The 72,089-nt window shown below is 38.9% G+C and overlaps 3 protein-coding genes and 1 long non-coding RNA gene across 5 annotated transcripts; all 4 read left to right on the forward strand.

Annotated features, from left to right (window-relative positions):
- The first annotated feature begins 11,392 nt into the window (after positions 1-11,392).
- On the forward strand, positions 11,393-27,353 carry LOC148730385 (uncharacterized). Of its 2 annotated transcripts, XM_088761040.1 has the most exons (7): positions 11,393-11,520; positions 12,035-12,129; positions 12,528-12,587; positions 15,133-15,210; positions 17,106-17,174; positions 22,057-22,125; positions 22,777-27,353. In XM_088761040.1, exons 2-7 carry the CDS (start codon positions 12,063-12,065, stop codon positions 25,020-25,022), a joined length of 2,589 nt encoding a protein of 862 aa, XP_088617166.1. In that variant the 5' UTR covers positions 11,393-11,520; positions 12,035-12,062; the 3' UTR covers positions 25,023-27,353. The 2 variants fall into 2 exon arrangements, with proteins under 2 accessions (XP_088617166.1, XP_088617167.1); XM_088761041.1 differs by lacking the exon at positions 17,106-17,174.
- Positions 27,354-31,471: 4,118 nt separating this feature from the next.
- On the forward strand, positions 31,472-33,901 carry LOC148730386 (uncharacterized). Its single transcript, XR_016000911.1, has 3 exons — positions 31,472-31,735; positions 33,336-33,479; positions 33,814-33,901. It is a non-coding gene; the product is annotated as an uncharacterized LOC148730386 (long non-coding RNA).
- A 3,434-nt stretch (positions 33,902-37,335) lies between these two features.
- LOC148730387 (uncharacterized) lies at positions 37,336-46,090 on the forward strand. Its single transcript, XM_088761784.1, has 7 exons — positions 37,336-37,366; positions 40,609-40,752; positions 41,093-41,194; positions 41,732-41,982; positions 42,184-42,298; positions 42,918-43,043; positions 43,362-46,090. The coding sequence occupies exons 1-7, from the start codon at positions 37,336-37,338 to the stop codon at positions 43,820-43,822; spliced, it is 1,230 nt and encodes a 409-aa protein (XP_088617910.1). The 3' UTR covers positions 43,823-46,090.
- Positions 43,870-51,720, forward strand: LOC148730388 (uncharacterized). The gene is made up of 7 exons (XM_088761785.1): positions 43,870-43,921; positions 47,855-47,998; positions 48,340-48,441; positions 48,970-49,220; positions 49,420-49,534; positions 50,370-50,495; positions 50,809-51,720. The coding sequence occupies exons 1-7, from the start codon at positions 43,870-43,872 to the stop codon at positions 51,264-51,266; spliced, it is 1,248 nt and encodes a 415-aa protein (XP_088617911.1). The 3' UTR covers positions 51,267-51,720.
- Positions 51,721-72,089: the final 20,369 nt, after the last annotated feature.

Here is a 72,089-nt window from a genome sequence, read left to right on the forward strand (position 1 = left end):
TTAGAGCTCTGTTTGGGAATCTAGTTTTTGCAGAACACAATCCGCAACCTTATCAGCATGTCTCAGCTCAACATGGAGTTTTCCTTCTAAAATTCTCACATATTTTCCAGCTGCACACTTCAAGCCTCGGGGGGATCTAGGAGTTGCTGAATATAACAAACAATTTATGCGTAAGTTTCTTTAAAATTATTTTTCATTCGTAGTTGTATACATGTTCCTCATTTGATCCCAAAGTCGCCTTTTGTCGGTCGGGTACCAACACTCTCACGAGGAATTATTTTAGCTGCTTGCTCGCCCATAAAGTTTTCTTATGCGATGGTTATTTCACTAGTTTAGCAAAAAGCAACGAGGCATCATATGCATATAAAAGTAATAGGGCTCGGTTGAGAACAACCTCTCGCCTTACATTGGTGACAAGACATATCTTGTTTTTTTTTTGCTGAGAATTCACGAGTCTTCTAATTATGTTTATAATTATGTCAGCAAGTCTTGTATCATTGGGGAGCGGAGGTAATTGAATTCTTAATTTGTCACTAGTTTGTGCAGATGGGGGGAAGGGGAGAGGGAGAAACATAGGTGGGAGGCAGGGGGGTCACAGCCTCCCGGCACCTCCTGTACCATATGTTTTCCCGCCTCCCGTACTTTTGTGCCCCTCTGACTCCTGATCATTATTCTCTTCATTGTATTGCTCCCCTCTCCAGTTCAAAAAAACGGATCAGAAGAACTCAAAACTTCGCTCAACGTTTCACAAACGAAAAAATTGTGTTAAAGAATTCAGATGTTAACCAATGAGAGTCACATCGATTAACGTAATTATCAACTGCAATTACCTCTCCTTATAACTTTCCGAGTTACTTTTTGTGAAGAATTATTAGATGACAAATTGTTTTAAGGCCGCGTTTCAATCTTTTTAAAAACAAATTTAGCACCACAAAATTCATTTCGAAATCAATTTTTTCGGAAAAACCAAAATGATTTGAGGGGAGAGAGAGAAAGAATTGTTGTTAATTATCGCCAAAAGGTCGTGACCGAAGTTTTTGCTTAAAAAAAAATTCTGCTCAGCCGGTAAAATGAGATATATTCGTGGAAAATTGTAATGAAGCTTGAGATGTTCTTCAAAGTTACTCAAGCGAAACGGATACCGCCCGCTGTCAGCGAGCCGGATGGGAGAATACTACCCGCTCTCGGAACCAATCAGATCGAAAGATGAGCTTTTTTTCAAGAGTTTTTCGGCTTTCCGTGCTACCTAAGTGTAAGGAAAGACCGAAGATTGCTATGTGTTGCTTAGAATGGTTAGGTAAATTAAAATATCTAGCGACTGGTTTCGATGTGTCCTTGTCACAATCTGCGGTCTTTCCTTACACTTTGGTAGCACGGAAAGCCGGAAAACTCTTGAACAAAAGCTCATCTTCAAACCGGCCGTGATTTATCATCACGGGTTTATTACGAATCAGCTTAACGGCTTGTTCCCAGTTGGCTTGTTAGCTCAATTGGTAGAGCGCTGCACTAGTATCGCAGAGGTCAGTGGTTCGAATCCCGTACAGGCCTAATTTTTTTCAGGTCTGATTTTCGCTATTGCATAAATAGCGCTCTCTACTGCGAGGATCGTGCATCATACGTATTTAATACCGCAGTTCAAAATATATGAACTTCATATATACATTGTATCTGATTTATCATCACGGGTTTATTACGAATCAACTTAACGGCCTGTTCCCAGTTGGCTTGTTAGCTCAATTGGTAGAGCGCTGCACTAGTATCGCAGAGGTCAGTGGTTCGAATCCCGTACAGGCCTGATTTTTTTCAGGTCTGATTTTCGCTAATGCATAAATAGCGTTCTCTACTGCGAGGATCGTGCATCATACGTATTTAATACCGCAGTTCAAAATTTATGAACTTCATATATACATTGTAGTCTAAATCCCACAGGTATCAATGAACGCTTTTCATTCCACTAATTTATTCGTGTTTTTCTCGTTGCCATGTTCCCACCAATCACGTAGCTCCTTTTTCTTTCTTTAAAAGCACACACAACCCACAATTCCTCTATTCGCTCCGACGAAGGGCTAACGCTCGAAACGTCAGCTTTTATAATCGTAACGGTGGCCGATTTACAATTTCAACTTTGTTGATATATTCAAATTAACCTAATAACATGATTTTACTTCGTTTGTATTTTATGTAAATTTGTCTTGCCGGTGCTGCCCCAGGCACAATTTGAGTTTGGCGGGAGACGGCGTAGTCGGCCCAGTCTCTTTCGGTTGCATCAGCCGTACCAGAGCCTCGCCGTACTGGACCTTAAAGTCCCTAATAGCGTACGAAATGTAAGGATAGATAAGATTATAATAGATCTGCGTAAGTTGTTTAAGAGGTAGATAATGCATCAACCTAACATAACGTTTTGGAAGAAACTTATGGAACTTTATTTTTTTCCTTTAGATTTCCCGCGTGAGCCAGAGAAAGATGTCTACGAATATGAAGAAGATGGAGTGGTAGAAGACATCTAGGAACCATTTGATAGGTCTGCTAACAAAGAGAGAGAGCTTGAGGCGATAGCGGGTGCGCATACGTTTATGGGATCCTCATAGTTGCAAAGCTGTAAACCAGAAGGTGGCCAAAAGTTAACTTTCCTATTTTAATTCATTCTTTCTATTACAATTTATTCTTTCTATTTCAATTTATTCTTTCTATTTCAATTTATTCTTTTTTAGACGGGCTGAACGAGTTACGAGACAAGGCAGGGAACCTTCACGAGGATCATTTCTTACCTCTTGAGCCAGGTAGAGTGACATTTTTGTCATCACCTAACATTTCCTGTTCCTTATCCCTAACTTTTGACATGATGATCGCATCTGTAAATTCTAAAGTAGAGTACTTCTACTTATTTTCTCCAAATCTGGAATGCACTTGTAGCATGATTTTTGACACAGCGATAGACCTGAAAGACAGGATATGAGCCATGGATCGAGAGGTTGCAGTTTTATTCCTTGTCGGAAACTTTCAAAGATAGAAACACATTGGCCTGGTGTTAAACGCTAACACTTGTAATTTGGATGCACGTTTAACTATTTTCGACAGTGAACATGTAATTTGATGATTTGTAAAACATGTTTCTATTCATGAGACTAACTTAAGCAAAGAATGAACAAGATGCTTAATCCGTTTCGAAATTTACGCCTCTAAGTGTTTCTCGATCGCGAATATCAACTTTTGGCATCTAATTTAAGACAAAAGATCAGTGATTGCTTGTTTGACCACGCAACAAAATTTATTTTGCATTTTCTTTCTTCATAGGATCCCTTCCCCCCCTACACTTTATCAGTAGGGAATTTAAGCAAACCACGACGGCGACGACAACGAGAACGTGGAAAAAAAAATACATCTAATTGGCAGAACAATAGCCCAACATGGGCGTTTTAAAACTTTGTAGATTTCTTAGCTGTCCTTTGCAAAACAATAACGTGAATCACCAAAATTTGCGTCGTCTGCGAACCGAAACCGCGGCGGCAAATTATTTTAATTTACATTTTGGAACTCAACGCTACTTTTATGCGTTATGTTGAGTTGAGGTCTGGCGCCCTCTGAGACGGTAAACACATGCAGCCATTTTCGAAATTCTAACTAAAAGTAGAAACTCATTTTTTAATCGACGTCTTCCGTGGCCGGCGTTGCCGTCGTGACTGTTTAAGTTCCCTATTATTCAGAAGCTAAGTCGGAAGTCATGTGGAATGTATAATTGACAAGGTTAAAAGATACTACTATAAATGTGTTGATTAATGGATTGATTTCACTGATAAATCGTTCTTATTCTGTTTGGAGCGACGGAGGAAACGCACTCACTCAATGCTCAAGCTGTCCCTATCACCGAATAAAAGATGAAAATTAGATTTTAAGTTTATGTTTGCCTATTTGTTAAACCAATGAAAGGTTTAAAACAAATTCAGGGAATGCCAGTGCGAACGAAACGAAAGCCTCGTATCCTCCTTAAGGACAATTAGACAATTAGGAAAACTGGCCTCGTCAAGCTTAACGTTGCCATAAAAGACAGAAAGAATCAAAGTTCTTTAACAAAAAAATTAACCAAAAATTGACTTGTACAAGTTCCCCTGCAGATAATGTTTGTTTTTCTTGTTAATTCAAAAGGGACAGAAATTACATTCAATTTTGGGCACGAAAATATATTTAGACAGGTAAAAACGAGCGATATGATATCCCGACGTTTCGGCGACGTCATGACGCTATTATCAAGGGTACAAATGAAAATAAAATTAACAAATGCGAGCTCACAATCCAGCCCGTATTTGTCAGTCGGAAAATTAGCCAAGACCTTATAGAACGTGAGACTAAATCACAGCTGGTTAATCAACAGTGCGTAGTGTACCAATTTAAATGTAGCCTGTGCGATACAGGGAGCTATGTTGGTTACACACGCGGCCATTTATATGCCTGCGTGGATAGCTATAAGGGCACGTCATCTTCAGTACGCAAGCACTACCACAACGACCAAGCAGGTGCTGTCCCTAAGGACCTTCTTAGCTGTTTCAAAGTTCTCAAGGAGTGCATGAACAAATTCGATTGTCTTGTCAAAGAGATGCTTTACATCAAACAATTAACACCGAGTTTGAACGTGCAAACGGATTCTATCCGTGCTAAAGTATTTGTGTAGCTACTTCCCCTATGCAAATTAGTTGTAACTCTTGAACTCGCATTTGTTAATTTTATTTTCATTTGTACCCTTGATAATGGCGTCATGAAGTCGCCGAAACGTCGGCATATTATATCGCTCGTTTTTACCTGTCTATATATTACTAAATCTTTGTTAATGACAATATATTTGGGATGATTAGAAACATTGTCTTCATCACTTTTAATTAACTCGGTCGTTTTCAGCCCGGTTCTAATTCAATTCATCAGCCTTATGACGTCATATAAGAAGTCAATGGGTTGAGGATGTGCACATCGTAGTTGTGCACATTTTGTTTGATAATCTGAATACTCTGTTGCACCCTTTGTTCCAAAGTCGACGGCAAGATACAAACATGTAAGTTGAATGTGCTGTTATACTCACTATGATATCGATTGATTATCGAATAAAAGCGAAAACTGACGCGGCTCGCCCTCTTGACTTTGTGTCGAGGTTTCCTTAACACACTGCACGTGCTTAACTTGGTTTTAATTTTTTACCCCTAAAAAATTCGACTAGTTTCTCTCTCTTTTAGCTGTCATACATTTCTTTGCTTATCGGTAGAGAGAAGTTGGCGTTAAATCAAGAAAGCACATTCTTGCTGACAAATTTCTATTGTCTCAGTAAACCACTTATTTTGTAGATAACATATTTCATTATATCGGTCAGTTTGCACGTGCACTACGACTGATGCCGGTAAGTGGGCCGTATTTCATGTGCGGCCCGCTAAAGTCAAAACGTTGTTTGAGTTGAAATTGCTTCCCTCTATTTGAACCCAGAGTAATGATAAATATCCTACCTCGTTTTCTAGGTCCGTACTAAACGTTACGGAACCTCTTCCAGCTGGGATTTACGGCCCAAAAACGACGCGCAGGCGCGAAAACAATCGGCCCCTAACTGCCAGTACGGACCAAGTAAACAAGTTTAATAAAAGGCATGAAATTCCGAGGTGAGGAGACGTTACTTGTGGGAGCTATAACTAGGGACTGCTGCAGACTTTCTACATCACAAGATACATAAAAAATGGGCAGTCTATGACCTCATGTATCCACTGGATTATTTATAGTTGATTGACTTGTGTTGGCCAATTTTAATCAGACTAGTTTCTTATATAGGGGGAGCAGATATTGTTAATGGAATGACTAATTGTAATCAGAACCAATTAATCGTATGAATATATTATGCTAACACATTGACACCTGAACAGCCCCAGTAACCGCCCGAACCGCGCGATTGGCTCGCGCGAGAACTCTTTTCCCCCTACCTCCCGTACCAAGCAGAATTTTGTCCCCAAACTCCCTCTCTTGTTAGGAGATACAAAACCTGCAGGAGAAAAAAAAACTGCGATTACGATCGCCGACGCGAGATTCGAAAATCGGACGATGTCAGAGAAGACCAAACTGAATTCCGAGCATTATCCGAAGGTTTTGATTGTTACGGATGGACGGACTTACACTCTGGATAGCATAGTATCTACGACTTCGCAGAAGTCCGTCGATAAAAAAATGAATAAATATATATAGTGACCAACCTCAATATAATCTACAAATAGTTCCTCCAGGCCACGCTCCCACGTCGCGCACTGTACAGACATCTGAACCTGTGTCAAGAATTTCCCATTTCTGTCATTTTTGGAAAGATTCTTCATAGAGTTAGCATATCATCATAACACTACGTACGGTAGTCCCTGAAGTAACCCACACAACTCATTTTTAACGCTTAACGCATTCATCAAAGTAATACATAGTTTAATTGAAAACTTACAAAAATTCCTGAACAAACTTAGCTTTGACGGGATCATTCTGCGACATTTTGTAATAAGGACGCATTTTGTAATAACTTATGCAATTTGTAAGAAAGTCTTGAAGAACCTTTAAGGTTAGTTCACAACTGAACGGCTAAAGTAGGACTGGCTCGCTTCATCGATGACACGAAGGTACAAATAACTCTCTAAGAGTAACTCACATCTAATTTCCCCTGCCATTATCACCATTTAATTAAACATTAGGTTCACGATAAGAAAGGAGAAGCCGATCGCCTGTGGGAGGGGGTCCTCATCGTGAAACATAATCTCCTTGTCATTATCATAGGAAATGTACAGAGTGCAGTTTTGTGTGTAAAACATCGAATAACAAGGAATATTCACAACGAATTACAACAAAAGGGAAAATCAGAACCCAGCAAAATTATCCTTTCTACGATACTGAAGTCTCTATCTTTGGAAAGGTAGGAAAGACAACGCAAAAAGGGGCAGGTTGTGGGTAGAGTCAGATGAATGATTCCAGCATGATTTTGCGTATAATGTTACATTCAGAGCATCGAGCATGATAGCAGCATAATGAATAATTAAACTTCCAAAACATTCTCCAGCTACAGGCTAGACGGTCAAAAGAAATGGTTCCGCACGAATGCGCAAAGGTTCACCCGAATAATAAAAAAGTGAATTCATGGTTGGAGTCTGAATTGAGTAATTATTTGAGTCAGCAATTAAAAGAACAGTGTCGGTTTCTCGACGCCAGTCTGCAAGGTCCATTAGGCCTTAAAGAGCTTCCTGACGCACAAATTATGGTTTACTTTTTATAAAAAAAAAACCCAAAAAGTTGAAAGAAAGTTCATTAATTTATGTTGCACTTGATTAACTTTATAACAATACTTGCGTGAGTGGATGATACTTCGGCCAATATCGATTTATCTTACTTTCCACAAACATCTCACAAACAGCACACTCATATATCACGGATTTAAATTTGAAAAGTTTCAAACGCCCTAAAGTTTTAACAAAGGTTTGATCACCAAGAACGCAGCCTAACTATTTAAATAACAGATGCGCATTGAGCAAAACGGCTAAAAAATGGCGCGCAGAGGTATCTTCGCATAAAAGATGATCAAGCAGAACTCCGCGTTAAAAATTTGCAAGTAGTAGAAAGCGTTTCTATTTTGATCAATGAGGTGCAAAAACACATTGGATTTTGACATTAGAAGGTAAAACAGCCTTTGTTTTGCGTCATAAAACGTACAAAACGAACACAAAGCAAAACGACTTAATCTTACATGAACTCAAAATGTCCTGTATAAAAATTTGCAAGCTTACTGATTTGTGCACTCAGATAAAATACTGTTAAAAACAATATATTGTGCAAGTCATGCAACAAGTGTTACGATTTAAGCTACACTAGGTGTAGGATGTAGGATGGCATTAAATTCCAGACCAAATTTTGTTTAGCAAAAGATGACAACTTTGTAATAAATCTTTATACTGGGCCATTTATCCTGCAAATCGGAAGTGTAAACCACGTTACTTTAGCTCCATTAAGAGGTTGGTGTGAAGTAGAGTGTCTCAGTTAACTACTTCCTGAGCATTCTCTTTGTTGATAGCACCCGAAAATGATGTTTTTTTTTTCAAAAACTCGTTATTGTCTAACGTTATCGTACCATCATTAACTGCCTCCCTGTATCATCGGACTGAGACACGTTTTTATCACACAAAATCGCTTAAGCGTTTATGACGCAAACATTATTGTTTTATAGCAAAGTCGTATACTGTTTGTGAATACTAATGTTGTTACTTTTGAAAACAGTCAGATTTCCTGATATAAATTGTTTATCGATTTTGATAGCTATGTTGATCATACCAAATAGTGCTTCTGAGTTATAAATTAGTATTCCATCTAGATACTGACGAAGGGATTCATTTCCATGTGACGGTCAGCTAGCTCCGGCGGTTGAAGTCCTTTATAGTACTATTTTTGCTCCAGTACCCTTGCCTATTAATTTCCGAATGACCTCTAAGTGATTTTGTGTGATAATTAATAACGGCCGACTACGGATGACATCTATTCGCAGACTTAAAAAACTCCTTGAATAAAGATGGCAAGAATAAAAAGATCTTTACATTTGGCCTTTTATCCTGAAAACTACCTTATTTCAGCTGCAAAAGAGGGTTAAACCGACGAAAAACAGTCGGTCCGAAGTAGAGTGTTTTTTATTACTTCCTGAAGTATTCTATGTTTAGCAATTATTCCACGAGCGCACGTTGGATATGTGATGATAGATAGCCAATATGCGGGGTGGAATAGTTGTTTTATTAAAAAAAGAAACGCCTCCAAGATATGAGACAAATCTTTTCGACTTTATTTTGAAAAAGAAACCGGATACAATGAATATATGAAGTTCATATATTTCGAACTGCGGTATTAAATACGTATGATGCACGATCCTTCGCAGTAGATAGCGCTATTTATGCAATAACGAAAATATTTGAACTTCATATATTCATTGTATCTGATTTATCATCACGGGTTTATTACGAAGCAACTTAACGGCCTGCTCCCAGATGGCTTGTTAGCACAATTGGTAAGAGCGCTGCACTAGTATCGCAGAGGTCAGTGGTTCGAATCCCGTACAGGCCTGATTGTTTTCAGGTCTGATTTTCGCTATTGCATAAATAGCGCTATCTACTGCGAAGGATCATGCATCATACGTATTTAATACCACAGTTCAAAATATATGAACTTCATATATTCATTGTATCTGATTTATCATCACGGGTTTATTACGAATCAACTTAACGGCCTACTCCCAGATGGCTTGTTAGCTCAATTGGTAGAGCGCTGCACTAGTATCGCAGAGGTCAGTGGTTCGAATCCCGTACAGGCCTGATTTTTTTCAGGCCTGATTTTCGCTATTGCATAAATAGCGCTATCTACTGCGAAGGATCGTGCATCATACGTAAGAAACCGGATGTTACAATGTAAAGATATTATATTATGGTGTAATGGCTCAAACACTATAATGACTAAGCAAATAAAAAGTCTTGAATTGCATTATTCAATGATCCAGTTTTAATAAAAACATATATGGGACAAACATCATCGCTCTGTAATAAAGTCGTACACTGTCTGAAAATGATGATATCAAGTTACTTTTGAAACCTTTGATTGCTAGATTTCCTGATTTCAATTGTTAACTGATGCAAATAGCTATGTTGATCATACGAAATAGTGCCTCTGAGTTATAATTTAGTATTCCATTAAGATACAGACAAAGGGATTCATTTTCACGTGATGGTTGGTTAGCTCAGGATGTTGAAGTCCTTTATAGTACTATTTTTGCTTCAGTAAGCTTGCCTATTCATTTTTGAATGATTTCTAAGTAATGTCAGAAATAACCAAGCTTAAGTGGTTGTCAGCATCATCCACAGAAAAGACCGTTTGAGACACGTAGGTTAGCCGCTTAGCCATGTTGTCTGAAATAAAATTTTCTGCTAGAAAAAACCCGTTGTTTATGAACAGTATTTTGAGTTTCAATTCTGCAAAGCTATGTTAATATGATGTTCATACCAAATCATTGCCTTCTTGTCCTACGAAATAGTGCCTCTGAGTTATAATTTAGTATCCATTAAGATGCAGACAAAGGGATTCATTTTCGTGTGACAGTTGGCAAGCTCCGGAGGTTAAAGTCCTTTATAGTACTATTTTTGCTTCAGTAAGCTTGCCTATTCATTTTTGAATGACTTCTAAGTAATGTCATAAAGAAACAAGTGTTTGTTAGCATCATCCGCTCAAAATACAGCCTCAGGCACATAAATCGGCTTCTTAGCTATGTTCGGCTGAGTTGAAATTAATTATGCGAAAAAAAAACCTTGTAATGAACAACATTTCGGGTTTCATTTTTGTAGACAAATATTAATACGAAATATATTTCAGTGATGCTCTCTGGTCACTGAGCAGTGAGCAGTGAAGGGTAACAGAGTGTGATCTCAGTGTGCACGGTAGTCAAGAATTACTAAATCGCTTAAAACTACCACAGAGCAAAACAGCCATACTTTGAGAGAATAACACTATTAACACGGGGGTGAACTGAGGCGTCCTCTTGGAAGAAAGACGAACAGAGCTTTCTTTCTACAAATACTCGACAAGCATCACTTGTTTTTCGTATAGACGAATGCAGACAATGACTCTACTTTTCCTTGATCAATGAAGTATAAAAATATCGCTTCATGTTGACCTTAAAAAAACAGCACGCCCATTCTGTGTTGTGCGTCATGAATCGTGTAAAATTAGCGCCGATAAACAGGGCTAAATCTTAATAGGAACTCGAAATTTCCTAAATAAAATTTGCGAGCTTGCTGATTTGCGTACTTAGATGAAGTACTAGCAAAAAAAACCCCAAAAAATTTTACAAATGATGCAAACAGTATAACGAGTTATGCTAGACTAGGCGTAATGCTAATAATAGTGAGAACTAATCCATTACGACTCAGACAAAGGGATTCGTTTTCAGATGACAGTTGGTTAGCTTCGGACGTTGAAGTTGTTTTTTGCGTTTTTTCTGCTTCAACAAGCTTGCCTATTCAATTCGTCAATTCGGAATGACATCTAAGTAATGTCAGAAAGAAACAAGTGCGTGTTAGCACCATCAGCTCAAAAGAGAGGCACGTCGGTTGGCATCTTAGCCATGTTAGTTGTGTCAAAATTACTTTTTCAAAAGTCCTTAAGCATGAACAACATTTTGGGTTTAATTCTGCGGAGCTACGTAATTAGTATACTCAGGGAAACAGAAGCTTTTTGATCCTTGTGCAGTGGGGGGTGACAGTACGTGATCTTACAAAAATTTCAGACGCTTGTAAGCAAAAAAACACTCAACAAAACTTTTGTCTTTATCTCGCTTCAAGCGTTCTCCCACGGTGGAATTTACATGACAGACTCTTGTTTATGCAATTAAAATCCCTTTAAAAGGCTGTCCAATTTCTTTCTTGATCACAAGTTGCTCAGTAGTGTTCGAGCTACCTAGCAGAACTCAAGCAGCTACCATAATCTTGTGACAAGTTGTACAAAGTAGGTTTTATCCTTTATTCTGTACCTTACATTCTCTTTTTGCTCAAGAAAATAGCCGAAGCTGATTTTTCGATGGCCGGCAGGTAGTTTCTCAAACAGGTTGTTGCTTTGTTCGAAGAGTAGTGCACTTTTCTTTGGCGAAACTTTATCCAAGGCCTATGCGATACCTAATTTCTCAGTTAGACTCTCTGACTGGGTTCTTTTCGACGATAGCTGTTAGCTTGTTATTATATTTGTTCGCCTGGCTTATCCTTGAGTGAAAAGAAACATATTTTTAGGCCTTCGGGCATAGAGCTGAAGAAGAGGGAGGGGTGGGTGGATGACATCGTTCGTGCCTCGATCTTTTCTACCATCCAGATACTTGCACAAAGCTGGTCTGCACAAGTCAAGCCTTAATCTTTTTAGCCGAATCCAATCGAATTTTGCAGTAGTCTTTTCTCGTAGCTGATATTTTGTGTCAATGATACAAATCTCCTCCAATCCTTCATACTGAATCTTCTTATCTTCTTTCAAGCATCCAAGACGGTAAAACGGAAACATCAATGAAGATCTCTATAGTTTTAGCGTTTGCTTTTGCGGCTCTTTGTGTTTTTGAATGCTGTGTTTCAGGTACGAGTTTGATGATTTTTGAGGATATCGCATGGATTTCATGGAGAATTGAAGGGGGGTCAGTCATCGCTAACAGATTATAAAAGGGGGGGGGGCTACAGAAAAGGACTTTGAATAAATAAGGATCATCAGAATATTACAGAGCCTTAAAGAATCAGGTAAACGACCTGAATCCCCTCCCCCCCCTCCCTAAATAATAGAATTCGTCATAAGTGTTAGAGCTCTGTTTGGGAATCTAGCTTTTGCAGAACACAATTTGCAACCTTATCAGCATGTCTCAGCTCAGTCGCACGACCCCACAAGTTGCATAGCTTCAATACTTATCGTGTTTAAATAAAGGATTTTACTCTACTTTTTACATGGAATTTTTTCTTCTAAAACTCTCACTTATTTTTTAGCCGCACACTTCAAGTCTCGGGAGGATCCAAGAGATGCTGAATATAACAGACAATTTATGCGTAAGTCTCTTTAAAATTATTTTTCATTCGTAGTTGAATACATGTTCCTCATTTGATTCCAAAAGTCGCCTTTGGAATTAATTGCAGATCATCTGGCATTTCATAAATCGGATCGCTTGGTTAGAAAAGCTATAACCATGACATACACTCGTACGTAACACTCCCTTACGATGCAAATACTCTCACCTCTCAGATAAAGTAATTGATGCGATGGAAGACGCTTCTAGCCTACCCACACAGAAAATGAATTAAGAAAGATGTTTTTCATCTTGTTACGGGCGTCAGACAAAGAAAAAATTCCATGTCCCTATGATGGATCGAACTCCAGACCTTCGGATTCATGCTCGCAGATGCTCGTATAGTTATATTCTGATTGCTCTTAAATACGAGTTTGAATACAGCGCACTTTGCAATTTTAATTTTGTTTCAAGTCTTTGATTAGCGTGGAGCAGAAATTATTAAAATTATCTATTTGCTCTTCAACTGGCTACATTTGGGAAAATTATTTAAATCTTTTGTTTTTTGGTCGGGTACCAACACTCTTACGAGGAATTATTTTAGCTGCTTACTCGCCCATAAAGTTTTATTTTGCGATAGGTATTTCACTCGTTTAGCAAAAATCAATGAAGCATGATATGCATCTAAAAGTAATAGTGCTCAGTTGAGAACAGCCTCTCGCCTCATATTGGTGACAAGACTTATCTTGTTAATTTTTAATTTGCTGAGAATTCACGAGTCTTCTAATAGAAAAACATTGTTTCTAATTATGTCTGCAAGTCTTGTATCATTGTGGAGCGAAGGTAATTGAATTGTTAATTTGTCTCTGGCTTGTGCAGATGGGGGGGGGGGGAAGGGGAGAGGGGAGACAATGGTGAGAGGTACTTTTGCCCTTCTGCCTCGCGACCTTCATTTTCTTCATTATATTGTTCCCCTCACCAGTTCATTAAAACGGATCAGAAACCTGGCTATAACCTGCAAGCTGTGGCAAAACGTATCATTCTCGAACATTATCTGACCTTGCATTTTTTGGGGGAGGGCGGGGAAAGGAAGATGAAGTAATTGGCTCAAGACATATCGATGAACAATATTATAGGACCATATAAATATATGTCATTCACCAGCTGGGAGGTCTGTACTGGGAAAAACTGTGCCCGCGGTCTTGGGTAGGCCAAAAGAACCCCAAGGATTTAGCGCTATAATTACGAGTTTAATTCTGGGAAAATCCTCGATAAACTTGACAATTTTTAGCGAATGGATGATATAGAAAACAGATGTTATTCAAATTAAAGGGAAAGCTTTAACCAAAACATTTTATTTGTGAAGGTAACCGAAAGGCTTCCGAACAAACTTTGAAACATTTTTGGATAAGTGACTGTCACCATGTGACACCTGTCAATTGAAGAGGAAAAAAAGCGCATGTACGCTTTTAAATAAACAACAGTACTAGTATGACGAACACACACGACGATCTTCTCGTAAAAAAAAAAAAAACTCTCAGAGATCTTACGGAAAGTATTGTTTAATTCCAACGACGAATAATCTTCGAAAATTTACTTATATTCCGTTTTAAAATATCAAGGAAAGTCAAATTGTAAGCGAATACAAATGTGTGTTTTGGAGATGTCAGTCGGCATGTTTGTTTTCTGCAATGGTGTGTGTAAATCTTGTCTTTCGTGACCGCCGTCTTTACTAAAAAAAAACTCTACCCAGCTGGAAAATTGAGATATATTTGTGAAAAATTGCAACGAAGGTTGAGATGTTCTGCAAAGTGACTCAAGCGAAACGGATACTGCCCGCTGTGTGCGGGCCAGATAGGAGAATACCACTTGCTCGCGGAACCAATCACATCCCACGATTTGTAGAATACTTCCCGCTCACGAACTGAGAAAAAAAAATAAAGGTTGTCATTTATCGATATCTGAAAAAAATTCTTTTTCAACCATTTTTTCTCTGAGTTTCATGTATCGTTGAATCCCTATTTCACCTGTATGGCTACAGTCTCATCAGGATCCACGAAAAATACACTGAGAATGAAGGGTTCTGATAGGCTAGGCTTTACCCGTAAGAATAAAGGCTAATAGTTTCGAAAGAAACTGTTTGGGGCTGCGTCGGTGGGAGTAACGAAATAATTTGGATATATCAACAAAGTTGAAATGGTAAATGGTCACAGTAACGATTACAAAAGCTGACGTTTTGAGCGTTAGCCCTTCGTCGGAGCGAATGAGGCCGTAAGAGGCCATAATGCTTGTGGAATTCATCTAAATGCTTAGTTATTTCAGGAACAGTCCATACTACGTGGTTACAATCTAGGATTCGTTTCTATTATGCACTATCAGTTATCACTAGGCAGTCTGTTAGAGATGCTTGCAACGTCAAAGCTCAGGTTTTCAAGGAACTCAACAATTTCTCCGAAATACTGTCAAAAACATGGTACAACCAAATACATCTCTGTTGAGAATTAATTATGTAGATAGAACTTGATCTCCAACGAAACTTGTAAGAACGTTTTGAAAGAAACTCATGGCACTTTATTTATTTCCTTCAGATTTCCCGCGTGAGCCAGAAAAAGATGACTACGGGGATGAAGAAGATGGAGTGATAGAAGACATAGAGGAACCATTTGGTAAGTCTACTGAAAGCCTGGGGCGATAGCGGGCGCGCATACGCTTATGGGATCCTCAAAGTTGCAAAGCTGTAAACCAGAAGGCGGCCAAAAGATCGCATGAATGCGCACGTGCCACCCTAGATTCAGTGTCATTCCTAGAGCTCGAGAAGGTAACTAGTTGTGTATGGTAAGCACCCAGTGACATAGATCACAGGATAAATATATCTGAGCTGAGTTTTTCTGCGAGTTGTGCCGTAACTTGACGAACCCGTAGGGCGAGTCAAAATACAAATAACGAGTAAAATACTCAGCGCTAAGACACACCAAAACATCCAATAAGTTATTTATTATCCAATACGCCAAATTTTTATTTCAGTGCGAACGAACTTCGCGGATATTTATCTAGGGGGAGTGTGTGACAGAAGTATGCGAAGCGGAACGGAATTTTCGCGTTGTCGTGTTGCCATGTTTGTTTTCTTCGATAAAAGATGTTATTATCCAACTACACTCCGTAGAGCATAAATAACGCCTTAGACAAGTACAAATGTCACGCGGTATTTGTACTCCAGAGAACTGGTTAGACAGGTTTTCTCGCATCGTGCATGCGAAGAATTGGATTGAAGTTACGAAAAAAAAATTGCGGACAATTTGAATCATATTTCTGACCACTAATAGTCGGAATGGCTGACAAATAGAGATCCAAGTTTATTAGATGAATCAAACAAAAGAAAACAGTTCGACAACCAGGAAATTTCTTCATTTATTGAACAAAATAGAATCAGGAACACGACAATGCGCCATTTATTTTTGTACCTTCAGTCCAAATCGTCGATTGCGCGAAGCGAGAAAACCTGTCTAACCGGTTCTCTAGAGTACAAGTACCGCGTGATATTTGTACTCTACGGAGTGTACGTTTGTGAATATATGAAATTCATATATTTGAACTAATAATAATAATAATAATAATTTAATATTTATATTGCGCAAATTAACATGTCGATATGATCAAATGCGCATCACAACACTGTTCGGGGGACTTTGGCCAGACTGCATCAGCAGTTTACAAACAATCGAAGGAAACTTATTTGAAGATGCCCCCTCCCCCCAATTCCCAGTAAACAGGCCAGACCACATCACAGTAATCTCGTGAGTGGGTTCTTTAACGTCCCCTGCCTAACCAAATTATCTAATTAATAGATGCAGGAGACGGGACCTACGGTTTATTCGTCCTTACCCGAGAAGACTAGAATGTCTATCTATTTCTTATTAAAGAAAGGTAGCGCATTCTCCTTAGTTATTTTAAGACCTTGAGTGTTGGTCCGGCCGGGGCTCGAACGATCGACCTCGACCTCCCGCACAACAGTCCAGCGCTCTAACCAATTGAGCTAACCGGGAGACGGAACTGAGGTTGAAGAACGAGTATGAGAACGATCTTCGCAGTAACGAACACTACTTAAGCAGTACTGAAAAGGAGGCCTGAAAAAAATTCAGGCCTGTACGGAATTCGAACCCATGACCTCTGTGATACCGGTGCAGTGCTCTACCGACTGAGCCAACAAGCCAACTTAACATGGAGAAACACTTAGCTGAAAGCTAGTTTACAGGTTTTCCACCAAACAACTAATTCAAAATGAAAATAACATTATTAAGAATCCCATCTGGCCAAAAGCAAACCAGTTGGCTATTTACAAGGATGACCGAGGATTTGAACTCGGAGCTACCGTGAAACAAATCCAGGTAGTGGCCAAGGCGGGACTCGAACCCAGGAGCGGCGGATTGCGAGTCCGACACGCTGACCACTCGGCCACACTGTCTTTGCTTGTGGTTAGTCCGGCTGTTTGTTATCATTCTTTTTTTTAATTTCTAATCTTTTGGTTTGGTTTTCATTTAATTATTGCTCGCTTTCTTCTTAGACATACCCATAGGAGATCTCGAAAATTCAAGGGAATTTCCCAAGCAGAATTTCCAAATTTCTGACAAAGGTAAGTGGAGCAATGAGCAAGACATTTTGTAGACATTAGAGTAATCTCGCCAAAATTGCCTCTTGTGATTTGAAATTAGTAACAACTAAAGAAACTTTGCCAGGTAATAGACATAAGTGTAAAAGTCGAGGGATTTAGGTTTTATTTAATTTTTGTGTGGCCAGAGTGTGTAGCCACATTATGGCACGATCTGATTAATTTATTTGTGCACGAGAGTCAAGCACCTGTCACATGGTCTATTGTCGGACTGAATACTAGTCTAAGTCAGCCATCTTGGTTATAAGCGTGGTCTTGAGTAATTTTTTTCTGGTGATCGTATCTCGAGTTTGTGCCCCTCACACAAACCAACACACCTAGATAATTCGGTTATATCAACTAAGTTGAAATTGTAAATTGGCCACCGTAACGAGTAAAAAAGGTGGCGTTTCGAGCGTTAGCCGCATTCGCTCTGACAAAGGGCTAACGCTCGAAACGTCACCTTTTTTACTCGTTACGGTGGCCAATTTACAATTTCAACTTAGTTGATATAACCAAATTATGTTGTTACCACCACCGACGCAGCACCACAGTTTCTTTAGAAACTTTCAGCCTTTATTCAACATACCTAGACCCGGCTTGTGTTATAACTGCAGCTTGTGCAAGAGCTTTTACGCTCTTAAAAGACAACATTCAACTGCTTGAATCTCCGGTACGGGTTGTGCTACATTGAAAAGAGTCATTAAACTTTCGCAAGCCAACGACTGTCGGTTGGATCTATTGGTGCGGGTTGCAACACTGAGTGTCTGAAAGCGTTTTAAAGTGTTTGAAAGTATCTGAAGCCTCCTGGAAGTGCCATAAAGCGAAATAAGCAGTATATTAGTTGCATTCTCCTTGCACTGTTGAGAATTCATGGAGGCATATTTCAGAACGACAAAATTAAGTATAGGAATCTCGATATTGAACAATACCGGTCAAGGATTGGCACTCATGACAATTTCGTGAAAACAAAGGATATCTTATCACGCTTTAAGGATCATTTTTGGAGTTTAATGCTTTTGATGTTCTATTTAAATGTATGATTTTACTTGCCGGTATTGAAACAAGTCGTTGGACAACACAAAATGTGGAATGATGTGATGTTTTGGTTTTCACAAATCTTTAATTTTTTTTTTTCAATTTAATCTTTAATTTTTCAATTTATTTATTTGTTAGCAATACAATATTATCACAGTCCTAGGTGACCCGCAATTAGCAAGCTATTCTAGGCGGGCCACCCTTCTAAAACAAGTGCTGTCTCTGCTAATGATCACATACCGATACAATTAAACAAAGATAATCATTAAATAAAAATACAATTGTTAAATAAAATAAAATAAAATTAAGTCCGTTGAATAATTAAATAATCAATTGCAAAGTTATCAAGATATATAATACAATTGAACAAGACTTAAACGAAGAGTTACTTTATCAAGAGATATTTACAAATTTCTGAGCAGCGTATATCAACATTCATCTCCTCATTTTCCAAAAGTTTTAACAGGCGATTTTTAAGTTCACACTTAAACGGGGTTCTGTTTTTAATACGAAGTTCTTTTGGGATGCTATTCCACAATCTTACACCTATTCTAGCAAAAGAAAATAAAAGTTGGTTAGTTCTAGACGCTTTAACGTATAGATTAGCCGTTGCTGAGAATCTTGTGAAATGGTGATGAACCTGCTCGGAGTGGAGAAAGAGCATAGAAATATTAGACGGGGCACGGTGATTATCAATGTCATGCATCAAAGTGGAAACCAAATGAGAATAGAGCATAGTTATTGGTAAGATTCTGGAGTTAACAAATAGCGGGGCACTATGAGTTTTGCTATCCGCAAAATACATTAGTCGTAGAGCACGTTTTTGTAAAATGAGAACCTTATTTAAATGAGTGTTAGCAGCTTGTCCCCAGGCAATAAGACCATAAGAGATATAGGGTTCAATTAAGGAGCGGTAGATGTTAAGAAGTGTGGCAAATGGGACAAGATGTCTTAACCTGGCAATTATACCAATTCCTTTACTAACTTTAGATGAGATATAATCAATATGATACTTCCAAGAGAGGTTATTATCTATCAGAATTCCTAAATATTTCACAAAAGTTTTTTGTTCTAGAGATACACTTTTTTTAAGATCGTTATTATAAATTTTCAAGTGAACTATGTAGTCCAATTTGCGTTGGTAAGGATGGAAAATAACAAAGTTAGATTTACTAGTGTTAAGAGAAAGTTAAAATCATTTTCTACAAAGCCTATATTCCATAGCTTATAAGAGCCTAGCAGTTTAATGTTACAACTGAAATGTGATTAGTACTATGTTTTCCAAGTAATGTCCAGAATTATTCAGATCTTCACATTTCATGACTTTTTGTAAGCTTGGCAGTCTTCTAGACACTCTTCATAATGGTTCAGATAAACATTGATATTTAAACTTGGTAGCAATTAGTATTAGGCCTTTATTTGGTAGACTACAACTCCTTTACAGTTACTGGTTTGGTTGTGGTTAATTCATCACAATATTGATATACATGAAAATTACACTCTTGATTGGCTGAAATCAGCTAGGTGCCTTTTTCATGTATCACCAGTGCAAAACTCGATTACCAATATAAACTAGGCTCAGCAACAATAGATTACACTAGAAACTAATCAGATTTACACGAAGTTGGTTGTGCTGATTAATACACATGGTAGCTGATCAAAATAAACAAAAGCTTGGATATTTTTATGTACTGATGACCACTAACAAAATTGCAAGGTTTCAGCTAAAAGACAAATTTTGATAGTATGTTAAGTTGACCATTTACGTGATGATGTTAAGTACACCTATTCATTTCATGTCTCCACATAGCTAAAATCTGAGAAACACACTGGCATGAAATTACAATTTCAATAATAAGAAAACTTGAAAAATTCTATTACTTTTAATCATATGATACCATCATTGATTTCATTTGCCTGTACATTGAACTCTGTTAGGTTTAAGTTATGTCTCTGATTACTGGCTTCTAGTGTAGATTACATCATTTCCCTAATTTTCCGGCCCTTTTCTGCAAAGTTTTGTTCTCGTGTTCTGGTACACAAAATGCCAAAAATATTCATATGAAATGCTTCCCTAGACTTAATTTTACCTCACTTTCCTAGGCAAAGACAATTAACCCACAAACTTCAGAACTCAATTCTGCTTTGTTGCGTAAAAAAAATCATAACTGAATCTATCAGGCCTTATGGGAGATGATGCTGATGTTTTTTTAAGTTCCTAAAATCCTCAAGTTAAATATACATGTGCCATCTTTGTTGTCAAAATGAGACCTCCATAACAAAGTTTGGCCATTAACCCTCAACTTAAAAAATGAACGTTTCAGGACTATTGTAAGCCAGTTATCTTGTTTTATTGATAAACAAGAACAACATTAAAAACTATCTAACCGTAATGAGATATTGGCACTTCTAAAAGAAACTCAATAAAACTCCAGACACCAAAAAGAAGCTCAATTTCGTAAGCGACACACGTACGCATTGCGGACCTTAATATTTTTTATTATTATTTTTTTAAAGCGATTCTCTTCTTATCTGTTACTAGAGGATTGGTTCCAACACAATCTCAAAAAAAAAGCTCACGGACAATTTTTTAATGAAATGGTCCTCCTTTCAGACATTCTGTACGCAAACTACTAAGTAGGGAAATAACACGAAATGGCGAATACGCATTCTTTTACCATTAGGATTAGGTGTGTTTTTATCCCCGTTTCAAACTTTTGATATTTGGGCGTTGTGATCTGTTTTTCTCTCCTTGTCAAGTCGAAGGGAATAGCTTAAGGCTTTAACCATGAACTGTTGATTCGAAATACCCAAATCACCTCTATCAGTGCTCTGCTGCGACTATAATTTTTATTGTGGGGAAAAGACCGAGTAACACTGGAGAATATTATTGTCATTAGCTCTCATTAAACTCGTTCATGGGTGATTAGGGCACAGTAGAATGACTACTACAGCTAGAACAAGTGGCAAGTCTCTGCATGCTGTACTATTGATTGAGTTTTTTTATACCTTTCATTTATATCTCCCTCTTACCCATTAGGGTTTCAAAATGGTCACTAATATCAGGCAACAGTGTTTGGTAGAGAGGGGGGAGTGTGTGGGGGGATTTTTAAGTAACGTAGTAGAATTAATTACAATATTTCTTTTTTACAGTCAAACCTGTTGTAAGCGATCACCCACGGGGAATGTAGGGGTGACCACTTAATACAGGTTGTTCGCTTATTACCAGTTATAAGGAACGATGTAAAACGCCATGTTTTGCCTTAATTGAACAATTGATTTACATAAAAACGCTCAAAAATACTACTAATAATGATTTTTGGAGATAAACATGGATTAAATTGTACTTGAAAGATTATTTTCAGTTTTATTTGAGTGGTTGCGTTTCAAATAACCATTGGAGATAGGTGGAAAACAATACAAACAGGCCGTTGGGACTTTGTAAAGGATGACCACAACCGCTTTATGGGGCTGACCGCTAAAAAGTTCAAATTACAGCAATAAAGAGGAACAACTCGGGACTTCAACAATCGACGGCTTAATACAGGGTGACTGCTTAATAAGTTGCTGCTTACTCCAGGTTCCACTGTATTATGTCGAGTGCAGGGTTGTCGACCCCTTAGTAAGGAGAGGCGTGTAATAATTTTTGCCCCTTTTGTAAGTATTGGATTTTCCAATGGGAGCGTAGCTGGTAAATTGTCCCCCCCCCCCCCCCCCACCATCATATTGTAGTTAGAAATATATTTGTTATAACCTTTCTGATACCTGACTGTCTATGAATTCTATTTCTTTATTGAAGATCCTCATACATGATAAAATTTTTCCTCAGACAAAACTAAAGACGTCTCCGAGAACTCCAGAGTGTTTTCCCAAATAGATTCCAAGACTTCTGGAAAAAGTGAGTAAATTCCTGAACAGAAAATCTACTTGACAATGAGTAGCTTCCCATCTTAGCTTTCTCAGGGTTATTTCAGTTACTTACAGCAATGAAAGATGTCTTCTAACTAGACATGGTTGGGGGAGACGGAGGCCATGGTTGTGCAAGCAAACTAAGCGTTGACTTTGTCCTTCACTCCAAAGTTTCGAAAAAGACTCTACGTGCAATAGATTTCAACAATGTGGACATCAGTTGGCGGTTCAGTTTTCCCAACTTAGCAGTACTCAACCGATCAAGCTGAAAAAGTAGCCGCGTTTTAAGCCGGGTTAAAAATGCTTGAAATGGTTCATCAACCAAGTCACTCGAGAATAGTTCGCTCTAAGAAGGACAACAAACTAAAGTGAAAGTGCATGATCTCAGTAGGATGCGACTTTAGATTGACAACAAGTCATGTATCTAGTTCTTAAACTTCCAAATTGTTGACCTGCCTCTTTTCCACGCACTCCCACTCCACATCCGTCCAAAGTGGAATATAAAGTGGGAGATATGAGTCGATATACCCCTATTACTGACCGAATATTCCCTGAGGCACAACTAATAGTTACAGCTTCCTGCCACCAATTTAATATTCCAAAGCTAACTCTCTTATTTCAATTCATTCTTTCTATTTAGACGGGCTGAACGAGGTACGAGACAAGGCAGGGAACCTTCACGAGACTGGGGAAGACCGGTATGTGGATTGGGAAGGCACAATATCAGAAATGAGGAAACTCTCAACTGAGAATACGGAAACTCTCAACTGTGAATACGGAAATCCAACGTGTGAATGCCATGAAAATAAAAGTGTATGTATTTTCAACCTCGAGATCGACGAAATTCGAACCTTCACCAGCTATCAAAAGTTATCAGTGGATGAACCTACAGGAATAGCGATGCGAGGATCCCAAGGAGTAATTTATTATTTTGAAGACGATGGGTCACTTACACCGCTCCAGGATAACAGAACATGTTCAATACAGAAGAGCACCAATTGCACTCATCCTCAGTTTGTAGATGGCAAAACGTACCGCATGGCAATAGCCGTCAATGGACAAATTCCTGGACCTACCTTAATAGTTCATGAAGGTCAAAGGGTCATTATTCATGTTCATAACAATCTCACCACTGAAGGTGTTTCAATTCACTGGCATGGGATGCATCAGAAAGGAACACCTTGGATGGATGGTGTAGGGCAAGTCACTCAATGTCAGATAGGACCTTCATCGAGCTTTTCATACAATTACACCGCTCGACCTTCTGGAACGTTTTGGTACCACTCTCACAGTGGTGCTCAAAGAACAGATGGCTTCTATGGTGCACTTATAGTCAAAGAAAATAAAACAAGGTTGGAGGAAATCCAAACTGAACTAAATATTACTTTTAAAGACTATCCACATCAACACACCTTAACGCTTTTAGACTGGCAACATGAGGCATCCCTGGACCTGTTCACACAGACCCAGGCAGCCTTGGGATTTTATCCAGACAAGCCCCATGGCGAAGTACCTACTCGAGCAGATCAAAAGTATAGTGGTACACGTAGTTTTGACAATGGGGGGGCTGGGCCTATGCCGTACTTTTCTGGAATCATAAATGGCAAAGGCAGACATGATGACGTTAAATACAATAAAACAAGACTGAGTATATTCACTGTTAAGTCCGGAGAGAGATATCGCTTTCGGCTTATTGGAGCCCAAGGGCTTTATTCTTACAGCTTCTCCATTGATGGCCATAAGCTGACTGTGGTCAACACTGACGGCTACTGGACTAAACCCGTAAAAGATGTTGATTACATCATGATCCATCCTGGAGAGAGATATGACTTTTTACTCAGTGCAAATGACGAACTAAATCTTACAGACTACTGGATGCGTGCAGAGACTATGGAAATTAATCAAACTAGGAGTGGGCCACCTTACCAGTCATTAGGACATGTGGCAGAGGCTATTTTGCACTACGAACAGGATGACAACGGTTGGGATCCGGATGATAATGTACCTTCGAGTGAATATGAAAAAATAAAAAACAGATCTCGTCGCAGAGAGTGCACCCAGGAGAATAAATGCAGAGCTGTGAACTGCCCTTTTAAGAACTTTCATGATTCATATAACATTAGTTGTACTAATGTACACGACCTGCGTTTACTCGAACCCACTCCACCTGAGGAGCTTCCAGATGCAAACCCCACCAAAGGATGCACAAATTGCAGCCATTTCGTCAACTTTCATTTTGAAGGCCAATCCGATACTAGTTCAGTGAATGGGCGCAATTTTATTCTTCCCTCCTTTCCACCTCAAACCCAATATGACGATTTTAAAACATATGACACAATCTGCAACCGTACGGCTGACTGCAATCCATCAACACTCGAGTGCTCATGTGTCCATGTGATCGACATTCCCTATAACAAAACTATTCAAATGGTGTTCTCATCAATTGGTGCTACCCCCAGTGCTCATCCAATTCATCTCCATGGCCATACGTTTCATGTTGTTGCCGTTGGATATCCAGAGTATAACGACACCACTGGTTTTGTTCAAACCCCAAATAGTGATATATTCTGCGATGATATCGGCTGTACTAAAGAAGGGTGTGTGAACAGCAGTTGCACCAGACCAAGATGGAAGATAGAGAAAACGTTTCCAATTTCTAACCACACGATCAGAAAAGACACAGTTATGGTCCCTGCAGGAGGCTACGTTGTCATCAATTTTCTTTCTGATAATCCAGGCCAGTGGTTTCTTCACTGTCACAAGGAATTGCACCAACTTGAGGGAATGGCACTGATTGTAAATGAGGCTTTGGATGAGCAACGCAAATGGCACCCACCTGACGGCATGAACAAGTGTGGAGACTTTATACTACCTAAACTAGGGTAGATCTTAACATTCTCAGAAACTATTAGTCTCAACAAAACTACCACTTGAAAACGATTTTGCAGCAATGCATGTGCTAAGATCCAGAAGTAAGTATTTTGGACTGGAGTGAGTCAAATCGAATACCCGGTAACAAAAAGGAAGTATTTTTTAATCCTTATGCCTGGTTCACACGTGTGATGCAAACGCAAACGCAAGCGCAAATGCAAATGCAAGGATCTAAATGTGTGGACTACCCCAACGCAACTGTAAATACAAAGGCAAGCGTCAAGGAATAAAAGAATGCAAATGAAAATGCAAGCGTCAACGTAAGTAATGACAAATTTTCATTTTCTTTTTAACTTGCAGTTGCGTTTGCTTTCGCTTCCCACAATTGTGAACCGAGGCAAAGCAAACGCAAATGCAAAGGTAGGGTGAGAAAAACTAAGTTCTATCTTTTCCATGCCAACACAGCACGAAAAAAAATATGCAGAGAACGTATGGAAATTTCCTGTAGTTTTCGAAAAACGTTTAGATTATATCAGACTTGAGTGAGAAATTTCAAACACTTAACATCTTGTGCTTAGTATTATTGGTATCCCCAGGCTACCTTTTCAGTAATTTAGCCTTTTTGACGCGTATTCGGTTACCTACAGGATTTTTTTGTGGATCTTTCAATATCCAGAACTGAGCATTTTAGACTAGAGTGGGTCAAATCAAATTCTCGGTAAAAAGAGGGTAGTTGTGTTATTTTTCTTTTTCACCCTCTGCCCCGTCCGGCGCCGCTTGCGCAATCTCAAAGCAGTCGTATTTAGGGCCGGACGGGTTGATGTAAGCCGGTTCGGAGGAAGCCGTCCGGCCCGAATGTATTATTTTGTACGGCGACATCAGTTTTTTGTTCGCAGCTGTTACAAAAAACCACGGACGGCAGTGAAGAAAAAAGAGAAAATAAGTCATCTTTTTTAATGAACTGTGAGTTTCTTGTTGTGACTAAATTTTTTTACCGCAGAATCTTTCTAATACTTTTCCCGCGCATGCCAGTCTGTTACGTTCTATTTTTAAAACAAACTTTTCAAATTTCGTTCATAACGCATGCACCTCGCTACGCTCGGTCCGAACGTCACTACTTAGAGTCCTCCCTCTCAGTCTATATGTATATGGTATCTTTAACAAATGGTAAACACCACAGCGTACACTATTGAGTTATGGATGCACGCGGGAGGTTGCTAAGCACGAAAGAAGCGTAAGAGTCGCTCTCGGCGATAGCCGAGAGCGACTCTAGCTTCTTGAGTGCTTAGCAAACCTCCCAAGTGTATCCATAACTCAATAGTGTACGCTGTGGTGTTTACCATTTGTTTTATAACATAACATTAACATATTGTAGCTAAAGAGTTCCCTTTTATTCAACAAATCTTACGTGACCAGAAAAAAACAAGCGCGCGCGGAAGAATAGTCTTTGCATTTGCTGACGTCAGCAGCGTACACCCATGGGCAAATGGGGGACGCTAAATTGACCAATCAGAGCGCGCGCTTTACTTTGGTTATGTTATAATAAGGCTTTGCCTAATTGTCTCATCGCCCTTTAAATCACCAACTCAGTTTTTGGTGCATTTTGAGATCAAAACTAAGCATTTTAGGCAAGCGTGGAACTAGTGTGTGACTAGTATTAAACTAGACTAGTGTGCGACATTATTTGTCAGCAGTGTTTTTTGTATATATGAACCTAGCTGAGTTATTTCATCATATTTTATGAGTATTTAATCACCTACTTGATCTCTTGTGGATCTTTAAAAATCCAAAGTTAAGTATCTTTAACCCGTGTGAGGCAACTGATTTGAGTAACCAGTAACCCATTAGTAGATTTTGTTCGCAACCGTAAGCTTTCCTGTGGTGTTCTATCTCCTCTTTAGAATCACAATTACTATTATAGCAGGCTCATAAGCTTTTAAGCTTTTGTTAATCAACATCGTATACACCGAATGCAAATATGGCATCCAATTTGAATTGAATTGAATTTGAATTGCGTCCAATTTGAATTCTGGACTCACTAGCCTCGTCTTCACGTGGAAATACAAAAGGATTATCACATGTGTAAGAGGCTAGTCATTCCAGAACAATGGCAACTCAAATTGAACGCCATATTTGCATTCGGTGTATAGATCGAAGAAAATTTCACTTAGAAGCGATAGACTCAGAGACACTCTGGCACTTCATCGGTTAACAAGTTTTTATATCAATTTCTCTAAGTTTTTAACAATAGAATAACTTTTATAGAGAGTCATATGGTCATATGCAGTGTGTGACGAACTAGGGAAATATTTAATTATTATTGAATTAATAAATTTGTTTGATTGATTGGTTTGACTTAATCATTTTTGTATATTTGGGGCGATGTAAGAAACAGAAGCTCAGACTTAGCCCCACCCCTCCCCACCTTTCCTTTATCATTGTTGGGAAGTCAAGTGGAATATGTAATTGACAAGGTTGAAAGCTACTACTATAAATTTGTTGCTTAATGGATTGATTCCAACGTTAAACCATTCTTTTTCTGTTCGGAGCGACGGAGGAAACGCAAACTCACTGACACCCCACCTGTCCTTATCACCGAACAGAGGAGGAAAGCTAGATTTGAAGTTTATGTTTGCCTATTTTTAAAGCAAATGAAAGGTTTAAAATAAATTCAGGGCATGCCAGTGCGAATGAAACCACAACCGCGTATTCTCCTTAAGGACAATTAGAAAGCTTGTTTTCAAAATCCTAATTTTTTTGTTTCCTCTGTTCTCTCTGAGTTCTCAAATGACATCATGCACATAAGCTCTTTGAAAATACTACTCTCTCTCCGTTTGGAGAAGTAAATCATCCCCATTTCTCCCCCTTTCTACGATAACTCATCAACCTTAACGTTGTCAAAAAAGACGAAAAGAATCAAAGTAGATTTCACCATCGACCAAAAATCGATCTGTTCACGTTCCCGTACAGATAATAGAGAGATTTAGCACCGCGTTTACGTGAAACGGCAAACGTCAACTTCCCTTTTCACGTCTCAGGTAAAATAGCGTGAAGCTTGCTGCTTTAGCTTCGTGTGAGCTCCCGTCATAACGAATTTGAAGGCGCCCTCGTATGCCTTAAAAAGAATAGTTTTGGTGACCTTTGTGAAAACAGACCTTTTGCCCTCACAAATAAACGAGGATTGGAAAGGGGGGGGGGGGGTGTCGTGCACGCTTCACCGGAATTAAAATCGATAATTCACGGTTTACGGGAATTAAAACAGACTTTTCACGAATCACGCACAATTCAGCATTTACTTTAATTTTTCACCCATGTACTACACAACTGACGTGTCGACCATTTTGAAATATTGCATGGACATTACATAATTGTTTTTCTCGCTCCATGATACTAAATCTACACTAATTCACAAGTGTATGCCTTAGTCTACACAAACAGAACTGGTTACACTTCATTACTTGCAATTCTTTGGTGTGGTGCGTACGTGCAAGAACCATATCTTTGTCAGTATTGTCAAAGGTAATAATTGCCGTTGTGCAAGTCCAATTTGAGATTATCTTTTATTTAATAGAAAGAAATATAAAGTTAATGATTATCTAGGTATGAAAGACTTGCTGCGTGACATTGATGCAATGTCTTTAATTATCGAAAGATGACGAACCTTGAAGGACCATTCCTCGGTTACTGAACATGGGTCTTTCTTCATCCCACTGCGCCTGGGTATTTATTGCAAAATTTGAATAGCAAACATAACGACTCACAACTACCCTGCATACCTTTGATAGTCCAGTAACACATTCATAAGGTCGTCAAAAACAGGACAAAATAAATGAGCAAATGCAGCTTTTCACGAGAAAGAATCTCCATTCAGAGAGACATTTGTAGATCCGATCGATGTCTATTCGGCCACAGGTAGCCCAAGCTCACTACTAGAAAAGCGGACGTGACTCTTACAGTGTTGCGCAACGTTTTATATTGATAAAGGTTTGTAAGGGATGTTATCGGTTTGCTTTAAAGGAGATAAAAAATGTCTTGTTTTGATGATAAAATGGATTTACCTTATTGCTTTGTTGTTTTCAGTCTTTGTTGATTTCAGTCTTTGTTGATTATCATCGTCTCAGGCCATTTTGAAGCGTTTTTGGCGAGTTAGCGCTATTTTGGTGTTCAACTGCTTTTTTTAGAGTATAAAAAGTTACGAAACACTGTAAGAATCACGTCTAGAAATACGCCAAGATTAGCTTAGCTACCCGCGTGCATGTTACTGTACTTTTATCTCAAAACACAATAAAATGTATGTATGTATGTATGTATGTATGTATGTATGTATGTATGTATCAGTTTCTACGTTGAGTTTTCTTTATCTTTAGCACTGGCATAAAAGAACTTGATAACTTAAAATCCTATCGTTACACCTTTTCCATGGCTATTAAGTTCTTCTCTGTGAGAAAAAAAGGAAATAGAATCTTCCTTACCCTGTAAATGCGAAACAGATTACTCTTATTTGTAATCAGCAAAGCGCGACCGGCAAACATAAGAAAATGGTGGGAAAACAAGGTCACGTGGCCACTCACGGAGTTTATGTTTCACGCTAAAGCGGTGCTAAATCTCTCTGTAAGATTATCATAATTTCGTTTGAATACAAACACAGGTTTTTCCTCCTTAGAACACCCATGTTTTCCAATTTAACGGCGAAAACGTCGTATAAGATTTATTTTTCAATATATGATATGCCATTCAGTTTTATTTTTTGATTTGTAACAATTTCTCAGTTCCCAAACTTACCCGTTGGTTGGATCGCATTCTCTTACAGGCGGCCTAAGCTCTCTTTGAGAACCACACAAGGAACACAATTTGCATATCGATTTATAAGGATTTGTAAGGGATTTTCTACAAGATATCCATAGACATAGTTAAAAGTGAAAATATGAAATAAAAATGGCTTACCTTATTCCATACGTGTGTTGTTTGCTCCTGGTGTCGTTATTTTACCGATTTCACTTTATTTAAGCGGGTTTTTTTTTTTAATCCTAGTTCTCTACCACATAAAGAGAAGACAAGGCCGAACACTTCTGTCCGGACAGCCTGCCGAACGAAGTAAAAAATCCCAAGCTAAAATGTACCCACGGCCACAAATCCACCGCAGAATTCAAGGGCAAAGGTTGACCTTTCATTTCGATTCTCTAGCCACTCAATCTCAGCCCTGCGATCGACGCCAGGCGGCTATTCGTGTCCTCAGTGAAACGCTAAAACATGGTAGACATCCACGTCATTTTAAACACGACACAACGACCGTTGAAATCGGCTTGGTAACCTCGTCATGTTGGCAACCAAGACTCGCGGGGGTACTAGACTTCAACTTGTCAACAAAACTTCTTGTAAAACCCGGGGTCCCCTCAGGTCTAGTACCCCCGCCAGTCGGACAGAAGTGTTCGGTCTTGTCTTCTCTTTATGTGGCAGAGAACCAGGATTAAAAAAAATCCGCTTAATTCAAGTGAAATCGGTAAAATAACGACACCAGGAGCAAACAACACACGTATGGAATAAGGTAAGCCATTTTTATGTAATATTTTCACTTTTAACTATCTCTATAGATATCTTGTAGAAAATCCCATACAAATCCTTATAAATCGATATGCAAATTGTGTTCCTTGCGTGGTTCTCAAAGAGAGCTTGGGCCGCCTGTGGTTCTCTTTGGTTTCGATCAAAATGACTAATTTGCGAAATTCGCAAAGCTCTATATGGCGCGTCATAAAGAGTGCGCAAAAGTCTTATTCCATAATTTACTTATTACGTGTAAGTGCTTACACGCCGTAATAGATTAGACTCTAGATAAGGTTCCATATAGGAGAAAATAGCTTTCAACCGCATGTACCTCGCCATTCACAAACTTCAATGCTGGAGGCAAAGTATTTTGAAAAATTTGTAACTCGGTGAAAACTATATATAGTGCAATCATTTGACCGTTAACGTAATAATGGTAAAAGGTCGATCTTAGATGCATAAAATAAGAATACGGCTTTACCAGCGTTCGACTTTTGTAGCTAAATTATGGAGGTCGGGGGGGATTGGGTGCTTTTGAGGTCACCTTTAAGAATGTCTCGTAAAAAAATCAGACTGGTTCAAAATAAACGTGATATCTGTTCATGGGATATAAGTATCGACTTTCACAGAAGAAAAAAATCATGGAAATTGGTGAAGGTCCGAAATTTGCCTTGTCCGTCCTTAGGAGGACAGCCTCTTAACCTCTAAATATGACTTCCCCGTCTAGGATTTGAATTCTGCATCTTCAGAGATTACTCTGTACAGTATTTCGAAACAAAACTTAAAAAAAGCGAATTGCTGGAAGCAAGCTTTCAGTTATTTATTCATGAATTCGTGGTAATCCGAAGATTAGGTAAATAGCATAATTCTTCTCTGAATGTGTCCCCTTTCTCGAGAGGAAAAAATATATTCATTCCCTGAGACACTTTTAATTTATTAAGGTCATCAGGAAAGTCCAGCTGTATTCTGCCCATCGACGTCTGCTTAAAAAAAATTAAAAAAAGTCAAGCTCGAGTGGCAAGGAATGTTTGCATTGAGTCAACCCGGTGGGAGTCTGCAAGATGATACTGGATTTCTGCATTTTATCTTTTTACTTATATTCTTAGTTTCTAACTTCCTGTTACGTTTATGAACAACAAAACATTGCATCGCTTTTGAAGGTGAAGAAAATATATTTTCTTTGAAAGGTAAAGCTTTTCTTTTTTTCTTTATTGTATTATATTCTTATTAGTTATAAGTGGAGGTCGAATTGACAGTGGAAGAACAAAAAAGTTAATTATAATTACACAAACATTGAACAGATGTTCATTAGATTTCTTAAGTCCAAATTGTTTTGCTCTCACCTAACAGTCACTTTCATATTTCCAACTCATAGATTCAAAATGTTGGGATATGTCCTGACTATTTATGTTACGGCAAGAAGCTCGAATTTTCGTATCAAGAGAAAGTGACATAAACCTCAAGCGCAATCATTTGTAAAGGAATCATCTCCTGTATCAAGAGGAGAAAAATGACTTATTCTCTCTTAAAAAGTAAAAAAATTTTACTCATAAATGGTCATCTGCAAAAGTCCAGCTACCGATGGAAGCGTACACCAAAATTGTTTGCGTGGTTTCGAGTTCACAAATGGTAAATTATATCATGGCGTCAATGGTCATTCGCAAAGAACACGTTTATTGCTGAAATTCATTTGCTTTCATGATTTCACCGCTTTTGTGGTAACTTTTGCAAACGTTTGACAGCTTATAAGAAAAAAAGATTGAGGGTTTGATATCCATTATCCTAGTCTACGATCCCGTACAACGTTTTATTCATTTTCAGTATTTTTTCCATTACCGCCTCATAAGATAATCACATTAGGGACCTTAAGTAGTCAGGACGGCAAAAATAAAGAACACTTTGATAAGGAAATAAATGAAATGAAATTTTTGTCACGTCCTTGTTGTCGTCGCCGTCGTGGGTTCTGTCCTGGTGTACCGGTTCACAAGAGCCAATACAAAAGACCAAACAATACACAATAGCTAACCGATAACTCCTAAACAAAGAAAGAACAATGGTAATTCCCTTGTGAACCGGTACACGAGGACAGAACCCCGTCGTGGTTGCTTCAGATTGTATTCTGCCAATTAACGTATTCTGCCAATTAACGTCTGCCGAGAAGATTTCGTGTAAAATTGTCATTTTCAATTTTAAGCGACAAAATAAAAATGAAAGTCAAGCTCGAGTACAAGGAATGCTCGATTTATTCACTCAAGTTTGAATCTCCGAGATAATACTTTTCTAATAACTTCATGTTTGCTTAATAATGATAGCTGTTGAACGTTGAAAAAAAAAGAATGAATGAAATGATACATCCCTTCCAAAGGTGTACCTTTCAAAAGAGAACAAAATATATTTCCTCTGAGAAGGTGAGAAAGGTTTTTTTTTTTACAATTTTTTTTTTTCATTATTCTTATAAGTCATGAGGGAAATTCGAACTCGCAGCGGAAGACCAAAGTAATTTACGTTGGCAAAGTTTCACAGCCTTGTTCTAAATTGACACTCACCTGCCGTATTCACTCATTCGCAATTACAATAATAATAATAATAATAATAATAATAATAATAATAAAAGGCTAAGTTCTGTTACCTAAGTTTACCATCAAGCAGCGGCTCAAACTGTCAAGCAACAATATACAAGCTCAGGAAAAGAATTTAGGTATATTTGTTGCCAGGGAGATTTTTTTCTCCCTTCGTACGTGGGTCCTCCTTTGTTTTTTTAATTACTCGCTCGCTGTTTAACCATAGCTGATGTGCGTCAACCGATGAGTTATGCTAATGGTGGGAGAGTACAGTCCAATTCGGTCTGCAAATATACAAGTGACAACAAAATCGGACAACCGCACAACAAAGAACACCCCAAATATTTTAAAGTGAATTACCTCTGGAAAGGTAAGGATGTTCTGTTAACGGTTTTATGGAGGGGGAATTTAAATTGAGATGTTCAGTTCATAGTGTACATTAGGCAAGAAAACAATCAAACAAGCGAAAGGGGAAAAATACATTTATTCCCGGTTAGTGACACACAAATGTGATTAAGACAACTAAAATAAAATTAGGCAAGGCTGCTGAAGATTGAAAAATGGGACGGCGAAGGTAGCTCGATATATTTTTCATAAGCTAAGTTTTTTTTAACGAAACAGTACACCACGGCGTGCGAAGAAATTCGCCTTACTTTCCCAAGATTCTGTAAAATTGCCTTAATATTTTTCATTGTTTTAAACAGGAAAAATGCTGCAGGAAATGGAATGTTTCATACTCTTCGCTCTCTTTACCAGTCCGGATTGTGTTTCTCTAAATAACCAGCGTGGAGCAAATAGCATGGCAGGTATGGCTCCTAAGAGTTTACGTTGTTAAGGGTATGTCAAAGTCAGCCCTCCATCCGGTTATGCCGTGTGCGATGAGAAATCACCTCCCAGAGTCTATCTACCACAGAAACGGAATGTTAAAAACAGAAGAAGAAAGGAATAATTTTTGGTTGCCTTGGGTACCACACCCGATTAAGGATCATAATATTTCGACGGCATTTACCTATTTAGCATTTTTTAGTATGACTTTCCCCTAGACTAAATTATTTATCTTCTACACTGTAATTGTTTGATATCAGCCCTCACCTATCGTGAGAGATAGAGCATTAGCTTCGACTATTTCTCGTAAAGGAAAAAAGGTCCGAAGAAATAAACTTTTGTGAAAAGGTAAATGACTGACTAGAAAAAGCTTTCACGTTGAAGGCGAATTGACTGAATGACTCAGTTGCCTCCTATAAATATGAAAAAGCTTGCCACCCGTTCTGCCTTTGAAGAACGAAGGACATAGCCTGCGGATTATATTTTTCATTGGCTTCTTTATTCCTTCTTCCTCCCTCAGATGATTGTCGCGTGATTGAATTCAAAGAAGGAACAAAAAACAAGATCTTAAAAAATTACGTTATTAGGACAGACCAAGTGCAAGACAAGGATATCTGTGAGTTGAGATGCTATCTTGAACCACAATGCGTGTCTTACAACTACGGTCCGCGGGGAGGTGGGACATTCACATGCGAGCTGAATAACATGACACACTTACAAGTCCTCGATTCCTTCGAAGACAAAAACGGATTTTTATACACAGAGATTTTTGTAAGTACCTGACATCATTCAGTTTTAAATATAAGAATAAGAAAACTCTGATAAAAAATTTTATTTATTTATTCCTTCCTTCATTCATTAATTGATTATTTTTTAGTGATTTGTTCTATACATTGGTCCATTTCATTCTTACCTTTTCAGAATCCTTGTGAGAGCAATCCGTGTGCTAATCACGCCACATGTCAAGCGGGATTTGGTGACCATGGGTACCGCTGCCTATGTCCTGCTGGATATCAAGGAGTTCAGTGCGAAACAGGTGATAAAGAAAATTTCTCACGATAAAATGATGAGCTCAGATAACAGGCAAAATTATTTTGACTTAAAAGATGGGTAGAAGGAGAGAGAGCAGGCAGGCAAAGGAGCGAACATGAAAGAAGAAAAATTGATAAGGCCACTTTTATAGATTTGGACGAAATATGTCATCAAGGAGGGTTCTTAACCTATGATTGCTTTCTTCTTAAATTTTGTGTAAGTGTTGATGAATGCACATCGGGAAAATACAATTGTTCCGTAGAGCACAGATGTGTCAATAATTTGGGAGTCAGTGCTCATGTAAACCTGTATTTAACGGCGATGGAGAAACTTGCCAAGGTGAGAATTTTAAACAATGAAAGAGACCGTAACGACGAAAGAAAAACAGGCACAAACATGTAGACCAGCAACAATGGTTTTGACAGTGGTCTTACATATCGAAAAAAAAAGATCCGTACATGTATTATCTGGTCAGCTGCCAGAGATTGTTAAAAAAACGTCGATGAAAAAACTCTGTTATTGATAAGGAGTTAAATGCTTTTCATCAAACATGCACGTAAAGCTCGTTTTGCTCTCTTCCAGATATCGACGAATGCAATGGTGATAACTTGCCTTGTGACGTAAAGAGAGGTATATAATACCGCAGTTCAAATAATATGAACTTCATATATTTCATTGTATCTGATATATCCCTTTCACGGGTTTATTACGAATCAACTTAACGGCCTACTCCCAGTTGGCTTGTTAACTCAATTGGTAGAGCGCTGCACTAGTATCGCAGAGGTCAGTGGTTCGAGTCCCGTACAGGCCTGATTTTTTTTCAGGTCTGATTTTCGTTATTGCTTAAATAGCGCTATCTACTGCGAGGATCGTGCATCATACGTAAATACTAGAACTTATTTAGGTAACGTTCGTACCCTCAGGTCATAGTTTACCTTACCTCACCTTTCCTTCCTTAGTCATGCCTTCGATTCCCTTTCTCGTTATAGTGAAAGAGGCGTTCATCTGGTCAAAAGAAATGCAATTATGACACCTTTCAAGCCCATTGATATTTGTCAAAAAGTCCCTTCCGGAGAAAATGGAACGTTCTGTTTTAATTGTTATAGGAAAGTTTTTCAATTTTAAGAGGACTTTTTTTGGATCTTACCACCTAACACAATTTTTATAACCTATCAATTTTCTTACCAGACAACTGGAAAAAGATTAACATCAGTCCTGTCTGTTTTGGGACAAAACATGACGACTACGGATCCTTTGAAATCCGGGAAGCTGGTAAAATCTTCACATTTAAACTTGTACACATAAATGGCTCCGTGACATGCTACTACGGAAAATTTAATCCAACAAAGTGGGGATGCTCATTTCCACATTACGGTAACGATAACTTAATGACGGTGATAACTTACAGCAACAAAAGTGTTCTTCCACTTCCTGAGTTCGTGAAAAGCAACAAACAGTATCTTTACCAACTCAGCGATACTGATGTCAACTCTCCCACGCTTGTGTTCAACCTGCTCCCCACCCCACTGGTCGTATCGGTCGGACAGCAGTTCCAAGTATGGTATGGACAAGACTTGGCTGATATTAGCGAGGAGAATAATGCTGGCAAGACATGCACAGACGTTCATGCTTTGTACCCTTCAAATTGATTTTATTCTGAGATTAAATCTACATTTATCAAACTCCGAAAAACGAGATGGACATTATAAATGTTCCTCATATATCACCTGGGTGTAAGAAAGACACTAAGTAAATTAGACGTGAGATAACTAAACTTGAAACTGCATCGCTTAAGGGTCTTTTATGGTTTGTCGAAAAGTATTTGAAATCTCAAAGTTATTAATTATACCATAATATTTCTGGTGTCTACGGATTTCCTATTTTAGTTAGATAACTAGCTTTGGCAGAGACCTGAGGGCGATCGACCGCGTAGTACAACCCTTTAACATTGACTCACAAAAATATCTCGTATCTTACTGGTCCATTTATAAAGCATGATTAGATTGAAGAGAGAAGTACGATATACAGATCATTAAATTGTAGTGCTTTTATTTCTTAAATGCTGTGGTAAACATTCAATATAGTATATCTCTCACTATTATTTGTAGTAAATGGTCAATTCAAACAAAGATACGCGCATATACCAAAATGTTGAATATAATAGTCTTTTAAGTTCTCCTGAGCATGCTTGAAACGGTGTCAAAAAGTGACTTTGTTGAGAATATACCGAAAAGTTTTCAAAACTTGGTCACCATCGGCTCAGACAATAACATCACACATCATCTCACTGGGAAGCCTTAGTAGGGGACGAACAGACTGTCAGTAGGCGTCTGATTAACAACTATTTACCTCAGTCTCGGTGGTTAGTGATGGCTATTTACGGAGCCGCAAAGCGGCGAGGTAAATATCCACCGCTAACCACCGACACTGAGGTGAATATTTGTTTTAGTATAGACTAAAACAGTGAGGTAATATACACCACCGTCGTTAATTTGAGTGATTTCTTCGCTTGTCACGAATGCAAACCGGGACGCCATTTTTTCCCGAGTTGTTCGGAGGCAAATAGCAAAGGATATTCGGAGTTTAACTAGCCAATCAGAGCGCTCCTTCAACGCTATACATTATTTTAGTATATACTAAAATATTTTATTTACTTCAGCTAAGTGAGTGACCTGAAAGATTATTTATAAGCTAAATATTATGCATGAAATCATTAAAATGCCAGATCACTTTCACAGAATCAACCAATAAAATCACGAGAAACGATGACTCCAACACAATGCAAATATACCAGTCAGTGCTCAGAACAAAGCAATCGAAGGTGATGGATGATTTAAATGGAATTCTAGAAGTATAAAATGTTTAATATATCAGGCAATTATAAATCCTAAGTAGACCAAGGAGCCAGACGTTTTTGTTTGTCGTAATGCCGTCCTCCATAGGCTAAGTTACGTTGTTCACCGAACCAGAAAGTATAATTTAGCATTTTTCTAGCCTGTTCGGTAAATTATAGTGGTCTAATAACGTTCAGTTCAGTAGAACAGCATGCATTTAATTGCCAATAAGGAGATTTTAAGATTTCTATGTAGTTATATTACCAATATGCATAACGTGAGTTAACCTTTGTAAATAATTATATAATAATTCGATATGTAATAGAAATTACCAGAGTCAATATTGGGTAGATACTCCATTTTTTTTTCTGACATTATCCTTCAATGAACAGATAATAATGTTGATCTATTTGATGAATTTTAATGACCTAACATCAAAATACACTTGTTGGCTTGAATCATCTGTGTAGAGAGTGTGCTGTAACTGAACGTAGTTTTACTATAATTAAGAAACTTTCTTCCCCATGTAAAAAACCCCAACAAAACAAAGAGCCGACCACACGTTTCTATTCTAGTTTTTTCTTCAGTGCTTGATAGCCTTATTAGATCTTATAGATTAGAAATTAATTAATCTCACGATTGAAAGATTATCTAGGTGTTACAGCAGGATTAAATATCTTGTTTTCACATGACCGCTATTTTGGGAATTCTAGCAGGACTGGAAAAAGACGTACTTTACCGGTATCTCATGAACTCAGAATTATGATTCCATTGTTTGCGATGAGAATTGATTATCTTCGATGAATAAATTCGTTTGAGCAATACACGTGCCGATTTAAATCCTGACTTATGCTTTTCAAAATTCTAAAATCTTTAGTCATGTGTTACAGTACCTACTTTTAAATATAATTTTAATCTATGCGGAATGCTTGTAAATTAGCTGGTGTGTCATGCCATTATGTAATGTTACAACTAACTAGTTAGGCGTATGACACAATAAACTTGTTTTATATTGTTTATTGACATGTGTAAAAAGAGAACATAACAATTTGGAGGCACGTTTCAAATAATTTTTAAAGCGTGAATTTTTAGTGACCATATATAAATGGCTTGTCGTCCAGTTAACTCTCGCCAAACCCATCGCCTTCTGCTCATTACACAGCAATGGTTTTCAACTCAGCATTATTTCAAATATCTCTATTTTAGTTTCCTTCTTTTATCTACTTTTAGTACAAAGTTATCCTGGAATTTATAAGAATGGAACACGGCGAAGGATTTTCATTCGCTCTCGTACAGTACGTCATCATTTGTTTCTTATGTGAAGTATCATGAGGCCTGAATCAGACTGAACGTAGTTTTGTACAAATGATATAATTATAATCCGTGACCCGTGAAAAGCAATCTTTATGCGTAGAAATTTTAGAGGAAGAATCGGCGCCACACCTTTCTGAAAATGGTTGTAAAGTTCCTCTTATTTGACACCTTTTTGGCTAGTGCGTACCTCAGTTACAGCTGATGACGACTAGCTTTGCGTTTAGGCTGACTTCCCACCATGGTTTCACCGAGTCGCGTTACCGAAATATCGTTTATCGATTAGAAAAGGATGATTGATTAAGTTTTGTCTATTGGATACACCGTTACTTCCTCTAAAGATATCGAAAACTGAAGGCAGAGTCGAGTTAATCTTCAGCTGCCTTGACTGAACTTTCAGAGTTCGGTTTTTAGTCAAATTGAAATGAGTACAAAGAATGAATCAATAGGCTTAAATTAGAAGTCCTCTCACACTGTACGCGAGTCCTTTTTAATATTGCAAGAAAGTGAGAGAGAGAATAAAAAAAAGGCAGTCTTAAGAGTCAGTTCTTAGAACAAACAACATGTATCAACCAAAAAATATAGAAAGTATCATCAAGCAGATTTGCTTTAATTAATAAATAATTACTTTGTATAATTGACGTTAGTTTTACTTCATAATGTAGGGAACAATTCTCGCGTTTCCTTCATATCTATGAAACCCAAAATCATGCTAAACCAACATCGAATCCTGTGCAAAATATTCGATAAAGAAAGGCAAGAGTAATTATGTTAAAAGGCTTCTTGCATCACACAAATATGATGTCATGCTCTATCTACAAACTCCATATTTTGCACAATTTCGCTCCCTTCAAAATCAACAGCAAATAATTGTGCAAGACTTAAACGTCTGAACTATGATCAACCCAAAGAATGAAATATTTCTTATTCAATCAAATTCTTTGTCTTCTCTTCACTTGCTTATGGAAGCTTGTTGAAGTGATGTTTGTATAAAACAAGAGATAATACTTTTCTAATAACTTCATGTTTGCTTAATAATGGTAGCTGTTGAACATTGAAAAAAAAAAAGAATGAATGAAATGATACATCCCTTCCGAAGGTGTACCTTTCACAAGAGAATAAAATATATTTCCTCTGAGAAGGTGAGAAAGGTTTTTTTTTTTAATTTTCTTCTTTTTATTATTCTTATAAGTCGTGAGGGAAATTCGAACTCGCAGCGGAAGACCAAAGTACTCTACGTTGGCAAAGTTTCACAGCCTTGTTCTAAATTGACGCTCACCTGCCGTATTCACTCTTTCGCAATTATAATGATAATAATAAAACGCTAAGTTCTGTTCCCTAAGTTTACCATCAAGCAGCGACTCAAACTGTCAAGCAACAATATACAAGCCACAGGAAAGGAATTTAGGTACATTTGTTGCCAGGGAGACTTTTTTTCTCTCTTCGTAGGTGGGTCCTCCTTTGTTTTTTAATTACTCGCTCGCTGTTTAACCATAGCTGATGTGCGTCAACAGATGAGTTATGGTAATGGTGGGAGAGTACAGTCCAATTCGGTTAGCAAATATACGAGTGATAACAAAATCGAACAACCGCACAACAAAGAACACCCCAAATATTTTGAAGTGAATTACCTCTTGAAAGGTAAGGATAGTTCTGTTAACGATTTTATGGAGGGTGAATTTAAATTGAGATGTTCAGTTCGTAGTGTGCGTTAGGCAAGAAAACAATCAAACAAGCGAAAGTGGAAAAATACATCCATTTATTCCCGGTTAGTGACGCACAAATGTCATTCAAGATAACTAAAATAAAATTAGGCCAGGCTGCTGAAGATTGAAAAATGGGACGACGAAGGTAGCCAGATATATTTTTCATAAGATAAGTTTTTTTTTAACGAAACAGTACACCACGGCGTGTGAAGAAATTCGCCTTACTTCCCAAGATTCTGTAAAATTTCCTTAATATTTTTCATTGTTTTAAACAGGAAAAATGCTGCAGGAAATGGAATGTTTCATACTCTTCGCTCTCTTTACCAGTCCGGATTGTGTTTCTCTAAATAACCAGTGTGGAGCAAATAGCATGGGAGGTATGGCTCCTAAGAGTTTACGTTGTTTAAGGGTATGTCAAAGTCAGCCCTCCATCCGGTTATGCCGTGTGCGATGAGAAATCACCTCACAGAGTTTATCTACCACAGAAACGGAATGTTAAAAACAGAAGAAGAAAGGAATAATTGTTGGTTGCCTTGGGTACCACAACCGATTCAGGATCGTAATATTACGACGGCATTTACCTATTTAGCATTTTTTAGTATGACTTTCCCCTAGACTAAATTATTTATCTTCTACACTGTAATTGTTTGATATCAGCCCTCACCTATCGTGAGTGATAGAGCATTAGCCTCGACTATTTCTCGTAAAGGAAAAAAGGTCCGAAGAAATAAACTTTTGTGAAAAGGTAATTGACTGACTAGAAAAGGCTTTCACGTTGAAGGCGAATTGACTGAATGACTCAGTTGCCTATAAATATGGAAAAGCTTGCCCTCTGTTCTGCCTTTGAAGAACGAAGGACATAGCCTGCAGATTATATTTTTCATTGGCTTCTTTATTCCTTCTTCCTCCCTCAGATGATTGTCGAGTGATTGAATTCAAAGAAGGAACGAAAAACAAGATCTTAAAAAATTTCGTTATTAGGACAGACCAAGTGCGAGACAAGGATATCTGTGAGTTGAGATGCTATCTTGAACCACACTGCGTGTCTTACAACTACGGTCCGCGGGGAGGTGGGACATTCACATGCGAGCTTAATAGCATGACTCACTTACAAGTCTCCGATTCCTTCGAAGACAAAAACGGATTTTTATACACAGAGATTTTTGTAAGTACCTGACATCATTCAGTTTTAAATTTAAGAATTAATAAGAAAACTCTGATAAAGTGTTATTTATCTATTCCATCAATCATTTATTAATTGAGCATGTAAAGATGAAACAATTTTTAGTGTAATAGATTATTAATTGATTATTTTTTTTTATTGATTTGTTCTATACATTGGTCCATTTTATTCTTACCTTTTCAGAATCCTTGTGAGAGCAATCCCTGTGCTAATCACGCCACATGTCAAGCGGGATTTGGTGACCATGGGTACCGCTGCCTATGTCCTGCTGGATATCAAGGAGTTCAGTGCGAGACAGGTGATAAAGAAAATTTCTCACGATAAAATGATGAGCTCAGATAACAGGCAAAATTATTTTGACTTAAAAGATGGGTAGAAGGAGAGAGAGCAAGCAGGCAAAGGAGCGAACATGAAAGAAGAAAAATTTATAAGGCCACTTTTATTGATTTGGACGAAATATCTCATAAAGGAGGGTTCTTAACCTATGATTGTTTTATTCTTAAATTTTGTGTAAATGTTGATGAATGCACATCGGAAAAATACAATTGTTCCGTAGAGCACAGATGTGTCGATAATTTGGGAGTAAGTGCTCATGTAAACCTGGATTTAACGGCGATAGAGAAACTTGCCAAGGTGAGAATTTTAAACAATGAAAGAGACAGTAGCGACGAAAAAAAAACAGGCACACATGTAGAATAGCAACAATGGTTTTGACAGTTGGTCTTACATATCGAAAAAAAAGGTCAGTACATGTATTATTACTTGAGTGAAAAAATTTGGGTGATAAATGAGCTTAATCAATCTTAGATGTTGACGAATGCACATTGGAGAAACATGATTGTTCCTATCTTCTTCGTAGCTTGCCTAAAGAGTGCCTTGAGTCTTACCTTTTTTCTTTTCGTCTACATTCTTTTAAGATATCGATGAGTGTAAAGATGGCAGCCACGAGTGTCACTTTGCTGCCGATTGTGCAAACATCGCTGGATCATTTGACTGCAGTTGTAAGTCTGGACACCTTGGAGACGGACGGCACTTTTGCTCAGGTACATCCTATCTCTAACTAAATACTAGAACTTATTTAGGTAACGTATGTATCCTCAGGTCGTAGTTTACCTTACCTCACCTTTCCTTCCTTAGTCATGCCTTACCTTTCTCGTTATAGTGAAAGAGGCGTTCATCTGGTCACAAGAAATGCAATTATGACACCTTTCACGCCCACTGATATTTGTCAGAAAGTCCCTTCCGGAGAAAATGGAATATTCTGTTTGAATTGTTATAGAAAATTTTTTCAATTTTAAGAGGACTTTTTTTGGATCTTACCACCTAACACAATTTTTATAACCTATCAATTTTCTTACCAGACAACTGGAAAAAGATTAACATCAGTCCTGTCTGTTTTGGGACAAAAAATGACGACTACGGATCCTTTGAAATCCGGAAAGCTGGTAAAATCTTCACATTTAAACTTCTACACACACGTGGCTCCGTGACATGCTACTACGGAAACTTTAATCCAACAAAGTGGGGATGCTCATTTCCACATTACGGTAACGATAACTTAATGACGGTGATAACTTACAGCAACAAAAGTGTTCTTCCACTTGCTGAGTTCGTGAAAAGCAACAAAGAGTATCTTTACCAACTTAGCGGTGCTGATGTCAACTCTCCCACGCTTGTGTTCAACCTGCTCCCCACCCCACTGGTCGTATTGGTCGGACAGCAGTTCCAAGTATGGTATGGACAAGACTTGGCTGATTTTACCGAGGAGAATAATGATGGCAAGACATGCACGGACGTTCATGCTTTGTACCCTTTAAATTGATTTTATTCTGAGATTAAATCTACATTTATCAAACACCGAAAAACGAGATGGACATTATAAATGTTCCTCACACATCACCGGGGTGTAAGAAGACACTAAGTAAGTTAGACGTGAGATAACTAAACTTGAAACTGCATCGCTTAAGGGTCTTTTATGGTTTGTCGAAAAGTATTTGAAATCTCAAAGTTATTGATTATACCATAATATTTCTGGTGTCTACGGATTTCCTATTTTAGTTAGATAACTAGCTTTGGCAGAGACCTGAGGGCGATCGACCTCGTAGTGCAACCCTTTAACATCGACTCAGAAAAATATCTCGTATCTTACTGGTCCATTTATAAAGCATGATTAGATTGAAGAGTGAAGTACGATATACAGATCATTAAATTGTAGTGCTTTTATTTCTTAAATGCTGTGGTAAACATTCAATATAGTATATCTCTCACTATTTTTGCAGGAAATGGTCAATTCAAACAAAGATACGTGCATATACCAAAATGTTGGATAGTCTTTTAAGTTCTCCTGAGCATTCTTGAAACGGTGTCAAAAAGTGACTTTGTTGAGAATATACCGAAAAGTTTCAAAACTTGGTCACCATCGGCTCAGACAATAACATCATACATCATCTCACTGGGAAGCCTTAGTAGGGGACGAACAGACTGTCAGTAGGCGTCTGATTAACAACTATTTACCTCAGTGTCGGTGGTTAGTGGTGGCTATTTACCAAGCCGCGAAGCGGCGAGGTAAATATCCACCGCTAACCACCGTCACTGAGGTGAACAGTTGTTTTAGTATATACTAAAACAGTGAGGTAATATACACCACCGTCGTTAATTTGAGTGATTTCTTCGCTTGTCACGGATGCAAACCGGGACGCCATTTTTTCCCGAGTTGCTCGGAGGTAAATAGCAAAGGATATTCGGAGTTTGACTAGCCAATCAGAGCGCGCCTTCAACGCTATCCATTATTTAATTTTAGTATATACCAAAATTTGCTATTTACTTCAGCTAAGTGAGTGACCTGAAAGATTATTTATAAGCTAAATATTATGCATGAAATCATTAAAATGCCAGATCACTTTCACAGAATCAACCAATAAAATCACGAGAAACGATGACTCCAACACAATGGAAATATACCAGTCAGTGCTCAGGACCAAAGAAATCGAAGGTGATGGATGATTTAAATGGAATTCTAGTAGTATAACTGAAATGTTTAATATATCAGGCAATTATAAATCCTAAGTAGACCAAGGAGCCAGACGTTTTTGTTTGTCGTAATGCCGTCCTCCATAGGCTAAGTTACGTTGTTCACCGAACCAGAAAGTACAATTTAGTATTTTTCTAGCCTTTTCGGTAAATTCTAGTAGTCCAATAACGTTCAGTTCAGTAGAACAGCAGGCATTTAATTGCGAATAAGGAGATTTAAAGATTTCCATGTAGTCTTATTACCAATATGCATAACGTGAGTTAACCTTTGTAAATAATCATATAATAATTCGATATGTCATAGAAATTACCAGAGTCAATATTGGGTAGATACTCCATTTTTTTTTCGAGAAGACTGACATTATCCTTCAATGAACAGAGAATAATGTCGATCTATTTGATGAATTTGAATGACCTAACATCAAAATACACTTGTTGGCTTGAATCATCTGTGTAGAGAGTGTGCTGTAATTGAACGTAGTTTTACTAGAATTAAGAAACCTTCTTCCCCATGTAAAAAACCCCAACAAAACAAAGAGCCGACCACACGTTTCAATTCTTGTTTTTTCTTCAGTGCTTGACAGCCTTATCAGAGCTTAGAGATTAGACATTAATTAATCTCACGATTGAAAGATTATCTAGGTGTTACAGCAGGATTAGATATCTTGTTTTCACATGACCGCTATTTTGGGAATTCTAGCAGGACTGGAAAAAGACGTACTTTAGCGGTCTCTCATGGACTCAGAATTATGATTCCATTGGTTGCGATGAGAATTGATTATCTTCGCTGAATAAATTCGTTTGAGCAATACACTTGCCGATTAAATTCCAATTTTCCTCATATGCATTGTATTTATGATCCTGACTTATGCTTTTCAACATTCTAAAATCTTTAGTCATGTGTTATAGTACCTACTTTTAAATTGAATTTTAATTTGTACGGAATACTTGTAAATTAGCTGGTGTGTCACGCCATTATGTAATGTTACAACTAAAGAGCTAGGCGTATGACACAATAAACTTGTTTTGTATTGTTATATGACATGTATAAAAAAAATAACAGAACTATTTGGAAGCACGTTTCAAATAATTTTTACAGCATGAATTTCTAGTGACCATATATAAATGGCTTGTCGTCCAATTAACTCTCGCCAAACCCATCGCCTTTTGCTCATTACAAAGCAATGGTTTTCAACTCAGCATTATTTCAAATATCTCTATTTTAGTTTTTTTTAGTCTAGTTTTAGCACAAACTTATCCTGGAATCTATAAGAATGGAACACGGCGAAGTATTTTCATTCGCTCTCGTACAGTATGTCATCATTTGTTTCTTACGTGAAGTATTTATGCCCGAATCAGACTGAACGTAGTTTTATACAAACGATATAATTATTATCCGTGACCCGCGAAAAGCTATCTTTATGCGTGGAAATTTTAGAGGAAGAATCAGCGCCACACCTTTCTGAAAATGGTTGTAAAGTTCCTCTTATTTGACACCTTTTTCGCTAGTGCGTACCTCAGTTACAGCTGATGACGACTAGCTTTGCGTTTAGGCTTACTTTCCACCATGGTTTCACCGAGTCGCGTTAGCGAAATATCGTTTATCGATTAGAAAAAGATGATTGATTAAGTTTTGTCTATTGGATACACCGTTACTTCCTCTAAAGATATCGAAAACTGAAGGCAGAGAGTCGAGTTAATCTTCAGCTGCCTTGACTGAACTTTCAGAGTTCGGTTTTTAGTCAAATTGAAATGAGTACAAAGAATGAATCAATAGGCTTAAATTAGAAGTCCTCTCACACTGTACGCGAGTCCTTTTTAATATTGCAAGAAAGTGAGAGAGAGAATAAAAAAAAGGTAGTCTTAAGAGTCAGTTCTTAGAACAAATAACATATATCAACCAAAAAATATAGAAAGTATCATCAAGCAGATTTGCTTTAATTAATAAATAATTACTTTGTATAATTGACGTTAGTTTTACTTCATAATGTAGGGAACAATTCTCGCGTTTCCTTCATATCTATGAAACCCAAAATCATGCTAAACCAACATCGAATCCTGTGCAAAATATTCGATAAAGAAAGGCAAGAGTAATTATGTTAAAAGGCTTCTTGCATCACACAAATATGATGTCATGCTCTATCTACAAACTCCATATTTTGCACAATTTCGCCCCCTTCAAAATCAACAGCAAATAATTGTGCAAGACTTAAACGTCTGAATTATGATCAACTCAAAGAATGAAATATTTCTTATTGAATCAAATTCTTTTTCTTCCCTTCACTTGCTTATGGAAGCTTGTTGAAGTGATGTTTGTATTAAACAAGAGATAATACTTTTCTAATAACTTCATGTTTGCTTAATAATGATAGCTGTTGAACGTTGAAAAAAAAAAAGAATGAATGAAATGATACATCCCTTCGAAGGTGTACCTTTAACAAGAGAATAAAATATATTTCCTCTGAGAAGGTGAGAAAGGTTTTTTTTTTTAATTTTCTTCTTTTTATTATTCTTATAAGTCGTGAGGGAAATTCGAACTCGCAGCGGAAGACCAAAGTACTCTACGTTGGCAAAGTTTCACAGCCTTGTTCTAAATTGACACTCACCTGCCGTACTCACTCTTTCGCAATTATAATAATAATAATAAAACGCTAAGTTCTGTTCCCTAAGTTTACCATCAAGCAGCGACTCAAACTGTCAAGCAACAATATACAAGCCACAGGAAAGGAATTTAGGTACATTTGTTGCTAGGGAGACTTTTTTTCTCTCTTCGTACGTGGGTCCTCCTTTGTTTTTTAATTACTCGCTCGCTGTTTAACCATAGCTGATGTGCGGCAACAGATGAGTTATGGTAATGGTGGGACAGTACAGTCCAATTCGGTTAGCAAATATACGAGTGATAACAAAATCGAACAACCGCACAACAAAGAGCACCCCAAATATTTTAAAGTGAATTACCTCTTGAAAGGTAAGGATAGTTCTGTTAACGATTTTATGGAGGGTGAATTTAAATTGAGATGTTCAGTTCGTAGTGTGCATTAGGCAAGAAAACTATCAAACAAGCGAAAGTGGAAAAATACATCCATTTATTCCCGGTTAGTGACGCACAAATGTCATTCAAGATAACTAAAATAAAATTAGGCCAGGCTGCTGAAGATTGAAAAATGGGACGACGAAGGTAGCCAGATATATTTTTTTTATAAGATAAGTTTTTTTTAACGAAACAGTACACCACGGCGTGTGAAGAAATTCGCCTTACTTCCCAAGATTCAGTAAAATTTCCTTAATATTTTTCATTGTTTTAAACAGGAAAAATGCTGCAGGAAATGGAATGTTTCATACTCTTCGCTCTCTTTACCATTCCGGATTGTGTTTCTCTAAATAACCAGCGTGGAGCAAATAGCATGGGAGGTATGGCTCCTAAGAGTTTACGTTGTTAAGGGTATGTCAAAGTCAGCCCTCCATCCGGTTATGCCGTGTGCGATGAGAAATCACCTCCCAGAGTCTATCTACCACAGAAACGGAATGTTAAAAACAGAAGAAGAAAGGAATAATTGTTGGTTGCCTTGGGTACCACACCCGATTCAGTATCGTAATATTTCGACGGCATTTACATATTTAGCATTTTTTAGTATGACTTTCCCCTAGACTAAATTATTTATCTTCTACACTGTAATTGTTTGATATCAGCCCCCACCTATCGTGAGTGATGGAGCATTAGCTTCGACTATTTCTCGTAAAGGAAAAAAGAAATAAACTTTTGTGAAAAGGTAATTGACTGACTAGAAAAGGCTTTCACGTTGAAGGCGAATTGACTGAATGATTCAGTTGCCTATAAATATGGAAAAGCTTGCCATCTGTTCTGCCTTTAAAGAACGAAGGACATAGCCTGCAGATTATATTTTTCATTGGCTTCTTTATTCCTTCTTCCTCCCTCAGATGATTGTCGAGTGATTGAATTCAAAGAAGGAACAAAAAACAAGATCTTAAAAAATTACGTTATTAGGACAGACCAAGTGCAAGACAAGGATATCTGTGAGTTGAGATGCTATCTTGAACCACACTGCGTGTCTTACAACTACGGTCCGCGGGGAGGTGGGACATTCACATGCGAGCTTAATAGCATGACTCACCTACAAGTCTCCGATTCCTTCGAAGACAAAAACGGATTTTTATACACAGAGATTTTTGTAAGTACCTGACATCATTCAGTTTTAAATTTAAGAATTAATAAGAAAACTCTGATAAAGTGTTATTTATCTATTCCATCAATCATTTATTAATTGAGCATGTAAAGATGAAACAATTTTTAGTGTAATAGATTATTAATTGATTATTTTTTTATTGATTTGTTCTATACATTGGTCCATTTTATTCTTACCTTTTCAGAATCCTTGTGAGAGCAATCCCTGTGCTAATCACGCCACATGTCAAGCGGGATTTGGTGACCATGGGTACCGCTGCCTATGTCCTGCTGGATATCAAGGAGTTCAGTGCGAGACAGGTGATAAAGAAAATTTCTCACGATAAAATGATGAGCTCAGATAACAGGCAAAATTATTTTGACTTAAAAGATGGGTAGAAGGAGAGAGAGCAAGCAGGCAAAGGAGCGAACATGAAAGAAGAAAATTTATAAGGCCACTTTTATAGATTTGGACGAAATATCTCATAAAGGAGGGTTCTTAACCTATGATTGTTTTATTCTTAAATTTTGTGTAAATGTTGATGAATGCACATCGGAAAAATACAATTGTTCCGTAGAGCACAGATGTGTCAATAATTTGGGAGTAAGTGCTCATGTAAACCTGGATTTAACGGCGATGCAGAAACTTGCTAATGTGAGAATTTTAAGTGTGATTCTTCTCGTGGCCCCGTGAGGATTCAAAACTTTGTCCTGTCTGGAGAGTTTTTCCAAGCTTTCCTCATGGTAAGGGCAATGCAGTCTCATTTCGTTACCCTGATGTAATACCCAATCATTAAAGCTAGTGCGTCACCGCAATGACTGTTCCGCTGATAAACTATTGACTCCCAGACTCAAACAGATGATCTTAAGCCTGCGTTTGAAAGAGGCCTGAAGTTTCGAAATGGTGAAATAAATACGTTTAGACCGGATGAACATTGAAAAAAAACATGATGAAGAAGCGATGGTGAAAAACTTGAGTGAAAAAATGTGGGTGATAGATGAGCTTAATCAATCTTACTGAGATGTTGACGAATGCACATTGGAGAAGTACCATTGTTCCCATCTTCTTCATGATCTGGAATATCATGCAAGGCGTAGCTTGCCTAAAGAGTGTTTTCAGCCTTACCTTTTTTCTTTTCGTCTGCATTCTTTTAAGATATCGATGAGTGTAAAGATGACAGCCATGAGTGTCACTTCGCTGCCGATTGTGCAAACATCGCTGGATCATTTGACTGCAGTTGTAAGTCTGGACACCTTGGAGACGGACGGCACTTTTGCTCAGGTACATCTTATCTTTAACCAAATAATGGAACTTATTTAGGCAACGTACGTACCCTCAGGTCATAGTTTACCTTACCTCACCTTCCTTCCTTAGTCATACCTTAGCTTTCTCGTTATATTGAAAGAGGCGTTCATCTGGTCACGAGAAATGCAATTATGACACCTTTCACGCGCACTGATATTTGTCAAAAAGTCCCTTCCAGAGAAAGTGGAATGTTTTGTTTTAATTGTTATAGAAAAGTTCTTCAATTTTAAGACTTTTTTGGATCTAACCACCTCACACAATCTTTAAAACTTACCAACTTTTTTACCAGACAACTGGAAAAAGATTAACATCGGTCCTGTCTGTTTTGGGACAAAACATGACGACTACGGATCCTTTGAAATCCGGGAAGCTGGTAAAATCTTCACATTTGAACTTGTACACACGAGTGGCTCCGTGACATGTAACAGAAACTTTATTCGAACAAAGTGGGGATGCTCATCGCAGTTTTACGGTAACCATAACCTAATGACGGTGATAACTTACAGCAACAAAAGTGTTCTTCCACTTGCTAAGTTCGTGAAAAGCAACGAAGAGTATTTTTACCAACTTAGCGGTGCTGATGTCAACTCTCCCACGCTTGTGTTCAACCTGCTCCCCACCCCACTGGTCGTATCGGTCGGACAGCAGTTCCAAGTATGGTATGGACAAGACTTGGCTGATTTTACCGAGAACAATAATGATGGCAAGACATGCACAGACGTTCATGCTTTGTACCCTTTAAATTGATTTTATTCTGAGATTAAATCTAGATTTATCAAACTCCGAAAAACGAGATGGACATTATAAATGTTCCTCATATATCACGGGGGTGTAAGAAAGACACTAAATGAATCAGACGTGAGATAACTAAACTTGAAACTGCATCGGTTAAGGGTCTTTTATGGTTCGTCGAATAGTCTTTGAAATCTCCAAATATATTAATTATACCATAATATTTCTGGTGTCTACGGCTTTCCTATTTTACGGTTAGATAAGTAGTTTTGGCAGAGACCTGAGGGCGATCGACCTCGTAGTACAACCCTTTAACATTGACTTAGAAAAACACCTCGTATCTTGCTGGTCCATTTACAAAGCATGATTAGATTGAAGAGTGACGTGCGATATATACATAATTAAAATATAGTGCTTTTATTTCTTAAATGCTATGGTAAACATTCAATAAAGTATATCTCTTGCTATTTTTGTATGAAATGGTCAATACAAACAAAGATACGCCCATATACCAAAACGTTGAATAGTCTTGAGTTATTTCCCCTGTGGACGCTTGAAATGGTGTTAAAAAGTGACTATGTTGAGAATGTACCGAAAAGGTATGATCTGCTGGTGCAACTCGCGATGATTTGAAAAGTTTTCAAAACTTGCTACCAACTGCTCAGACAATAACATCACACATCTTACCGGGACGCCTTAGTAGGGGACCAACAGACAGTCAGTAGGCGTCTGAAATATTTTATTTACTTCAGCTAAATGAGTGATCTGAAAGATTATTTAGAAGCTAAATAGTATGCATGAAAAGATTCAAATGCCAGATCACTTTCACAGAATCAACCAATAAAATCACGAGAAACGACGACTCCAACACAATAGAAATGTACCAGTCAGTGCTCAGGATCAAAGCAGTCAAAGACGACAGATGATTTAAATGGAGTTCTATGCTCTCCGGTCGCTCTTAAGAATATCCAGGTTAACAGTAGTATAAAATGTTCTATATAACAGGCAATTATCAACCCTAAGTAGACCAAGGAGCCAGACGTTTTTGTTTGTCGTTATGACGTCCTCCATAGGCTAAATTACGTTGTTTGATGAACCAGAAAGTACAATTTAGCATTTTTCTAGCCTGTTCCGCAAATTCTAGTAGTCCAATAACGTTCAGTTCAGTTCAACAGCATGCATTAAATTGCGAATAAGGAGATTCAGAGATTTCCATGTGGTCTTATTACCAATATGCATAACGTGAGTTATCCATTCTTTCCCAACAGCCAAACACACACCGAGATGAATTCTGGCCAATATTCCCGAGGGTGTAGTCGGACGGTGAGTTTTACCTTTGAGCAATCTGGCACTCCCCCCCACTACACGGGGACTTATTATACTCGTCACCAGGTGCCCCGAGCTCAGTGCCAGTTTGAATTCGATCAGGTGTGATCCTAACGGTTTCGGGGCGCCATTCTAGTGGGTCAACGTACAATTTTTACGGAGCCTGCTGGCTTCGCGTTTACAATACAATACAATACAATACAATACAATAGTCTTTATTTAACGAAGGTGACGTAATTAACCCCATGAGTTATCGGCCTTCACAACGAACCCACTGTAGTACACAGCGGTTAAAATGAAATTGGTTTTATTCACGTACCTAAGAGAACTAACTAAATGATTAAACACATGCTGTATATATGCAGGTCTCGAGGGTGTTACATCACACACCACGTATCACATTACATCGCGCATATTACATGCTCGTTGGCATCCTACACACTACATTCTCTCCTTTCCTAAATGTTCAACATACAAATCGAAGCCTTCAAATTAAACCAGTCGCTCGATAATAGGACAAGAAGTTCAAGATATTTAGTTCATATCATATTCAGTTCATATTCAGTTTATATGGCTTTATAACGATCGGGCGGTATTACAGTCCTGGTCGACCTCCGAACACGTCTTCCCACTCCGGTATTTTCATTGTCTGGGAAATGCCTAGGTTTTTCTTGAGAATCTTCAGACGTTCCAGGAATCTCTTTTGATATCGGTACGACTGCTTGCCCCTGGGTCATCCACCCGTACTGCAGAACCTTCCTGTACCACTTGGTCCTCGTTACCATTGGATAAATCTCCATGCTCGTTATACTTCTTTAAAAACACAGTGTTTCTTTTCAGTTCAATGCCTGTCTCGTTCCTAAGCGTTACCTCTGACCCCGTCTTATGAACAACCTTAAAGGGATCAGGGTTAAAGTTGGTAGACAGCTTGTTGGTTTTCTCTGCTTTCACAAGAACCGTATCGCCAACACTTAAGCTTTTGGGCGTGGCACCCCTCTTACGGTCAGCGTAAGCTTTTCCCTTTAATTTACTTGACCAATCTCGCTCTCGCACCTCCTCGTCTGGCACGCCAACTGTTTCTCTCTTTAGCTCTGGCAGCTTGGAACTCATTTCGCGACCAAACATCATATAACAGGGTGTAGTCCCTGTCGTCGTTTGCGGAGTGGATCTGTACGCCGTCAACCATACTAGCAACTCAGCTCTCCAGTTCCTTCCTTCCAAATGTGCGATCTGTATGCATTTCAGTAACGAGCGATCCTGGCGTTCTACTTCTCCATTGGCTTGTGGCCACAATGGAGTAGTTTTCCGGTGTTCGATACCATTCGTACGTAAAAAGGTTTCAAACTCTTCAGACACGAATTGGGGGCCATTATCTGTCCTTAGCGAGAATGGAAAACCGAATCTTGCAAACATGGGTGCAAGTGCTTCGATGACTTTGGAAATTTTCGTAGACTTCATTCTAGCAACCTCTAGGAATCGACTATAGTAATCAACCACCACCAAAATACTTTCTCCCGTGGGTAGGGGTCCTAGTAGATCTGCTCCACAGTCCTGCCAAGGGGCACTTGGAGGAAAAACCCGAGACATTGGCTCTGGGGGGTCAAATCCAGAAGTGACCTGGCAGCCATGACAAACTTTACAAAACTTCTCAACGTCTTTGTCCATTTTTGTCCACCAACCTTTACTGCCGAGGCGATACTTCGTTTTGACTATACCCTGGTGCCCTTCGTGTGCTAACCGCACCATCCTGTCGCGCAAGAGCTTGGGAACCACAATCCTTGTGCCCCGAAGCAAGAGTTCACCATACAGACATAATTCGTCCTTGACCTGTGCATACGAGGGGAGTATACACTGGTCCCAGTTCCCTCTCTTAACACATTTCTTCACCTGGGTCAATTCCTCGTCATCATAGGAAGCTTCCTCAATCTCTCTAGGTGATAGAGCAACGGGTACACAGTCCTCAACAATTGCTCTAACATAGTCATACTCCTCTCCATGGTCCACGTGATCCGAGTTCAAGCGGGACAACGCGTCTGCTATATTAGTCTTTCCTGGGCGGTACGCTACTTTAAAATAGTACCCTTGTAGCCTTAAGAGTCATCTCTCTATCCTGGCGCAAGGTCTCGAAACACTGGAGTAGATACGCTCCAGAGGCTTGTGGTCGGTCTCCAACTCGAAGTCCTGTCTAGAAACATACATGTTAAACCGTTCACATGCCCAAACCAAGGCCAGCGCTTTCTTCTCCGTTTGGCTACAGCGCCGTTCGACGTCAGTTAAGCTCCTTGATGCGTACGAGACAACTCTCCTCATGCCTCCCTGCTGCTGGGTGAGAACTGCCCCTTAGCCAACTGGGGATGCATCAGCAATGATTCGCGTTCTACAGCCAACCTTAAAATAAGCCAGTGTCTCCGCCTGGGTGATTAGACGCTTTAGTTCCTCAAAAGCTGCTTGTTGCTCATTTCCCCAGTGAAACACGACGCCCTTCCTGGTCAACTCTTGAATAGGCTTCGCTACGGACGCTACGTCTGGCATGAACTTCGAAGAATACTGGACAATACCCATAAACGATCGTACTTCGTTTGCGTCTTTGGGAGGTCTTGCATCTCTAATAGCGGCTATCTTCTCTTCGCATGGATTTATACCGTCACTAGTCAACTCATGGCCAAAGAACGTAAGCTTCGTCAATCTAAACTGGCACTTGTCTCCGTTCACCGTCAACCCCACTTCACTCAGCCTATCCAACACAGCAAAAAGACACTTGTCGTCTTCCTCCATGTCACCTCCATGAACAATAAAATCGTCTGCAATGTTGGCAACCCCAGCACAACCCCTTAACACCTCTCTGATGATTTGCTGATATTTTTCTGGTGCAGATGTCACCCCAAACAGCAACCGCTTGTACCGATACAGCCCTCGATGCGTGACGAAAGTAGTGATGTGACGACTTTCCTCACTGAGCAGGATCTGGTAAAAACCCCACTTGAGATCAATCTTGCTAAACATGGTACTTCCATTCAAGTCATGTAACAGCTCCTCGACGGTTGGAATTGGATGCCGCTCCCTGACGATTGCTTCATTCGCTCGGCGCATGTCAACACAGACCCTCACGTCACCGTCACCTTTGGGAACAACCACCAATGGCGATATCGATCCTGACGGCCCTTCCGGCACTTCCTCTATGATGTCCAGCCTCAAAAGTTCCTCAAGCTTTGCATCAACCTTCTCTCGCATCCCAAAAGGAATCCTGCGTACATGCTGCGCTACAGGCTTCACTGACTCATCAACATGCGGTTTTAATTCGTAACCCTTCAAAAGACCAACACCACTAAATAACTCCTTGTATTTTTCTCTAACACTGCCGTCTGATCGTCCTCTGTCTGCCTGAAAAGGACCAACACGCAGCAGGTTCAGCACCTCGGCAGTTTCGCGACCTAACAGCGTACGACCATCACCTTTCACCACTGTGAGGTCAGCCTTACTTCCGTCTTTAAACCCACACCCAGTTTGCGTGACATCTGCTGTAAAAGTTCCTAGGGTCGGTAAAGGTTCTACACCACCATAAGCAAATTTTCTTTTGCAGACCTCCGAGATTCACACTTGATCCCCTTCTGGTTTAGTAATTCCCAGGTCCGCTGTCCCATAACATTACATGAAGCTCCCGAATCAATAAGAACATCTGGTACGTACACACCACCGTTGATCAGCGTTACCAACGCACTTCTTTCTTCCCTGTGGTCATCCAACTGTTCCACTGAAAAGGCGTAATCGGGTCTTGACTGACGACCTGGTGTTGCAAAATCTTTTTTGTCTTCTCGGGGGGCAGGTCCACGAGTCACTAGATTTGCCTCTTGCCCTAGTCTTCCTCGTCCACGTCCACCTCGACCAAATCCACCAGCACTTCCGCCATCCCGACCATGTCCACCTCTGCTATTCCTCGTACCGTTGGATCCCGACGGGGCGCCGCCTCGCTGATGGAATTGGGGGCATTTGACTTTGAAATGGCCCATCGTACCGTACTTCCCGCAAGTCTGACGTCGCGCCGGGCACCTCCAATCCTGACTAAAGGGTCCTTCCCGTCCGAAATTCTCTGGGATTCTTTTTTCCATCCACTTTTCCACTCACTGCATTGACCCAGTCTACCTGGTCCGTGTTGTATTGTTGCAGTTGTCTATCAATTGCTTCTTGGGATCTCGCAACCCGCAACAAATCACCCAAAGTAACAGTCCCTTCCTTTTACAGGAACTTCCGGCGCAAGTGGCTGGAGTAACACTTGTCTATGAGTTGATCCCGAATGTAGTCGTCCTCGTTGACACCAAACTCACAAGTCGCTTCTCGCTGACGCAATCTGCACACAAACTGGTCCACAGTTTCTTCACTCTACTACGAAATTTGTCTAAACAAATGTCTCTCAAAAGGAACCTTTGACTTGGGAACAAAATAATTGTCAAGTACATGAAGTGTTGCCTGAAAACTCACATCCTCGCCATCACCGGCTAATGTGAAATAAATTTCTTGAACGTCCATACCAGCAATGTGCAACAGAAGAGCTCGCTTTTGAGCGTCGTTCGAAAAACCTTTTCCCGTCACGTACAAATCAAACGCTCGCTTCCATCTCTTCCACCGCTGACTTAAATTGTGCGCCTCTCCTTTCGGATTAAATGGTTCCAATCCACTGACATCTAAAGTAACTGACGCCATTCCAGAACCATTAACAGAACTGCCAACAGCACCGCTTGTCGTTTCGTCTGATCCACCGTGTCCCGGCATCTCTGAAATAAATCCTTGGCGAAATCACCAACGAATTCCTGGACGAAACTCCTGAAACCTTCGACAAAACCTCGAAATCCTCGAATTCCTCTAAATCTTCAAAATTCTCAAAATCCTCGTTGCCAATGTAGTACACAGCTGTTAAAATGAAATCGGTTTTATTCACGTACCTAAGAGAACTAACTAAATAATTAAACACATGCTATATATATGCATTTTAATTTGGATATACCAACAAAGTTGAAATGGTAAATTGGCCACCGTAATGATTACAAAAGCTGACGTTTCGAGCGTTAGCCCTTCGTCGGAGCGAATAGAGGAATTGTGGGTTGCGTGGGCTTTTAAAGGCAGAAAATGGAGCTACGTTATTGGTGGGTGCATGGCAACGAGAAAAACATGAATAAATTAGTGGAATGAAAAGCGTTCATTGATCCCTGTGGGAGTTAGACTGCCGGTTTGAAAGATGAGCTTTTGTTCAAGATTTTTACGGCTTTCCGTGTCACGTAAGTGCAAGGAAAGACCGCAGATTGCTATATGTTGCTTAGAATGATTAGGTAAATTAAAATGTCTAGCGACTGGTTTCGATGTGTCCTTGTCATTCCTTTCCACGTCTCGAAGGTGTTCTCGGAATCGGTCACCTAGTCTTCTGCCTGTTTCGCCGATGTATATCTTTTTGCAAGAAGTGCAAGTTATGCAATAGATTACATTAGCGGAGGTGCACGTGAAGTGATCGGTGATCTTAATGGATCGTTTAGGTCCCGATATTTTATCAGTGTTGTGAATGAAAGGACACGTTTTGCATCGTGCACGAGCGCATTTAAAAGTGCCTGGTTGCTCATTAGTCTGAAAAGAACTTCTGACCAAAAAATTGCCTAAGTTTTAGTCGCGTTTAAATGAAATGAGCGGAGGCAGCGAAAAGATAGTGCTTGTCTCTGGATCGTTTTGAAGTAATTTGAAGTTTTTAAGAATGATAGATTTAACTGAGTGGTTGTGAGGGTGAAACGTGAGAGTGAATGGAATGCGGTCGGAATTTTCCTTATGCGACGTTTGTAGTGCTGAATGTCGATCAATAAGTTGAGCGCGGTGGTAACCCGCTTGAACGACGGAAACAGGGTAACCACGTTTATCGAAGAACTGGCACATTGACTCTGATTTGTGGTGAAAATCAGAGTCATTACTACATAAACGACGAAGTCTTAGAAACTGAGAAAAAGGAATGGAATTCTTAACGTGAGATGGATGAGAAGACGAATATAACAAGTAATTATGCGAGTCTGTAGGTTTGTAATACACACTAGTGCATAAACCGTTACCTTCAATTGAAACTTTGACGTCTAAAAAGGATAAAGAATTGTCAGAAATTTCCCAAGTATATTTCAGAGCCGGGTGAAAAGAATTGACTGCAGTTATGAATTGAGTGAGCTCCTCTCTGGTAGAGGAGGTAGCGCCGATACAGTCGTCGATGTAGCGACCGTAGAGTTCCGGTTTGGACCCGTTGTATTGGCTGAAAAATTGATGTTCGACAAAACCTACAAAAAGATTCGCATAGCTAGGTCCCATTTTGGTGCCCATGGCTACACCATTGGTTTGTTTGAAGAAGTGGTTTCCGAATGAAAAACAATTGAGTGTGAGCACTAGTTCGGCTAAGCGTAGTAGTGTTTCAGATTTAGGTTCCGCAATCTGCGGTCTTTCCTTGCACTTACGTGGCACGGAAAGCCGTAAAAATCTTGAACAAAAGCTCATCTTTCAAACCGGCAGTCTAAATCCCACAGGGATCAATGAACGCTTTTCATTCCACTAATTTATTCATGTTTTTCTCGTTGCCATGCACCCACCAATAACGTAGCTCCATTTTCTGCCTTTAAAAGCCCACGCAACCCACAATTCCTCTATTCGCTCCGACGAAGGGCTAACGCTCGAAACGTCAGCTTTTGTAATCATTACGGTGGCTAATTTACCATTTCAACTTTGTTGATATATCCAAATTATTTCGTTACTCCCACCGACGCAGCCCCAAACAGTTTCTTTCGAAACTATCAGCCTTTATTCTCCTATATATATGCAGGTCTCGAGGGTATTACATCTAAGATCACACATCACATTACATCGTGCATATTACATGCTCGTTGGCATCCTATACACTACACCCACCATCCCACTCCTGGGGAAGACATCCATCACACAGTAATCTCGTGAGTGGGAAATTAACGTCTCCTACCCCAACCCTGCAGGAGACGGGACCTCCATTTATTCGTCCCTATCCAAGAAGACTAGAATATCTAACCATTTATTGATGTTGTAGAAAGGCAGCAAATTCTTCTCAATTATTTTAAGACCTTCAGTGTTGGTCTGACCGAGGCTCGAACCCTCGACCTCCCGCACAACAGTCCAGCGCACTATCCATTGGGCTAACTGGGCGGCGTTTCAAGCTGGAGCTAGTTTAGTGGATTCAAGGGTTAGAGGGTCGATCGGTCGCCAGCGCTGCCGTCAGCCTCCTACCTTGTCTCTCTACTATAAAGGAAAGGTGAAGAAGAGTATTTTTCCCGAAACTTCGTGTACATATTAAGGACAACAACAAATCACCACATGGTAAGTTTCATTAATTTTCATTTCCATTTTCAAGCAAATCTCCAGACCTAAACTTCGCCCATATGCTCTCTCTATTCATGAACCTTGTGTACGTGACACAAACAGTGAGCCTGGGTTAGCTGTTGTGGAATTGACGTAAAAAGCAACCCTGTGCACTTCAATGGCTTTTGTGGGAAAACAATTTATTTTTATAATTTGATTTGTCAAAGTGCAACTTTACCTGTGTATTGAATTGTTTCTCTATTTGTCAGTCTAAATTATTTATCTTACCATTTTTCAGCGCTGAATATTTTCAAGGTTTTATTTGAATTTTGCGAGAACTTTAGGACGCGCAGTTGACCAGTTGTGAGAATAGTTCAAGGGTTAATTCACACGGGCAGTTTATATTTGGAAAGCAAAACTTGAGATTGTTTCGAGGCGATACAGCTTTCCAGCAAAACCAAAGGTGTAATTCCTCGCATTTTCTTGACATGGTCAAAACTGGGCTGTTCTTTACTTTTTTTCCGTAAAAGTGAACTGCTAGCTATGAAAATATTGATTTAAATATACCATATGAACAGTCCATTTCAGGCGGCATGAATTTTTAATATAAATTAATTTTATTTCTTAAATTTATATTTCTAGTTTATTTATGTATTTAAATATTCTTTTAATTTTTTTTATATGTTTTTTAGACTCCGCACTCCGCACTCCGCACTCCGCACTCCGCACTCCGCACTCCGCACTCCGCACTCCGCACTCCGCACTCCGCACTCCGCACTCCGCACTCCGCACTCCGCACTCCGCACTCCGCACTCCGCACTCCGCACTCCGCACTCCGCACTCCGCTTTTCGGAACAGCCAGCCTCAATCTTTTTAGCCGAAACCAATCGAATTTTGCAGTAGTCTTTCTTTGTAACTGATACTTTGTGTCAATGATATATATCTCCTCCAATCCTTTATGCTGAATCTTCTTATTTTCTTTCAAGCATCTAAGACGGCCAAAAGGAGACATCAATGAAGATCTCCGCAGTTTTGACGTTTGCTTTTGTGGCTCTTTGTGTTTTTAAATGCTGTGTTTCAGGTACGAATTTGATGATTTTTGAGGAGATCGCATGAATTTCAAAGAGAATTGAAACGGGGTCAGTCATCGCTCACAGATTATAAAAGGGGGGACTGCAGAAAAGGACTAATAATCATCACAATATTACAGAGCCTTGGGAAATCAAGTGAACGACATGAATCCTCTCCTTCCCTCCCCTCCCTAAATAATGAAATTCGTCATAAGTGTTAGAGCTCTGTTTGGGAATCTAGTTTTTGCTGAACACAATCCGCAACATTATCAGCATGTCTCAGCTGAGTGATTTCACTCGTTTAGCAAAAACCAATGAGGCATGATATGCATATAAAGTAATGGTGCTCCGTTGAGAACAACCTCTCGCCTCATATTGGTGACAAGACATATCTTGTTTTTGATTTGCTGAGAATTCACGAGTCTTCTAATAGAAAAACATTGTTTCTAATTATGTCTGCAAGTCTTGCATCATTGTGGTGCGAAGGTAATTAAATTGTTAATTTGTCTCTGGCTTGTGCAGATCCGGGGGGGATGGGAGAGGGGGAGACATAGGTTGGAGACAGTAGGGTCACAGCCTCCCACCTCCCTTATCATGTTATCAAGCCTCCCGTACTTTTGTGCCACTATGCCTCCCGACCTTCGTTTTCTTCATTATATTGCTCCCCTCACCAGTTCAATAAAACGGACCAGAAACCTGGCTTTAACTTGCAAGCTGTGGCAAAACGTGTCATTCTCGAACATTATCTGACCTTGCATTTTTGGGGGGAGGACCGGGAAAGGAAGGGGAAGCAATTTTTTGAAGATGAACAGTAATATGGGACTTTTCAATCAATCAAACAAATTTATTAGTATTGCGATCTTCTTATAGTTTTGGCTATGCGCGAGCCGTCAATATATATATCTTATTAACCAAGCGCGAGGGCCGTACTGGGAGAATATCGGCCAGAGGTCTTGACAGTACGGACCTCGCTGCGCTTGGTCCGTAAAAAAAAGACCGAGGGCCGATATTCTTCCAGTACGGTCCCGAGCAAGCTTGATTAATAAGAGATATATTATACGACTGAAGTTCGAAGGGACACAGGTACGGTATCATATGGGACCATTCGGGACAGTGCCCGGTCCAACACTTAGAGAATATTGGACCGGCAATAGAGCATTTTGATTGGTTGATTTTAGCTATTGGCCCTCTGGCTGCCCGAGTCGTGTAATAATTCGTGGTATTGCCGTCTCACTTTTGCGGCCAGTGATTGGTGCTAATTTTGAAATTGACGTCGTTGCACTAAATTGGGTTGGTGACGTACACAAACAAATTACCGCCGCATTCAAATGATTGTACAAATATTTCACTTTAAGTTCAACAGTATTTATTGAAAATTCGACTTTTACAGTCATAAACATTGTAATTAATAATGTGACAAAGTCACTTGCCAGTTGTAAAATAAATGTTAATTACTGGCAAGAATTCAAAGTGTTATAATATTCTGCTCATTTTCTGTACTTCTCCGCCCACTATTTTCACTCGAGGCGGCTGTTTCGGTTTTCGCATCGACGTCTAGTACATCGATGTCCTTAAATTACTCTTTAAAAACAGTCCTACAAATATCAAAATTTGGTATTTCCTCACCAAATGGCTCTTCGGACTCCATTCCTATGCAATTTTTAACGCTGTTCGGTTTCAATCAACTCATTTTCTGGTAACAAAAAATATAAACTTGCGGGGAGTTTCAAATTACCCCCGACAAAGTTATTTGCGTGCGAAATTAGTGTTATCATGGATGAGTTTCGCAGGTAGAAAGAATTGATATTTCGGTCAGGCGCGGGTTGATTATTTTACAGTTTTATTTATCCTTATAAATGATGGATCGCGATACAAAAGTACTTGCGATTTTTAGACGGTAATACCACAATATATTGACGGTACTGTATATTGACGGCAATGTGTGCCGATATGTGATATTTTCAATCAATCTATTAGCCAAGGGACGTTCCCAGACGACTGGAAATATGCAAGGATCACCCCTCTTCATAAACAGGGTGACCGCGGTGATGCTAACAATTACCGCCCAATATCGGTGATTCCAATAATGGCGAAGGTGTTTGAAAGGATAGTTTATGAACAGTTATATGCCTATTTGGAAGAGCACGATATTTTATGTCAAAACCAATCAGGGTTTCGTGCTAATCATTCAACTGTAACGGCTTTGTTGGAAGCGACAGATTCTTGGGCATATAATATTGATAACGAGAAAATCAATGGAGTCATTTTTCTAGATTTGAAAAAAGCTTTTGACACTGTTGATCATCAGATCCTTCTATCGAAACTAAACTATTATGGTGTACATGGAAAATCTTTCAGATGGTTCAGTCATATTTGGAAAACCGAACACAAAAATGCCCTGTCAACGGGTCGCTATCCAATAGCTACTCGTTGACTTGCGGCGTCCCTCAAGGGACCATCCTCGGTCCATTATTGTTCTTATTATATATCAACGATCTTCTAAGTTGCTTATCAAATTGTAAACCGAGAATGTATGCCGATGACACGCACCTCACATATGCGGGAAGCAATCTTGAGAACGTTCAGTTTTGTCTAAATGAAGACCTAGAAAACGTCTTCAACTGGCTACAAGCGAACAAACTCACGTTGAACATGACTAAAACCGAATTCATGCTAATAGGGTCGAGGCAGAGACTGAATACTCTCACAGCTTCACCAATAATTAGAATGAACAATACTCAAGTGAGCCAGGTTACAGCTACAAAATCGCTTGATGTAATAATAGACGATAAACTCGATTGGCATAGTCACATCGAAAAACTAACGAAAAAGATCGCCTCTGGTATCGGGGCCCTAAAGCGAATTAGGCACCTGATCCCAGCATCAACCTTACATCTCATCTACCAAGCTTTAGTAAAACCTCACTTTGATTACTGTGACATTGTTTGGGGTAGCTGTGGGAAAACGCTACGAGACAAACTGCAGAAATTGCAGAATAGAGCAGCCCGTGTGTTGACATTCTCTAACTATGATGCTGATGCAACTGAGCTACGCGAGTTTTTAGGGTGGAAAAATCTTGCACGCCAGCAGGAAATCCATAAAGCCACCATGATGTTTAGATGTCTGCACGAGCTAGCTCCAAGGTATCTATATTCAAAGTTTACGTGGCGTGACTCTGCTTATGACCGCAGGGACTCTGAAAATAAGCTTAATGTTCCACTACCGCGCACTAATTATTACAGAAAAAGCTTTAGCTACAATGGCGCCACATTATGGAACAGTTTACCACGCGATATAAGGAACACAGAGTCTCTGGGGTTATTTAAACGTAAGATCAATGACATTCTTTAAGTCTAACGCACGGCATTCACGGAAAACAGGTTTAGTGTTATAGTATGTAGTTTTAATTTTAAATATCTTAGAGTATGTGATATGTATTTTTATAGGCTGATGAATTGATCGTGTCCAAATAAAGATTACAATACAATACAATACAATACAATACGAAATATATTTTCTCCCAACTAGCCGTCAATATGTATATCTTATTAACCAAGCGCGAGGGCCGTACTGGGAGAATATCGGCCTGAGGTCTTGACAGTACGGACCGAGCGCAGCTCGGTCCGTACAAAAAAGACCGAGGGCCGATATTCTTCCAGTACGGTCCCGAGCAAGCTTGGTTAACAAGAGATTTATTATACGACTGAAGTTTAAAGGGACACAAGTGCGGTATCATTCGGGACCATTCGGGACAGTACCCGGTCCAATACTGAGAAATATTGACCGGCAATAGAACATTTGGATTGGCTGATTTTAGTTATTGGCCCTCTGACTGCCCGAGTCGTGTAATAAAATGTGGCATTGCCGTCTCAAAATCGCAATTAGTTTATAATATTTCCCTAGTTCGTCACACATTGTATATGACTCTCTAAAAGAGGTATTCTATCGTTAAAAACTGAGAGAAATTTATATAAAAACTTGTTAACTGATCAAGTGCCAGAGTGTTTCGAGTCTATCGTTTCTAAGTGAAATTTTCTCTGATCTATACGGTGTCGTTTAACAAAAACTTGAAACCTTACGAGCCTGCAGCAATAGTAATTGTGATTCTAAAGAGGAGATAAAAACACCACAGGAAAGCTTACAGTTGCCAACAAAATCTACTAATGGGTTAGTGGTTACTCAAATCAGTTGCCTCACACGGGTTAAAGATACTTAACTTTGGATCTTTAAAGATCCACAAGAAATCAAGTAGGTGATTAAATACTCGTAAAATATGATGAAATAACTCAGTTATATTCATATATACAAAAAACACTTCTGACAAACAATCTCTGACAAACACTTCTGACAAATAACCTCCTCCCGGTTAGCTCAATTGGTCAGAGCGCCAGAAACTGAGTTGGTGATTAAAAAGGCGATGAAAAAACTAAGCAAGTCCTAAAGATACCATGTACTTATTCACTGAGAGGGAGGACTCTAAGTAATGACGTAAGGACCGAGCGTAGCGAGGTGCGTGCGTTATGAACGAAATTTGAAAAGATTGTTTGAAAAATAGAACGCAACAGACTGGCACGCGCGGAAAAGTACAAAAAAGATTTCGCGGTAAAAACCTTTTCCTTATTCTTCGAACAAGAAACTCACAATTCATTAAAAATATAACTTATTTTCTCTTTTTTTTTCTTCACTGCCGTCAAACTTTTTTTGCAACAACTGCGAACAATATCGCCACACAACTAGACTATGGCCGGACGGCTTCTTCCGAACCGGCTCACATCAACTCGTCCGGCCCGAAAAACGAATGCTTTGAGATTGCGTAAGCGGCGCTGGACAAGATATAAAGTATCTGAAATGCCTCACTTCAGTCTGATATAGTCTTAATTCAAGGAAACGTTTTTCAAAAAGTACTGGAAATTTCTTCACACTCTGCAAGTATTTTTTTTTCGTGCTGTGGTGGTATGGAAACAATGGAACTTGGCATTTTTCAGCTTACGTTTACATTTGCGTTTATGTTGCCTCGGTTCACAATTGTGTGAAGCGAAAGCAAACGCAACTGCGAGCTTAAAAAAACTGAAAAATGTTTCATTACTTGCGTTGAAGATTACACTTGTATTTGCGTTTGCATTGTTCTCATTCCTTGACGCTTGCGTTTGCTTTTACAGTTGCGTTGGGGTAGTTTACACATTTAGATCCTTGCACTTCCATTTGCGCTTGCGTTTGCGTTTGCATTGCGCGTGCGAACCAGGCTTAAGGATACAAAAATACTTCCTCTTTGTTAGCGGGTATTCGATTTCACTCACTTCAGTCCAAAATACTTAGTTCTGGATCTTAGCACATACATTGTTGCAGAATCGTCTTCAAGTAGTAGTTCAGTTTCTGAGAATGTTAAGACCTTTTTAAGGTAGAAAAAAGTCTCCACACTTGTTCATGCTCAGCATGTTCAGCAACCAGGTCGGCTTGAGAATTAGCTTGAAGAAGACGGAGGCCATATGCGTTAATGTCCCTTCCCCAACAAAGATCAGGGTAAGAGGACAGGACATTCCTTACACCAACAAGTTCACATACCTCGGAAGTGTGCTCTGCCAGGATGGAGGTACTAGTGTAGATATACAAAGCAGATTGAACAAAGCAAGATATGCCTTTATAAGCTTAAGATCAGTGTGGAGGTCAGCAAGCTACAGCACAAAGACGAAGCTTAGAATCTATCAGAGCTACGTATTGTCAACTCTCCTTTACAGCTCGGAATGCTGGCGAATGACAGAGCAAGACCTCTCAAGCTAGCATCAGGAAGATTCTGAGAATCTTCTGGCCTCAGAAAATCTCAAACGAACAGCTACTGAGGCGAACCAGGCAGGAGGATATTCGTACACTTGTCACCAGGAGAAGATGGAGGTGGATTGGACACGTGATGCGGAAGCCCAGTAACAATATAGCCAGAATTACAATGTGCTGGACACCTGAAGGCAAACGCAACAGAGGGCGCCCGAAAACAACTTGGTGCAGGACTGTAGAGAAGGGACTAAGGGAGCTCAGTTACAGCTGATGATGATAATGATGACTTCATTTAAACTCGGTTGAAAATGAGGCTTGTTAGGCCTCTAGCAATAAAGATGCTAATATACCGAGGAAAAATATATTAATATAAGTTATAGAGTTTAAAAATAAATATAAGCCTAAATATAAATAATGATATAAAATTACAAATTACGTAGTTTTCTTATCTCATTCCTGAAAGGGCCAAATCCGGTCATTAATCTTAGCTTATCAGGTAATGCATTCCAAGCCTTAGCAGCAATGTAACAAGTCGATTTAAGGCCGTAAGTTGTGTCTTAGCACAAGTTTGTTTTTGCCCCTAAAATTTTTCTTGTTTTCTCTTACTTGAAATAAAAATTGAATATACTGAGGCATATTGTTAGAGAGGGCCTTAAAAATTATTAAAAGCACATCTTGTTTCCGTCTATAACTTAATGAGTAACCAATCTCATAACATAGACTATCATATCCATACGTATGATGCACGATCCTCGTAGTAGAGAGCGCTATTTATGCAATAGCGAAAATCAGACCTGAAAAAAATCAGGCCTGTACGGGATTCGAACCACTGACCTCTGCGATACTAGTGCAGCACTCTACCAATTGAGCTAACAAGCCAACTGGGAGCAGGCCGTTAAGTTGATTCGTAATAAACCGGTGATGATAAATCAGATACGGTCAATAGATGAAGTTCATATATTTTGAACTGTGGTTATAGATACGTATGATGCATGAACTTCATATATTCACCGTATCTGATTTATCATCACGGGTTTATTACGAATCAACCTAACGGCCTGCTCCCAGTTGGCTTGTTAGCTCAATTGGTAGAGCGCTGCACTAGTATCGCAGAGGTCAGTGGTTCGAATCCCGTACAGGCCTGATTTTTTTCAGGTCTGATTTTCGCTATTGCATAAATAGCGTTCTCTACTGCGAGGATCGTGCATCATACGTATCTATAACCGCAGTTCAAAATATATGAACTTCACATATTCACCGTAACTATCATATCCATTGGAAAAGTCATTAAAAACGTATCTAAGGGCCCTCTCATGTAATCTCTCTAATCTGTCACTATCTTCTTTGAGACAGCTATTCCAAATGGAACTATAATAAGTAAAGTTAGGCATGATAAATGCCCTATAGATACGTATCTTTTACGAAAACGAAAGAATGTGTTTGAATCGATTAAGTACATCAATTTGTTTACCTACAAAGTTTCAGTTTTTCAATGGTGCTGGAGCAGCATTGAAAAAATGGCTAAAGATAGGCAGGGTTGGGAAGAATTTCGTTGCTGCCCTATGTGCCCCACAGGCCTGACGGCAGTAAGTGAGTAAGTACTTGTTCATGCCATCGAGTGGGTGCAATTTGCGTTGCTCATTCAAAGCCTCATTGACAATCAGTGCCATTCCCTCAAGTTGGTGCAATTCCTTGTGACAGTGAAGAAACCACTGGCCCGGATCATCAGAAAGGAAATTGATGATAACGTAATCCCTTGCAGGGACTATGGCTGTGTCCTTTCTGATCGTGTGGTTAGAAATTGGAAACGTTTTCTCTATCTTCCATCTTTGTCTGGTGCAACTGCTGTTCTTACACCATTCTTTAGTAGAGTTGATATCATCGCAGAATATATCCCTATTAGGAGTTTGAACAAAACCAGTGCTGTTTTCAAACCCTGGATATCCGACGGCAACAACATGAAACGTATGGCCGTGGAGATGAATTGGATGAGCACTGGGGAAAGCACCAATTGATGAGAACACCATTCGAACAGTTTTGTCATAGGGAACTCATCAACCTTAACGTTGTCACAAAAGACGAAAAGAATCAATGTTATTTCATCATCGATAAAAAAATCGATTTGTTCATGTTCTCGTGCAGATAATAAAGGGATTTGGCGCCGCGTTTACGTGAAACGGCAAACGTCAGCTTGCCCTTTCACGTCTCAGGTAAAATGGCGTGAAGCTTGCTGCTTTACTTCCGCGTGAGCTCACGTGATAACGGATTTGAAGGCGCCCTTGTAAGGCTTACATGGAATAGTTTTGGTGACCTTTTCCATGGCCATTAACTTCTTCTCTGTGAGTGAAAGAGGAAAGAAAATGTTCCGTACACAGCAAACGCGAAACAGGCCTTTATTTGTAAACAGCAAAGTGCGACCGGCAAACGTGAGAACATGGCGGAAAACAAGGTCACGTGGCCACTCTCGGAGTTCATGTTTCACGCTAACGCAGTGCTAAATCTCTCTAGTAAGATTATCATAATTTCAGTTGAATACAAACACAGGTCTTAGAACACCCATATTTTCCAATTTGACGGCGAAAACGTCGCATAGGATTTGTTTTTCAATACATAAATCCACCATTCAGTTTTATTTTCTGATTTATAACAATTTCTCAGTTCCCAAACTTACCTGTTGGTTGGATCGCGTTCTCTTTGGTTCCGATCAACATGGTTAACATTTGTGAAATTCGCAAAGCTCTGTGCGGCGCGCCATGAAGAGTGCCCAAAATTTTTATTCCGTAATTTACTTATTATGTCTAAGTGCTTATACGCCGTAATAGATTTGACTCTAGATCATTTGCCACATAGGAGAAAATGGCTTTCAACCACATGTACCTCACGCATCACAAATTTCAATGCTGGGGGCAAGGTATTTTGACAAATTTGTAACTCAGTGAAAAATATATATAGTGCAATCATTTGACCGTTAACGCATGGTAGAAGGTCGATCTTAGATGCCTAAAATAACAAGCTCGTTAGAATTGAAAATACGGCTTTTGTAGCGTGCGACTTTTGTAGCTAAATTATGATCGTGGGGGAAACTGGGTGCTTTTGAGGTCATCTTGAAAAATATCTCGTAAAGAATGAAAAAATCAGACTGGTTCAAAATAAACGTAATATTTGTTCGTGGGATATTAGTATCGACTTTCACAGAGAAAAAAATCAGGGAAATCGGTGAAGGTCCGAAATTTGCCTTATCCGTTCTTAGGCGGACAGCCTTTTAAGCTCGAACTATGACTTCTCCGTCTAGGATTTGAATTCTGCATCCTTAGAGAAACGATTATTTTTTATGCCCACTCCGGTTTACTCTGTGCAATAATTCGAAACAAAACATAAAAAATCGAAACAAGCTTTCAGTTACGGATTCATGAATTCGTGATAATCAAGGGAGATTAGGAAAATAGCACAATTCTTCTTTGAATGTGTCCCATTTCTCCAGAGGAAAAAATATATTCATTCCCTAAGACACTATTTTTATTGAGGTCATCTGGGAAATTCGAACTGTATTGTGCCCATCGACCTCTCCACAAAAAAAAAAAAAAAAAAGTCAAGCTCGAGTGGCAAGGATTGTTTGAGTCACCCCTGTTGGAGTCTGCAAGATGATAATGGATTTCTGCATTTTATCTTTTTACTCATTTTCTTAATTTCTAACTTCCTGTTCGTATAATGGTGATAGCTGTATTATAAATAATAAAACAGTGCATCCCTTTTGAAGGAGAACCTTTCTCAAGAGAAGAAAATGCATTTCCTTTAAAAGGTAAAGCTTTTCTTTATTATATTCTATTCTTATTAGTCATGAGTGGAGGTCGAGTTGACAGTAGAACAACAAAAACGTTATAATACAGTTACAAACATCGAACAGATGTTCATTAGACTTCTCAAGTCCGAATTGTTTTGCTCTCATCCAACGGAAATATGACTGTGACAGTCATATTTCCAACTAATAGATTCAAATCGTTAGGATATGTTCTGAATATTTATGTTACGACAAAAACGTCGAATTTTTGTATCGGGAAAGTGACATCAACCTCAAGTTTTCAATTCATAGATGGCTGGAACCGATTCTCGTATTAAGTGGGGCTGAGTCAGCGAGATTCTTCCTTGTTTCAAAATTTTCACTTAAATATCTTGCTTAAATTATGCATTTGTAACTTTCTATTTAGTCTGTAACCATTGCTGCAGCACGCAAATATCGCAATACTTTGTAAAGGTGTCTCCTGTATCAAGAGGAGAAAAATTACTTATTTCCTCTTGAAAGGTAAAAAAATTTTATTCATATATGATCATCTGCAAAAGTCCAGCTACCGATGGAAGCTAGCACCAAAATTGTTAACGGGGTTTCAAGTTCACAAATGGTAAATTATATTATTGACAAGGTGTTAAGCAGCCAGGACGGCAAAAATGAAGAACTCTTTGATAAGAAATTGAATTAAATGAAATTTTTGTCAAATCCCTCTCGTCGCCGCCGTCGTGATTGCTTCAGCTTGTATTCTACCAGCTAACCTCTGCCGAGAAGATTTCGTGTAAACTGTCATTTTCAATTTTAAGAGACAAAATAAAAAAATGAAAGTCAAGCTCGAGTTTGAAGAATGTTCGAGTCATTCACTCAAGTTTGAATCTCCGAAGTAATACCGAATTTCTACATTTGATATTTTTTTTCTAATAACGTCCTGTTCAACGTTGAAAAAAAAAAAAAAAAAAAAAAGAATGAATGAAATGGTACATCCCTTTCCGAAGGTGTACCTTTTCACAAGAGAATAAAATATATTTCCTCGGAAAAGGTGAGAAACGACTTTTTTGTTTCTTTGTTTTTTTTTTTTGTTTTTGTTTTTTTTTTGTTGTAGTTTCATTATTCTTATAAGTCGTGAGGGAAATTCGAATTCGCCGTGGCAGACCAAATTAAAGTAATTTACGTTGGGTAAGTTTCACACAAAGCTGGTTCTAAATTTAACACTTACCTGCCGTTTTCACCCATTCGCAATTATAATAATGATAATAAAAGGCCAAGTTCTGTTACCTCAAGTTTACCATCAAGCAACGGCTCAAACTGTCCCCTGGGGTGGGATGGATGGGTACAAAGGGATTAGGTGTCAATTGGGACGAAAGTTCTGTTCCTTTCTCCTGCCATTCCCGTGGCGAATGAATTAAAAGAAAAAAAAAAAAAAAGCTACAATATACAAGCCACAGGAAAAGAATTTAGGTGCATTTGTTGCTGGGGAGATTTTTTTCTCCCGTTGGTTCCTCCTTTGTTTTTTTAATTACTCGCTTACTATTTAACCATAGGTGATGTTGG

Source organism: Stylophora pistillata, chromosome 5 (genome assembly GCF_964205215.1).
Source record: "Stylophora pistillata chromosome 5, jaStyPist1.2, whole genome shotgun sequence".
NCBI classification, from domain to species: domain Eukaryota; kingdom Metazoa; phylum Cnidaria; class Anthozoa; order Scleractinia; family Pocilloporidae; genus Stylophora; species Stylophora pistillata.

Bases quoted from the DNA above. Each gene is read 5' to 3' on its own strand.
- LOC148730387 (XM_088761784.1), top strand. From the start codon at position 37,336: ATGGCTATTTACGGAGCCGCAAAGCGGCGAG. The intron at 37,367-40,608 runs GTAAATATCCAC...GTTTAACCATAG, and splicing joins CGGAGCCGCAAAGCGGCGAG to CTGATGTGCGTCAACAGATG. The intron at 42,299-42,917 runs GTGATAAAGAAA...CATTCTTTTAAG, and splicing joins AGGAGTTCAGTGCGAGACAG to ATATCGATGAGTGTAAAGAT.
- LOC148730388 (XM_088761785.1), top strand. From the start codon at position 43,870: ATGGACATTATAAATGTTCCTCACACATCACCGGGGTGTAAGAAGACA. The intron at 43,922-47,854 runs GTAAGTTAGACG...GTTTAACCATAG, and splicing joins GGGGTGTAAGAAGACACTAA to CTGATGTGCGGCAACAGATG. The intron at 50,496-50,808 runs GTACATCTTATC...CTTTTTTACCAG, and splicing joins CGGACGGCACTTTTGCTCAG to ACAACTGGAAAAAGATTAAC.
- LOC148730385 (XM_088761040.1), top strand. From the start codon at position 12,063: ATGAAGATCTCTATAGTTTTAGCGTTTGCTTTTGCGGCTCTTTGTGTT. The intron at 12,588-15,132 runs GTAAGTCTCTTT...TATTTCCTTCAG, and splicing joins ATATAACAGACAATTTATGC to ATTTCCCGCGTGAGCCAGAA. The intron at 22,126-22,776 runs GTGAGTAAATTC...CTTTCTATTTAG, and splicing joins TTCCAAGACTTCTGGAAAAA to ACGGGCTGAACGAGGTACGA.